Here is a 72,089-nt window from a genome sequence, read left to right on the forward strand (position 1 = left end):
TCACATCACTTCATTGGAGTACGGACCGCTACATGAAGTGGTTTCTACACAGCTTTTATATGAACTGAGTCAGAGTTGGTCATGTTTTCTAGGGGAAACATCCTTTACATGAAACTTTTTCCACGCAGTACCTTTACAACGCAGGATTTACAACGCAAGTCGTTACAACGACTTGCGCTGGCCGGCGCTGTAGGATAGGGAATAGTTTAATTTACTATCCAAAACCTTCTCTACTATCCACGGGGACTGGAGTTGGAATAGTAAATTAAACTATTCACTATCCAGCGCCCCCCAACGCAAGTCGTTGTAACGACTTGCATTGTAAAACCTGCGTTGTAAAGGCATGCGTGGAAAAAGCATGCGTTGTAACGACATACATCCGTTTTCTAGTGTTGCTTTCAACCACTGAGTTAAAATGCAACTTTCTATTTGCTATTTTATTTTTCTGTATTTCTACTCTTAGTCTTGTGGGCCCAGGGACTTGTAAAATGCATATGCTCCTTTTTCCGTACCTCTTGTACGGTCTTTCATTGCTATCATGTTTATGCCAGACCATTAACCCGAAACCCCCCTGACGAACACAAACAGCAAATAGCATTCCATCGTACATTGTTTGTTCATCTTGTTTAAAGACACAGCAGATATCGGTTAGTTATGTCAGGGAATAGGACCGATAACCAAAGCTTCTGCCATAACAATTGTTGATTTTGATGAAAAAAAGATGATATCTGCTAGGATGGACCCAGGAAAGGTTGAAGTGTGAATTTTTCTATTACAAATGACAGTCTGATGTACACATTAGCTCTAATTAGGCTTTCTTTATTGTTTGAACAAATTTGCTGATCTAAGATTTCATTAAAAAACAGAATGTTCTTTCTGTCTGTGCCGGGGACCAATAAAAGGCACAATGGTCGCCATCATCATGTGCCACTATTGCAAAATAACAGTAGAATAGATAGATCATTAGAAAGATAATAACTTTAGTTCTTCCTATATTAACCTAGATGCTTTTCCCTAAAAGGTATTATTCTGTGAAGACTGTGGATGGGACCAGAAGAAACCTGGATATACCACGAGTGGAAAAAAATAAAAGATGAAAGGAACTTTACAGGTAGAAAGACCTTTATTATATATTTGTGTTTGATTAATTTCCTCTCTTTTGTCCCTTTTTAAGACAAGTGGAACTAATTGGTATCTTTATGACTGACAATGAAGAGATTTCTAATACTGAGTTCAAGTTTGTCTGAGCAAAGTGTAGTCGCAGGTTCTTCTGACAAAAAAGAGGACAGGAAACGAAAAACCACATACAGAAAGTACGATGACAGGTATCTGGATTATGGTTTCACATGTGTTCAGGGTAATAATGAGGTCACGTTTGTACAAGTCAACAATGAGGAGCGTCCTCAATGTGCAATCTGCTTTAAGGTTTTGGCTATAGAATCCATGCTTCCTAGTCAACTTAAGCGGCATCTTGAAAGTATTCACCCAAATGTGGTTGAAAACGCAAGGGAATTTTTTGCAAAGAATACTAACAGAAGCCAAACTAATAGTAATGCCCTCAAACACATAATTACAAAAGAGCTGATTTTGCCTGCTGCTGTTGAGACGGTAACAATCATGCTTGGTGAAGATGCGGGTTTAACATCTGCTCAAAGTCCCTCTTTCTAATAATACTATCAGCCGGAGGATAAATGATATGGCTGAAGATATTAACAATCAGCTCATCTGTAATTTAAGAGGCAAAGACTACGCACTCCAGTTGGATGAGGCAACAGACAACCACAAGAACACCCATCTTATTTGCTATGTCAGAGTTGTTAACGGAAAAAGATTGTTGAGTATGTGCTCTGTAAAGAAATCAAAAGTGGAACTACAGGTGAAGGCTTGTTTGCAGTTGTGGATGATTTTATGGAACAGAACCAGATTGACTGTGAGAGATGTGTTGGAGTTTGTACAGACAGGAGTCGTTCAATGACAGGATGCTACCAAGGACTTCGAGCTTGCATACGATTTAAAGCACCTAATGCTGTTTGGACACACTGTATAACACACAGAGAAGAACTAGCAGCAGGAAACCTCCGTGAAGAACTGCCTTGTATTCTGAAAATAGTCATCAAAGTGGTACATTTTATTAAAACAAGACCAATGAAAGCAAGATTTTTTGCTAAACTGTGTGATGATATGGGTGCTGAACACTCATGCCTCTGTTCAATGGCAGTTCTAGGTAGCTGTTCCTCGGTAACTCCCTGTATAGAGTGTATGAGCTGAGGAATGAAATATACTCATAGCTACTTGATGATAAACATTGTTTCGCTGACAAATTTATTGATGCAGACTTTCTAATACAATTGGCTTTTCTTTCTGATATATTTCAAAAACTGAATGCACTGTACAAATCTTTGTACGGTAATAATACTAACATCTTGCAACTCTCAGACAACGTTTCAGGCTTTAAGAAGAACGTGATCCTTTGGAAACGCTGTGGAAGCAAAGGTGACTATAAATGTTTTACTTCACTGCACCAGTTTCTGCAAGACAATGAGATGACATTAAAGGAGGAAGGAGGACAGTTTTTGTTCTGTATTTGTCACAACTGCGTTTTTACCTTGACAAATAATTTTCAGAGGATGAAGTGGAGTCAATTAAATGGGTGAGAGACCCCTTCAGTGCTGAGATAACTCAGCAGTTCAACAACGAGGAAGCAGAACAGTTTATTGATGTTCCAAGTGACTCAGCATTGAAAGTAAGGTGCCAGTCTTAGTCACTGCTTAAGTTCTGTTGCCAAACTGAAGATGAATACCCAGGGATAAACAAGAGAGCCCTGCATGTTTTGATCCTTTTTACCACTTCTTACCTTTGTGAAGCTGGTTTCTCAGCAGTTGAAGTGATAAGATCAAAATATAGGGCAAATATTACATGAATAAGAAATGTGTGTTACGATCTCAAAATTAACGGCGAGATTTGAGGAGCTTTGTAAGGAAAAACATTTTACAGGAACAGTGGTTTCTATCTAAAAAATGAATGGTAAAGGACTTTTTATATAGAGATACAATGATATCTATATGCGCCTGTCCAACTGGACATAATCATTTAATGTAAGTAGTTGGAAGAACAACATGCAAGTGGGAACATATACAACATGTGAAAGAAAAAAAACTCAGTAAATTGATCAAACGTGGCCAAAAAAATACATCAGTTAGGTGAATATAAATAACATTACGGTACTCAGGCACACCATAATAAATGCTACAGGTTTGTGTCAGAGTACAAGAAGTCGAATATGTTTTGATCCTGTTAGTGCAATGCTAGGATCATCTTCAGGACAAGACAAGTAATGCCTGAGACAAGTGCCTATTAGAGTCAAAACCTGTAGGGGCGTTCAAGGCACGAAGGACATATCTACAATGAGGAGAAAGAGTCCAGCAAGTGATAGAAAGGGGGCAGGATGCATGAACGAGCAGAGTTGCCATTGCGGGTACTATGCCTGTGGGTGGAGCCCGTCTGGGTCGAGGGTGGATTGGAATCTCCAAAATCCAGGCGGTGCCTGCTCAGGCAAAGCTGTGGAGATTATGATACACCTTTCTGACAGCCTTTTCATGTTGGTTCTTCCGCCATGAATAGGCTGGAGGAAAGGATCTTTTGGTGCCCCCAGCAGAACACCAAAAAGTTGTCAGAACTCCTAAAAACTCCTGATATTGCTATATTTTACAACTAAGTAGGCCATCACAAGTGCAGTTATCTTGCAGGCAACAGAGTCATTGTTTGAATGCTGCAGCAGGTGCAGTGGCACCGGGACCAACAGCTCCAGGCGCCCCACTAAACACCTAATATTGCTATATTTTATTCCTAAATAGACAGTTACAAGTACAGTTTCCTTGCAGACAACAGGTTCATGATTTGAATGGTGCAGTAGGTGCAGTAGAACCAGGCCCAAAAGTTGTCCGAACTCATATAAATACATAATATTGCTATATTTGACTACTAAACAGGCAGTCACTATTGCAGTTACCTTGCAGTTAAAAGGGACCTGATTGGAACGGCGCAGCAGATGTAGTGGTACGGGCGCCAAAAGCTCTAGGGACCCCACTAAACGCAGATTATTGCAAAATGTTACTACTAAACAGGTAGTCACAAGTACAGTTTCCTTGCAGACAACAGATCATGATTTGAATTGTGCAGCAGGTGCAGTGGCACCGAGCCAAATTATTGTCAGAACTCCTCTAAACACCTAATATTGTTATCTTTTACTACTATACAGGCAGACATAATTGCATTTAACTTGCAGTTAAATAGGGCTTGATTTGAATATTGCAGAAGGTGCAGTGGTACCGGGGCCAAAAGCTCTTGGGACTCCACTAAACTCAGAATATTGTTAAATTTTACTACTAAACAGGCAGTAACACGTATAGTTACCTTGCAGGCAACGGGGTCATGATTTGAATAGTGCAGCAGGTGCAGTGGCACTAGGCCCAAACATTATCAGAATTCCTCTAAATACCAAATATTGCAATATTTTACAGCTAAACAGGCAGCCACATATGAAGTTATCTTGCAGCACTAGGGGCATGGTTTGAACGGTGCAGCAGGTGCAGTAGCACAGGGCCCAAAAGTTGTCAGAACTCCTCTACACACATAATATTACTATTACATCAATTAATTCTATTATTTCCCTCTTTTATTCGATTTTTCTAAATGTTGCTATTACGTACCTGCACTATAACACTAGTAACAGCACAATATATTGCTTTTGTGTACATAAAGGAGCCACAACACTTCAACAGACGTCCTGTAACGTATATTGTACAACTACCCAGCAAGCTACAAATTACATAAAAACCTTATTATTAATCACATGGCGAAACATAATGCATTTACCAATGCTTGTTCTTTATGCAGGAGATGTTTTCTCATACACGTATTATTCCTTTTCAAATAATATGACGAAGAAATCAATATGTCCCAGAACACAAAGTGCTGTTGGCTAAAAAGCCAGAGTTTTCTGTCGGTGTCAGACATAACACGACACCACTCAGGTAGGTTCATGCAATAAAGAGACTTTTCTTTACATCATGCATAAAACAAGCTTCCTGTAGAATGAAAGATAATTGCAAACACATTCACACAAGGTGAGTGAGATTGTAGTGAGTATGAAGTATCAAGGGCATGGAAAACAACGGTTCTGAAAGAGTGGGGAATTGTGAGATGAATATAGAGAGTTTGGCAGAAAATTAACTTCAGTGACCTAGAGATTCTGACAGAGAGAAAGTTTAGTCATACAAGGGCATATTTACAAGGGCGTTATCTCCACTTCTTTTGGCTTGCAAAGCCAAAAAAGCGGAGATAAAACCAGCGCCCTATTTACAAGAGGGTGCTAACATGCATAATCGCATGTTAGCACCCTTTTCCCCAACGCCTCCCTTTGCATCTCCAATGAGCTGCAAAGTGGGCGTAACTGGGCGTACCCCGGATGGACTACCTTGCAAATATTGCTGATGTTACATGGCGATATTACAAGGCAGCCCACAGGATTTTAGCGCACATTAGATTTTTGCGAAAACTCATGCTTTCGCCAAAATCTAACATCTGCTAAAATCCTAAATTAGCCATCCCTAACATAGGGGGTGGAATATGCTGATACGACCCTGTGGGTCCTATCCGCAAGGTTATCGCTGTTTTGCAGGGTACATCACTGGAAAACCAGCGATGTTGCCTGCAAAAGTGCGATGACCTCGTTATCTCTGGAATTTTTATCGCCCTGGAGTAACGCGTTGTTAAATACGCGCTACCAAGGCGATAAATACCAGACATAGCCTGCGATAATATAATTATCCCTAAGCACGGCCAGCGATTGTTAATATTCCCCAAAAAGATAGCACAAAAAGGAAGAAAGATGGGAATGTGGTAAAAATCAAAGTGAGTACCTAGCTGTAAAAGAATGTTTGCTATGTTGAATTACTTGTGTGTGTGTAGCACCTGGAATATGTCTGGAATTGTTACAGACAGGGCGGCCTCATACATCGATTTTGAAAGGGCCCCCTCATCTTCAGCTGCTTCTGTCTTCCAGAGGATTTTCAATCAAATCTATCCGTTTCATTTTGGACAACAATAGCTCCAAAAATTAATACCCATCCGACTTTCACGTATACTGTGTCTAAATGAATCTCTCCGTGGAGTCATGTAGATACTCCGACAATTTTTGTGGCATTCTAATTGTTTCTATGTGATACCAGTGAGACAATACAATTCTTTTTTAATGAGTTTTCTTTTCTACTAATGAAACAAAGGCCCCCCTGGGCGAAGTCGCATTTAGTTTGTTGAAGGAACACAACAAAAGTAGCAAGAAAATCAATTATCAGGTTCCCTAGTGATGAGTTACTCTCATTGGCAACCATGTAACAGTTCTAAAATATATAGTTTGTTTTCTCTCTATTTTCTACTGTGCTGCCTTCTCGAATTTGAAGACATCTTGGGCCAGATGTAGGAACTCTAATACCGGTCAGTGGCGTAACGAAACTTGAGGGGGCCCCCCTGCAAACTACATGGTCGGGGCTCCCCTCCCATCCTCTGTGCCAGTCTAGAGCTCTCAGGCCAGCGACCCGCCATACTGCAGGAGATGCGGGGCGATTGTTACGCCACTGTCACCAATACAGCCGTTATAAGTAACACTGGATGGTGGAGTCGAAGGTTGGGCTTAGTCTACCAGCAGGCTTTCATAGGTGGTGGTCCATTCATTACAGGGTCCCTGCCATCGGTAGACCGGGGAAGTTTGTCCAATGTTAGGAGGCTTTCCTGATGCAGACTCCTGTCATGATATACAACATCGGGCCCACTCATCGTTCAGTTTTGACAAAAGTGCATCGACTGCTCCTTCTCGTTTCCGTTTTAAAACATTAGACAATGCGACAATGCAGTATTTCAAAAGCAGATGTAACTACAAAGAGCACATTTTCATAATACATTTTTATTAGTAGACAATAGCAATCTTAAGAGGCATTGCATAGCTTCATACACACTTTGACCCCAATTCCATCACAGTCTCTCTCTCTCTCTCAGTGAGTCAGTCTCTCTCTCTCTCTCTCTCTCTCTCTCTCTCTCTCTCTGTCATTCAGTCTCTCTGTCAGTCAGTCTGTCAGTCAGTCAGTCTCTCTCTCTCTCTTAGTCTCTCTCTTAGTCAGTCAGTCTATCTCTCTCTGTCATTCAGTCTCTCTGTCAGTCAGTCTGTCAGTCAGTCTCTTTCTCTCTGTCAGTCCGTCTCACTCTCAGTCAGTCAGTCTATCTCTCTCTGTCTCTCAGTTAGTCTGTCAGTCAGTCTCTCTCTCTCTCTCTCTGTCAGTCAGTCGGTCTCTCTTGCTCTATCAGTCTCTCTTAGTCAGTCCCTCTCTCTGTCAGTCTATCTCTCAGTCAGTCCCTCTCCCTGTCAGTCCCTCTGTCTGTCAGTCCCTCTGTCTGTCAGTCCCTCTGTCTGTCAGTGTCTCTATCAGTCCCTCTCTCTATCAGGCTCTCTATCTCTCTCTTTCTGTCAGTCTCTCTCAGTTAGTCAGTCTCTCTCAGTTAGTCAGTCTCTCTCTCAGTCAGTCTCTCCCTTTCTGTCAGTCAGTCTCTCACAGTCTCTCTCTGTCAGTTTCTCCCAGTCAGTGAGTCTCTCTCTTTCAGTCAGTCAGTCTCTCTCTTTCAGTCAGCCAGTCTCTCTCTATCAGTCAGTCTCTCTGTCAGCCAGTCTCTCTCTCTGTCAGTCAGTCTCTCTCTCTGTCAGAGTCTCAGTCTCTCTCTGCCAGTCTCTCTCTGTCAGTCAGTCTCTCTCTCAGTCAGTCTCTCTCTGTCAGTCTCTCTCTCTCAATCAGTCTCTCTCAGTCAGTCAGTCTCTCTCTTAGTCAGTCTCTCTCTTTTAGTCCCTCTCTCTGTCAGTCTCTCTCTGTCAGTCTCTCTCTAAGTCAGTCTCTCTCTCAGTCAATCCCTCTCCCTGTCAGTCCCTCTCTCTGTCAGTCTCTCAGTCAGGCTCTCACTCTCAGCCTCTCTCTTTCAGACTCTCTCTCTCTGTCAGTCAGTCTTCCAGACAGTCTCTCTCTCCCTCTGTCAGTCTCTCTCAGTCAGTCATTCTCTCTCTCTCGCAGTGTGCCAGTCTCTCTCAGTCAGTATCTCTCTCTGTCAGTCAGTGACTCTCTCTGTCAGTCAGTCTCTCTCTCTGTCAGTCAGTCTCTCTCTCTCTGTTAGTCAGTCTCTCTCTGTGAGTCTCTCTCTCCCAGTCAGTTTCTCTCTGTCAGTCAGTCTCTCTCTCTCTGTCGGTCAGTCTCTCTTTCTCTGTCAGTCTCTCTCTCTCAGTCAGTCTCTCTCTCTTAGTCTCTCTCTCTGTCAGTCAGTTTCTCTCTCTCCCAGTCAGTCTCTCTCTCTCCCAGTCAGTCAGCCTCTCTCAGTCAGTCAGTCTCTCTCTCTCTCTCTGTCAGTCTCTCTCTGTCAGTCTCTCTGTCAGTCAATCTCTCTCTCTGTCAGTCAGTATCTCTCTACGTCAGTCAGTCAGTCTCTGTCAGTCAGTCAGTCTCTCTCTATCTCTGTCAGTCAGTCTCACTCTTAATCAGTCTCTCTTTCTGTCAGTCAGTCACTCTCTCAGTCAGCCAGTCGCTCTCTCTCAGTCAGTTTTTCAGTCAGTCAGTCTCTCGGTCAGTCAGTATTCAGTCTCTGAGTCAGTCAGTCAGTCTCTACTTTTTCTCCACTCTCTCCATTCTCTCTCTCCATTCTCTCTCTCAACTCTGTCCACTCTATCTCTACTGTCTCTCTCTCCACTCTCTCTCCACTCTCTCTCTCTCCACTTTCTCTCTCTCTACTCTCTCTCCACTCTCTCACTATCTCTCTCTCACCACCCTCTCTCCACTCTCTCCCTCCACTGTCTCCCCCCACTCTCTCGCTACTCTCTCTCCACTCTCTCTCTCCATCCTCTCTCCCTTCTCTCTCTCTCCACTCTCTTTCCACTCTCTCTCTCCACTCTCTCTCTCCACTCTCTCTCTCTCCACTCTCTTTCCACTCTCTCTCTCTGTCTCTCTCTCCACTCTCTCTCTCCGTCTCTCTCTCTTCACCCTCTCTCCCTTCTCTCTCTCTCTACTCTCTCTCCACTCTCTCCGCTCTCTGTCTCTCTCTACTGTCTCTCTCCACTCTGGCTCTATTCTCTCTCCACTCTCTCTCTCTCTCCACTGTCTCTCCAGTCTCTCTCTCTCTCTCACTCTCTCTCTCTCCAGTCTCTCTCCAATCGCTCCAACCTCTCCACTCTCTCTCTCCACTCTCTCTCTCCAGTCTCTCTCCACTCTCTCTCCATTGTCTCTCCACTTTCTCTCTCTACTCTCTCTACACTCTCCCACTATATCTCTCTCTCTCTACACTCTCTCCCTCCACTGTCTCCCTCCACTGTCTCCCTCCACTCTCTCTCCACTCTCTTTCCACTCTCTCTCTCCGCCCTCTCTCCCATCTCTCTCTACTCTCTCTCCACTGTCTTTCTCCACTGTCTCTTTCCGCTGTCTCTCTCCACTGTCTCTCTCCACTCTGTCTCTACTCTCTCTCCACTGTCTCTCCACTGTCTCTAACTCCACTTTCTCTCTCTACTCTCTCTCCACTCTCTCACTATCTCTCTCTCTCCCTCCACTGTCTCCCTCCACTGTCTCTCTCCACTGTCTTCCTCCACTGTCTCTCTCCACTCTCTCTCCACTCTCTCTCTCCACCCTCTCTCTACTCTCTCTCCACTCTCTGTCTCTCTCCACTGTCTCTCTCCACTGTCTCTCTCCACTCTCTCCCTCCACTCTCTCCCTCCACTCTCTCTCCACTCTCTTTCCACTCTCTCTCTCTGCCCTCTCTCCCATCTCTCTCTACTCTCTCTCCACTGTCTTTCTCCACTGTCTCTTTCCGCTGTCTCTCTCCACTGTCTCTCTCCACTCTGTCTCTACTCTCTCTCCACTGTCTCTCCACTGTCTCTAACTCCACTTTCTCTCTCTACTCTCTCTCCACTCTCTCACTATCTCTCTCTCTCCCTCCACTGTCTCCCTCCACTGTCTCGCTCCACTGTCTTCCTCCACTGTTTCTCTCCACTCTCTCTCCACTCTCTCTCTCCACCCTCTCTCTACTCTCTCTCCACTCTCTGTCTCTCTCCACTGTCTCTCTCCACTGTCTCTCTCCACTCTCTCCCTCCACTCTCTCCCTCCACTCTCTCCCTCCACTCTCTCTCTACTCTCTCTCCACTCTCTCTTTCTCTCTCTCTCCACGCTGACCCATTCTGACCTAGTCAGAGACGGTTGCTCCCTCCGCCTGCATCTTTGTTGGAAATCGTGCCCCATCGCTGCTGCTAAATCTGTGATTGAAATCGTGCCTCATCGCTGCTGCATGCCTACCGCCGATAAGTACATTGTGCCTGCATCTTAACTTATAATTGTGCCTGCATATTAACTTATAATATTGCCCCTGTAACTATAGCACAATATTGCACCATACTCGTGCTTGCGCTCAGCGTCCGATATCACCCTCCGGGCCCCTGTGATCAGCGTGCCTCCATTTGTTGTGATCCCTCCTCGGCCGCGCTTCCTGCCGCTGCTACGGCCCCACCCCCGCTCCCTCCAGCTTGACCGCTACCCTCCCCACTCGCCACCCCGCTCCCGCCTCCCAGCTGCTCCTCCCTCCCACTGAAACCAAAAGCAGAGGTCCTCCAAGCGAGGAGCTGTGACCCATTCTGACCTAGTCAGAGACGGTCGCTCCCTCCGCCTGCATCTTTGTTGGAAATCGTGCCCCATCGCTGCTGCTGAATCTGTGTTTGAAATCGTGCCCCATCGCTGCTGCTGAATCTGTGATTGAAATCGTGCCCCATCGCTGCTGCCTGCCTACCACCGATAAGTACATTGTGCCTGCATCTTAACTTATAATTGTGCCTGCATATTAACTTATAATATTGCCCCTGCAACTATAGCACAATATTGCACCATACTCGTGCTTGCTCTCAGCGTCCGATATCACCCTCCGGCCCCTGTGATCACCGTGCCTCCATTTGTTGTGATCCCTCCTCGGCCGCGCTTCCTGCCGCTGCTCCAGCCCCACCCCCGCTCCCTCCAGCTTGACCGCTACCCTCCCCACTCGCCACCCCGCTCCCACCTCCTCGCTGCTCCTCCCTCCCACTGAAACCAAAAGCAGAGGTCCTCTGAGCGAGGAGCTGTGACCCATTCTGACCTAGTCAGAGACGGTCGCTCCCTCCGCCTGCATCTTTGTTGGAAATCGTGCCCCATCGCTGCTGCTGAATCTGTGTTTGAAATCGTGCCCCATCGCTGCTGCTGAATCTGTGATTGAAATCGTGCCCCATCGCTGCTGCCTGCCTACCGCCGATAAGTACTTTGTGCCTGCATCTTAACTTATAATTGTGCCTGCATATTAACTTATAATATTGCCCCTGTAACTATAGCACAATATTGCACCATACTCGTGCTTGCGCTCAGCGCCCGATATCACCCTCCGGGCCCCTGTGATCACCGTGCCTCCATTTGTTGTGATCCCTCCTCGGCCGCGCTTCCTGCTGCTGCTCCGGCCCCACCCCTGCTCCCTCCAGCTTGACCGCTACCCTCCCCACTCGCCACCCCGCTCCCGCCTCCCAGCTGCTCCTCCCTCGCTCCGCCCCCCTCAACTCTCCACTTATGGCAGAGCCGCGTACGCGCAGTGAACGCGCCCTATGCGCGCCGAAGGCGCGCCAAAGGTAAGCCCGTCTATGCCCATCCACGCCTGGCCCGCGCCTAGAGCCACACCCCCTGGCCCTCACAAAATCCACCCCACCCGCCGAACGTACAACGCCGCAACCCTCTCTGCACTCAACACCGGCCGGCTCCCCGACTGCCACCAAGCCGCCCCAGGACGCACCCATGGACCCTTCACCTGCCAATCCTGCAAGTTCTGCTGCATCAGGACCCACACTACATCCACAAAGGCCACACAGAGCCCCGACTATAACCACCTGAAGTGCATCCTGCTCAACACCCGCTCGGTCCACAAACACGCCATTGAACTATGGAACCTATTCGACACCACAACGCCAGACGTCGCCTTTCTTACAGAAACCTGGATGAACGCCTCATCAGCGCCCGACATCGCCATAGCCATCCCGGACGGCTACAAGATCATCCGAAAGGACCGCATCAACCAAACAGGAGGAGGCATCGCGATCGTCCACAAGAACACTATTCGCATCACGACCAGCTCTGACGACACCCTCACAACCGCCGAACACCTTCACTTCCAGATACACACCGACCCCAAAACCACACTTAGAGGCACCCTCATCTACAGACCACCAGGACCCCGCACACAATTTTGCGAGGACATCACTGACTTTATCAGCCCACACGCCCTCCCCTCCGAGGACTACATTCTCCTAGAGGACCTCAACTTACACCTGGAAAAGAACAACGACAGCAACACAACCACCCTTCTGGACAACCTCGTCATTCTCGGACTCAAACAACTGGTAAACACACCCACCCACTACGCCGGACACACGCTCGACCCAATCTTCTCCTCCAGCAAGCACGTCTCCTTCTATCACGCCACAGGACTCCACTGGACGGACCACAGCTGCGTTTACTTCAACTTCAGAAAGACCACGTCCCACCACCACCCACAACAAGTCCCCCGCAGAAACTGGAACAAAATTACCACCGACCAACTCACCTCATCGCTTAACCAAATCCCTACCACCAAATCATCGGACCCAAACCAAGCAGCAATCAATCTTGCACAATGGATCTCGCACAATGGATCACCCACTGCGCTGACGAATTAGCACCCTTGAAAAACCCTCACAACAAGCCTGGCTACAAAAAAGCCTCCTAGTTCAATGACGACCTCAAGAACTCCAAAAAGAACTGCTGCACCCTAGAGAAAGCCTGGCAAAAAAAACCAACCACAGACCCCTCAAAGACGCCACCCGCAAACACCACCAGCTGATCCGATCCACCAAGAAATATGCATTCAAAGATCGACTCGACAACAACGCCCACAACAGCAAGGAACTCTTCAGCATCGTCAAAGAGCTTACCAATCCCAACGCCTGCACCAACGACATCACCCCCTCTCAAGACCTCTGCGACTCCCTTGCCTCGTTCTTCCACAGCAAAATCGCTTACATACATAACAGCTTCGGCGACCAGTCCACCCCCTTACCACCAAACCGAAATCCCTCACCACCACCCTTCGCGCCTGGAACCCAATCAGCACCGAATACACCATCCGCTTGATGAACTCCATTCACTCCGGATCACCAACCGACCCATGCCCCCACCACATCTTCAACAAGGCCGACTCCATCATCGCACCCCATCTCCGGGATATCATCAACTGCTCCTTCAACACCGCTACCTTCCCGGAGAGCTGGAAACATGCCGAACTCAGTGCCCTCCTGAAGAAACCTACAGCAGACCCCACTGAACTTAAGAACTACCACCCCATCTCGCTCCTCCCTTTCCCTGCCAAAGTCATAGAGAAGACTGTCAACAATCAGCTCGCCGCCTTCCTTGAGTCTAACGGATCCCTTGACCCCACACAGTCCGGCTTCTGAGCCAAACACAGCACCGAGACCGCCCTCATCGCAGCCACAGACGATATCCAAGCACTACTCGACAACGGGGAAACAGCGGCCCTCATCCTCCTGGACCTCTCCGCAGCGTTTGACACAGTATGTCACAGCACCCTTATACAACGCCTCAGCAATGCGGGGATACAAGGAAAAGCATTGGACTGGATCATCTCGTTCTTCGCCGGAAGAACTCAGAGAGTCCGCCTCCCCCCTTTCGGATCAGTGGCCACCGAAGTCATCTGCGGCGTACCACAAGGTTCATCGCTCAGCCCCACTCTATTCAACGTCTACATGAGTCCCCTCGCATCCATTGCACACCAGCACAACCTCAACATCATCTCCTATGCCGATGACACACAGCTGATCCTCTCCCTCACCAAAGACCCAAACACAGCCTAAACCAACCTACACGAAGGGATGAAAAACGTAGCCGAATGGATGAAGAACAGCCGCTTAAAACTGAATTCAGACAAAATGGAAGTCCTCATCCTAGGATCATCCCCCTCTGCATGGGACGACTCATGGTGGCCACCGGCCCTGGGCAGCGCACCCAAACCAACGAACCATGCTCGCAACCTGGGATTTATTCTAGACTCCTCCCTCTCGATGACCAAACAAGTTAACGCCATCTCATCATCATGCTTTAACATATTACGTATGCTCAGAAAGATCTTCCGATGGATCCCCACCGAAACAAGAGAGTCGGTCACCCAAGCACTGGTCACAAGCCGACTGGACTACGGAAACACCCTCTACGCCGGAATCACAGCCAAATTACAGAAAAAGCTCCAACGCATTCAGAACGCCTCCGCCCGACTCATCCTAGACTTACCCCGCCACAATCACATATCCGGTCACTTGAAAGACCTTCACTGGCTTCCCGTCAACAAGAGATAACGTTCCGTCGCCTCACCCACGCACACAAAGCCCTCTACGACCTAGGACCCAAATACCTCAACACGCGCCTGACCTTTTACACCCCCACCCGCCAACTACGATCGTCCAATCAAGCCCTCGCCACAATTCCACGCATCCGAAGAGCCACTATGGGAGAAAGATCTTTCTCCTACTTAGCGGCCAAAACCTGGAATTCTCTCCCCACCCACCTCCGCCTTACACAGAACCACCTCTCCTTCAGAAAACAACTCAAAACCTGGCTATTTGATAAGTGGAGAAGCCCTCTCCCTGAATAAATGAATGAATGAAAGGATTCTTGTCGTGCGCCAACTATGCCCAATGGGCGTCAAGGCGCCTATATCAAAATAACAGCTCGTCACCACGTGTAGCATTCCATCATAGGTAGGCCCTCCTAAAGAACCAGGTTTTAAGTTCTTTGTTAAACAGGTCAATTGAGGGTAGGGTTTTTATCTCAATTGGGATGGAATTCCAAAGCTGCGGAGCAACAACTGAAAAAGCCCTGGCTCCCCATCTCGTCAGCCTAAACCGGGGCACGACCAGTTGGAAAAGCCCAGCAGACCGAAGACATCTTATTGGGGCATAACGAGTGAGTAGAGAGCTGATCGCATTCGTTGATCCCTCCGCCATTGCTCTATATGCCAAGCAGAGAATTTTAAAAGAAATTCTGTGCTGCACAGGAAGCCAATGAAGGTCTTTCCTGGCCTTAGTGGCAGATGATGTCTTAGGCAGAGCCAAAACAAAGCGTGCAGCAGCATTCTGCACAATTTGCAGCCGGTGGATAATGCTCTTGTTAGACTCCATGTACAAAGAGTAACAGTAGTCCAATCTGGAGCCAACAAGAGCGACTGCAACCTGTTTGCGCGCCTGGGGAGAGAGATATCCACGGATTCTGTTAAGTATCCTGATCACACCCCAGCATGTGGCCACGGTCCTGTTGACTTGTAGAGACAAAGAGAGTGAGGTGTCGAATATCACACCAAGATTTCTGGCTGATTTGGATGGAGTGGGGCAGAGACCCAGAGAGCGCCTTGAGACCCTATGGGTGAGTAGTGCGCTATACATATTTTGACTTGACTTGACTTGACTTGACTCTCTCTCTCCACTCTCTCTCTACTCTCTATCCACTCTCTCTCCAATCTCTCCACTCTCTCTCTCCAATCTCTCTCCATTCTCTCTCCACTGTCTCTCTCTCCACTCTCTCTCTCTCGCTAACTCTCTCCACTGTCTCTCCATGCTCTCTCCACTCTCTCTCTCTCCCACTCTCTCTCTCTCCACTCTCTCTCCACTGTCTCTCTCCACTCTCTCCACTCTCTCTCTCTCTCTCTCTCTCCACTGTCTCTCTCCGCTCTCTCTCCACTCTCTCTCTCTCTCTCCACTCTCTCTCTCCACTCTCTCTCTCTCCTCTCTCTCTCTCTCTCTCCACTCTCTCTCTCCACTCTCTCTCTCCACTCTCCCTCTCCCCACTCTCCCTCTCTCCACTCTCTCCCACTCTCTCTCCACTCTCTCCCACTCTCTCTCTCCACTCTCCACTCTCCCTCTCTCCACTCTCCACTCTCTCCCACTCTCCCTCACTCTCTCCCCCTCCCTACTTCTCCTCCGCCTTGCATCCTTTTCTACTTTGCACCATTCTCCCCTCTGCCTTGCAGCATTATCCCCTCTGCCTTGCACCCTTCACCCCTTTGCCTTGCACCCTTCTCCCCTATGCCTTGTACTCTTCTCCACTCTGCCTTGCACCCTACTCCACCTCCGCCTTGCACCCTTTTCTACCTTGCACCAGTCTCCCCTCTGCCTTGCACCATTCTCCCCTCCCCCTTGCACCCTTCTCCTCTCCCCCTTGAACCCTACTCCACCTCTGCCTTGCCCCTTTTCTACCTTGCACCATTCTCCCCTCTGCCTTGCACCATTCTCCCCTCTGCCTTGTACCCTTCTCCCCTCTGCCTTGCACCCTTCTCCTCTCTGCCTTGCACCCTTCTCCTCCTCCGCCTTGCACCTTTTCTACTGTGCACCATTCTCCCCTCTGCCTTGCACCATTCTCCCGTCTGCCTTGCACCCTTCTCCCCTCTGCCTTGCACCCTTCTCCCTTCTGCCTTTCACCCTTCTCCCCTCTGCCTTGCACCATTCTCCTCCCTGCCTTGCACCCTACTCCACCTCCGCCTTCCACCCTTTTCTACCTTGCACCATTCTCCCCTGTGCCTTACACCCTTCTCCCCTCTGCCTTGTACCTTTCTCCCCTCTGACTTGCACCCTTCCCTACCTTGCACCTTTCTCCCCTCCGCCTTGCACCCTTCTTCTCTCTTCCTTGCACCCTTCTCCTGTCTGCCTTGCACCCTTCTCCCCTCTGCCTTGCACCCTTCTCCCCTCTGCCTTGCACCCTTCTCTACCTTGCACCCTTCTCCTCTCTGCCTTGCGCCCTTCTCCTCTCTGCCTTGCACCCTTCGCCCCTCTGCCTTGCACCTTTCTCTTCTCTGCCTTGCACCCAGCTCCCCTCTGCCTTGCACCCTTCTCCTCTCTGCCTAGCACCCTTCTCCCCTCCGCCTTGCACCCTTCTCCTCTCTTCCTTGCACCCTTCTCCTCTCTGCCTTGCACCCTTCTCCCCTCTGCCTTGCACCCTTCTCCCCTCCACCTTGCACCCTTCTCTACCTTGCACCCTTCTCCTCTCTGCCTTGCGCCCTTCTCCTCTCTGCCTTGCACCCTTCGCCCCTCTGCCTTGCACCTTTCTCTTCTCTGCCTTGCACCCTTCTCCCCTCTGCCTTGCACCCTTCTCCTCTCTGCCTTGCACCCTTCTCCCCTCCGCCTTGCACCCTTCTCCCCCTTGCACCCTTCTCCCCTCTGCCTTTACACCCTTCTCCCCTCCGCTTTGCACCCTTCTCTACCTTGCACCCTTCTCCTCTCTGCCTTGCGCCCTTCTACTCTCTGCCTTGCACCCTTCACCCCTCTGCCTTGCACCCTTCTCCTCTCTGCCTTGCACCCTTCTCGCCTCTGCCTTGCACCCTTCTCCCCTCTGCCTTGCACCCTTCTCTACCTTGCACCCTTTTCCTCTCTGCCTTGCGCCCTTCTCCTCTCTGCCTTGCACCCTTCGCCCCTCTGCCTTGCACCCTTCTCCTCTCTGCCTTGCACCCTTCTCCTCTCTGCCTTGCACCCTTCTCCTCTCTGCCTTGAACCCTTCTCCTCTCTACCTTGCACCCTTCTCCCCTCTGACTTGCCCTCCCTCCCCCCTCCCCACGGACGCCCATGGTGCTTCTAACAAGAGTGCTTACCTGAGGGCCCCATTTTGCTGCCTCATCCCTTCTCATATGAGCTTTGCCCTTGAGAATGCTCTCTCTGGGGGCCCCCACCCCCACCCTTATCAGGGTGCTGACTCTGAGCAGTGCTCTGTGCTGCCTCCTACTCTCTGGGGTCCCCACCCCATGCTTGTCCCTCTCTCTTCTCTTCTCTTGTGGGGTGGGCTTTGCTTATGGGGAGGAGAGAGTGGCGGCCGGGCTCTTAGCTGCCTCAGAGGAGCAGTGGAGACTGCTGTCTCTGGGGCCCCCACCCCATCCTTGTCCCTGTCTCTTCTCTTGTGGGGTGGGGCCCCCACCCCATCCTTGTCCCTGTCTCTTCTCTTCTCTTGTGGGGCCCCCACCCCATCCTTGTCCCTGTCTCTTCTCTTTTCTTATGGGGTGGGGTCCCCACCCCACCTTTGTACCTGACTTCTCTTGTGGGTGGGACCCCACCCCACCTTTGTCCCTGTCTTCTCTTGTGGGGTGGGGGCCCCACCACATCTTTGTCCCTGTCTTCTCTTGTGGGGTGGGGCCCCCACCCCACCTTTGTCCCTGTCTTCTCTTGTGGGGTGGGGCCCCTACCCCACCTTTGTCCCTGTCTTCTCTTGTGGGGTGGGCTTTGCTTTTGTAGAGGAGAGAGTGGGGGCTGGGCTCTGTGCTTCCTCAGAGGAGCAGTCTCTAGGGCCCCCACCCTTCCCTTGTCCTGGGCCTGCCTCCGGCTCTGACTGAAGAGAAACAATGTTGATACTTTGTTTCTCTTAAGTCAGAGGGAGGGGGCGAGGGGCTCGCAGACACGCAAGCCTTTCTCACAGCTTTCAGAAGAGCTGAGGGGGCCGGGCCCCCTTAATTAACTGAACAGAGTTGGCCACCCGCACCGCAGGGGCTGCGGGGGCGTTTGTTACGCCCCTGATACCGGTCGGTAACGGTCGTTACTGACCAGTATTAGGCATTTGGCATGTAGTTGCTACATTTCAGATTCGGTAATTTACCGAATCGGTATTCAAGAATTCGGTAAAATACTGAATTCTTAAATACCGATTCAGTAAATTACCGAATCTGAAATGTAGGAAGCACTCAAGTGAGTGCTTTTCACCTGTAAGGATTCGTTATTTACTACCAACTACAAGTTGGTGGTAAATAACAAAAAACGTTAAAAAAGCAATTTTGTGCTTTTTTAACAGTGTCATGTGGCAGACATACATACCCTTAGGGCATGCATGTGTGCCACATGTGCACCCATGCACTATTCAGGGGTGCAACAGGGTGTCACTGTCAATGTGCCACCCTGCCACCCTTGTAGGTCTTCCCCCCTTACTGATTCGGTATTTACCGAATCGGTATTCCCTACCGATTCGGGAAATACCGAATCGGCATTTACCGAATTCTGTAAAAATTACCGAATTAACACCTACATACCATTTACCCATTCTAAAATACCCAATCGGTAAAATTCGATATTTTAGAATTGGTAAATGGTATTTACCTACATCTGGCCCCTGGTCTCCAGATCCACCCATCACCCTGACCTCCCCTAGGGTTCAGGGGTTCAGAAAGTCTCAGGGGTTGATTGGGTTCCCTGGTTGACGGCTGATCTAGATCTTGAACAGCGCCGCCTTTCACCATGGCAAGTACGAGGGAACTGAGATTTCTTTGGGGGTAATTTTGACATATTGTACTGTCAGCGAGGGGTTAAACTCCTATTCTTTTTCCACTGAGAGCAGGGGTCCAGCACTACATCACACCCGGTCTCCCTTTTTTCACCTGGTGGTTGATGGGCTCTGTGCTAACCACATTGCAAAATAATGGAGTTTATCACCTATCTACTCATACCGATGGGGGGTGGGGGCTCAGAAAACCCTATCAACAAGGGAAAGAGAGGGGGGGTCCAGGATCTAGTTAATGGTCCAGTGTCCGTGCTCCATATTAACCATGAATGCAACCAAAAGGGGGGACACTTTTCCAAGCGTGAGTAGTGCAGGATATTCACTAACTCACTGTCAGCACAAAGAAGAGAGGAGGGGAGGTGGCATAGTGGCCTAGGTATAGGACTCAGATGGGGGAGAACAAGTCTCATCTCCTGTTGCCCTCACACACCCCGAGGGATGTCATGCTTCATCATCGGGCAGTTGCACCTCGGCGGGCCAGCACTGCAATGCCCTACAGGTCCCCCTAAGGGTCACTTTATCGGAAATCTATTGAGAACTGCCGTCTGGTGAACACAGGTATGTGTGGAGAGTCCTATGTGAAGGGGGATCAAGTGCGTGCAGAGTGTTTAAAACTGCCTAAGAGTTACCAAAACGTCCTTTAATTAAGTGGTACGCTTGGGAGGCTAAAAACACGAAGGTAAATGGGTTACCCCTGTAGACGTTTCTCAGGACCAGTAAAAATCATTGTAGATGGTGTGGTGCACGTGAGAAAAGTGAAAATAGAGGTGTAAGTATCCTTCTGGGCGATCGGTGGGGTCTGGGGCTAAGGATCCTTTAGTCCCGGCAACTGACTAAGTAGTCGGTTCCACTCCAGATCGTGACCTAGTGAGAGGAGAAGACGTGCTCCCTAGGCTAGCGGCGGAGGATACACCCTAATCACCCTTTCAAGGGGACAGAAAGTCTCTAGTCCCCACAGAGTTAGCATTTGGCCATGCCTGGGTGCTTATCCCCTCTGAAGCCCTCCCCAGGGGCCAGCGGTTGGATCCCTGCTCGGGAACACCTTCCTTCAGCGATTCCTATTGGTGGCCCACCAGGCAGAGGTAGAGTTGGGAAGTAGAGGTTTCCTCCTTCCAAAGGTATCTCTCTTGTGGTGATAAGTGTTTGAGGCTCCAGTTGCTATTACTTTCAGTAGTTCTGAAGTCAGTGCGTATGGCGTGCCCTACGTAATCTCAAAACAAACATCTTGAGCCGTAAGTGTAGCTCTACTATCACAGCTCTAATTTTTTGAAAAAACTGAAAATTCTTCTTGTGTGAGTGCCAGATTTACTTTCTTCTTTCAGTGCAAGGACAAGATGTTTACGTCCGCTGCACTGAAGAGGTTGTGGGGAGGATGGGAACGGCTCATCGACCGCATTGAGGGCATGAAGGGCTTCATTTGGAGTTTTTCCCGTCACAGTGACCCAGCTGTGGTGCCGAAGCACCTCCTTCTCCAACCCAGGCACGACCGCCCTGCAAAACTATACAGTTGATAGACTGGCTGACTTCAGACTGACTCCCCTACATAGAGTAGCCTCTCTGACATTATTTCCACTGGCATTGGGTGAATGCAAAGGTTTTTCTGGCTGCAGACTGGGTGGTGCCCAACTCCTAAATGAAGGATCAGACCCCAAGGGTGAGTAGACATCTGCCATTTTGTTTCAAGTGCTGTCTCTAGAACCGTGGGGGATTTGTGATCCACTAAAGCACTTTTGTAACTGAAACTAATATTGCAACTGTTATTGCAAGAAACTAGACTGAACTGTGTAATCTTGTAAAATCAAAATCTTGGCAGCCATCTATAATGACCAAATAGCAGACACAACTAAGTCACTGTCCTTGCAGCTCTCCTTGCTGCTGACAAGAAGTTAAGAGGCTGCCTTCTTACTCTAGTTCCTGCAAGGGCATGTTGACTGAGCTTGGTTTCCAAGCGTGACTTTCAGCACTTCATTTTGGTGCAGGAAGAAGAGGACAGCTTCTCATAACTCATATCTTTGTAGAATGAACTCACCATTGAGCATGTTGTGTGCCACGGTAAGAAGTCACAAACCTTTCTCCCTCATCACCAGTAGTTTTGAGATTTGATTTCTGAGGATATTTGATCGCAACTATTAGGTTACAGTACGAGGGGCCCCCAGGACATGAAAGTTTTCCCCATATTTAACTCAGTGGCATCCTTCAGTGGAAGAACGAGTTCCATTTCAATTCTAGCCCAACGAGATGTCCACTTTGTGCTTATAATAGAGAGTCAGATAGAACATTACATGAGTGCCTATAAGTTGCTCTTGTGAGTCTGATAAAATAGCAAAATACAAATAGCTTTAATGAAGCTGTCAGTGTTTCTTTGGTTTTCCCAGTGGCTGTGTCCACCTTTACGTTAAAAACAAATCCAGCGATTATCACATTCCAGATCTCCATCACTTCAGAATCCTCCCTAGGTAATCTTCTAGGGCGATATGTATCAACATTCCGTTTTGCGATTCCTTAAATGCAATCGCAAAATAAGGAATCGCAGATTTTGTGATTCCTTATTTCGAACCACGTTTTGTTAAATACATACCATTTAGCAAAATCGCATTCGCAAAGGCCGAAATTCTGCGAATTTCGGCCTTTGCGAATGCGAGTTTGCTTGATACATATTGCCCCTACTCATTTGGCCTTTGTAATATTCATATAACGTTCCTGTTGGTTCTATGTCACTGAAGTAGTTGTGGCCCCTGTTCCCTGGCCCCTGATTCAGGTTAACATCCACAGGCAAACCCTCCTTAGAACACTGCATCTGTCACATTTAGACCAAATGGGGTTCAGCTTGGACCACAGTTTCTCCACTCTATTAATTCAACAAAGAGAATCTGATTTTATTTGGATAAATCATCATCATAGATTTTTCACTACAAATGTTACTACACTCACATAGTTCCCTTGACCCCCTTCATACCTCCAATGGGTAGTAGAAATAGGGTGGTTTCATGATCTTAGGAAATCTCAAAGTGCAGGGATATGAGAATCCGGATATATCTTATCAAGTAGTCCGACAACTCCTCCCGGCTCCTCGCCTATTATTTTCTCCTTGGTCTAAATTAATTTAACTGCTACACCGTGATGATACCATTTCCTCTTTTCTATCCCTAGTTACTACTGCCTCAGTCATTGTCATCAAAATGCTAGAACTTGTATAAATGCTGTCACTCTTCCAATGGGTTACAGGGTACACAGAGGTAAACAGGCAAGCCGTAACAGTGCTAGATACCTAATAGCACAAGCTATGTTCCATGCAGCCTTTCACTTCCACAAAGATGTTTGGGTGGAATGATACCCCCACCACCAGATCTGGGGGGGGGTAGTATTCCAAAGTGTTTGACACCTTACACGACATGTTTTGATAAACCCAATCCAAAGTTAACATTAATCGCGAGGATTTTAATGCACTTAAGAGTATATGGTATGGCTATATCATAGAACAGCTATAAAGAGATGTTCCGAAAGCTGCAGAGGGGCTCAGCTCATGCTAGGGCACCCTCTCACATAAAACCAAGCACTCTGCCTCTAGGATTGTCGAGGCCTACCATAGGAGTGACTTATAGGTGCATATGTGTCTGTATATAAGGTAGATATAGATATACTATATCTAAGTAAGGGGTGATTACACCACTTTACCCAAGCTGAGTGATCAGCCTGTGGTGTCAGTTTGGATGGCCAGCCAGGGGTGGCATAATACATGCTTCAGCCCCAGGTAGGACTTGGATGCACCTATGCCCTGGGTACCTAGGGTACACTATACAGGGGCTCACAAAGCTGACCCAATACCCAATCAGGTATGTACCTAAAGTACATGGTATCAATTTAGAGAGAGAACAGCTGGGCTGTGGGTCTGATTAGCAGGCCCACAGCCATACTAAAGTCGAAAAACCAGAAAATCACAGCAAAGGACCAAAGGAAGCAGACCCTACTCTCCTACAGAGGGTTCATACTACATTTGAAATCACCTGTGTCATTCCCATTGTTCTTTTGTAATCAATATCACTGGGGGGTGGAGGGGTGAGAATGCATATTGATCACCAATCCATTACCACAATTACCATAACAAATATATAACTCTTGCCCTTGATCTCCATGTTTTTGGAGAAGTTTTGTGACACCATCGGTTATACAGAAGCTGGATTTTTGTGGCACATTCCAAGTTGTCAGAGTATGAAAGGCAGGGTAAGTGGAAGACCTAATTTTATATGCAAATATAGTCTCTACAGTTACCAGGTTATGCCTTTCATACTCTGGAATGGCCTTGCCGCTTTCCAGGTTTTCAAAAAAGAGTTTGTATGGAACTTTCTTGATATATGCATTGTGTTCTGTATTGATTACATCTTGATCCACTCCAAGAACCAATGCAAACACATCCAGCATTTTCGAGATTTTGCTTTAACTTTGATAACATCTTCTCAATGCAAAACTGATTCCACGGAATTCCTTTTTTTCTTTTCACTTGTCATAAATGAATGTAAATGGATTCAAAGAAATTTGAAACAATTCTGCAGTAGCATGCTCCAACAGTCAAATAGGTGTAAAGCTTTATCACTTTTATCGATGGTTAATCAAACCCTTCCCAGCCCTAGTGGCTCTTGTCAACAGCCTACTACACAAAGGAGCAACATTTCATTGGTCTACTGAGCAAAAAGTGTTTCTAGTCACTGAATACGATGTTGTGAAGAGCTCTGTTCTTAGACACCCAAATTCTAATCTGCCATGTGTTGTCAAAGCCAAAACATCTCAATTTGCATTGAGGTGTCATTTTTTTTTTCTTTTTTTTTTCTTTTTTTTTTAAACTTGTAAGGCGCAACAGCTACCCAAAAAGGGTTTCCCGGCGCCGAGACACAGCACAGAAGAGTGGCAGGGTTCGCAGGGTTGTTCTTGTTATTGCTCGAACAACCAGGTTTTGATGTTCTTTCTGAACCTAGTGTAGTTTTCCTCCTTGCGAATATAAGGAGGTAGTGCGTTCCAGAGGGTTGGTCCTAGGTGTGAAAAGGATCTGCCTCCCATTCTTGAGAGTTTGAACCTAGGCACACAAAAGTTGGCTGCTGATTGTGACCGTAGGTTGCATTTGGGAGTGTAGGGATGGGCTAGTGCTAGTAGGTATTTTGGTTCAGTGCAAGCTTTTATTCTGAACATATAACTCAGGGCTTTAAATCTAATCCGGTTTTCTACCCTGAGCCAATGCAGGTCACGCAGGTAATTTGAGACCCTGGTGGTTTTAGGAATTTTACACAGAAGCCTGGCAGCTGAGTTCTGGACAAGCTGCGGCCGCCGTACTACAGCTTTATTTGAGCCTAGGTACAGGATGTTACCGTAGTCAAGCCGAGATGTAATCTGGGCATTGACTACGTTTTTTTGGGTGGAGATGGGCAGCATCCAGAGGATTATCCTCAGCCACTTCAAGATGGTAAAACATAGGCCGACGACTTTGCTGACCTGTTTTTTCATGGAGAGGGAGCTATCCACAATGACCCCCAGATTGCGTACCTGGGTGGCTGGTACTGGGAGGTTTCCCATCTGGGAAGGCCAGTGGGAGGGGTTCCACAGGTCCTGTTGTTTCCCCAAAAGGAGGATCTCCGTTTTTTCTACATTTAGTTTCCGCTAGGTCGGCCAGAGGTCTAAGATAAAGATTAAAAAACAGTGGGCTCAAAATAGAGCCCTGGGGCACTCCGTGTGGGGCACTGAACATTCCGGAGCATGCTGAAGAAGATGTAATTTGGAACGTCCGTTGTTTCAGAAAAGACCTGATCCACTCAAGTGCCACACCACAGATTCCATTTTTTCTTAACGTGGTTATTAGCCTTTCGTGCGATATGGTGTCAAAGGCCGCGCTCAAGTCTAAGAGAATGAGAGCAACCGTTTGACCGTCGTCAAGGAGTTTCCAGATGTTTTCGGTGACTCCCAGCAGAGCAGTTTCTGTGGAGAAACCGGCTCGAAAACCTGATTGTGACGGATGGAGGAGGGAATTTTCTTCAGTAAAATGGGTTAAGACCGAGTGGACATGTCTTTCCAATAATTTCGAAAAGGCAGGGAGCAGGGATATATGTCTGTAGTTTGATAATATTTCAGGGTTTGCTGTGGGCTTCTTCAGTAGTGGGCTTATCATGGCATGTTTCCAAAGTGCGGGAACTGTTGAAAATTCAAAGGAGGAATTTAACATATCGACAATGATTTCAAGAGAGGGGGCATCCAGTTGTTTTAATACATTAATGGGGATAGGGTCACGAGGGGAGCTGGATTTGATAGTCTTGAGGATGGTCTTGAGGATGGCCTTCAGTGTGTCTATCGTGATGGGAGGCCAGTATTCTAAGGTATTCTTAACTATGGCGACATAATCCGAATCCGCCTGCAGGGTAGAATCATTTTTATTGCTATTGATATGAATAATTAGTTTTTCAATTTTGTCCATGAAGAATTCGGCAAGATCCTGACATTGTCGTTCATTCAGCGGATAGGCAGTAGCTGTGGTTTGCGCACCCGCTAATTCCTTAACCGTGTTAAACAGAGTTTTAGGTCTGTTTGTTGCTTCCATAATGGTGTTGGATACATACAGGGCTCGGGCTTTCGTGCAAGCTGTATGGTATTTGTTTCTGGCGTTTTGATATCTCACCTTTTTGTGAGGTGCATAGTCTTTCCGCCACTGTCTCTCTAATGCCTTACATTTCGTTTTCTCAGTTTTCAATGAGTCGTTGTACCATGGGGCTGGAGGTCGGTGGCTATTTCCCTTTATGTGAGGGGTGGGTAGGCAGGAGTCAGCGGCATCACTAAGCCACTGTTGAGTTGCTTTTGCTATGCCTTCCATATTTTGTCCTTTTTTGGGGGGGTTTTCGCAGAGTACCTTGTTGAATTGTACAATGTCGAGTGTTCTCCAGTTTTTCCTGGACATAGCTGGAAAAACGGGCTGCACAGAAGTAAGGGTTGGTAGTTTAGGGCTAAATTTTATTAAGTAGTGGTCTGACCAACATATGGGGGTGGTATCGTGCCATGCCAATTCGGTGAGATTAGTAATTATAGGATCGAGCAGGTGTCCCGCCTTATGTGTGGGTCCAGAATTTAGTAGTCTAATGTTTAAAGCTGTCATGTCTTCTAGCAAATTGGAACATGTGGAGTTAGATGGATCCTCTAGATACAGGTTAAGGTCTCCAATTAATGAAAACATTTTTGAGGCTACATAAAAAGGTGTGATGTAGTTAGCTAATTTGGAAGCCTATTGGGTGGAATTTCCGGGGGGCCGATACATCAATAAGCCTGATAGCGTAAAATTAGGATTCATGGATATTTTAAAAAAGGCAGCTTCACAGTCTGGGATGTCTACAGGGTTGAGGCTATATTTCAGCTCTCTGTTAAAAATGATTGTAATCCCACCTCCAGTTTGGTCCGCTCTATCTTTCCTAACAATCGCATAATTGGAGGGGAGAGCAGTGGCTACGTCGGGGCCTGCACTATCGTGTAGCCAGGTTTCAGTCAGAAAGAGTGCGCTCGGTTGGTCTCCTAGTAACAAGTTAAAGATGTCTAGCTTGTGTTTAGGTAAAGAGCGGCAGTTGGTACTGTAAAACAGGAAGTCTTGCGCCCTGGCCTTTGGGTGCTGTTTCCGCTTCCTATATCTATTCCTGAGATCAGAGTACGGTTGAAAATTTGTGAGTGTGAGATTACAGTTGGGACAACTAGCATTTCCTATATGATGTACCTCAAGTGTAGTGCAAAAATCGTTTATGGTGAGGCGCAGCGCTTTTAACTGACCGGAGGACATTATCAGCCTGTTCTGAGCCACCAGAACATGGCCCTCAGCCCCGTGCCCCGTCCTGGCCCGGACGGGCACAGACGGGCTGGTCTTTGGCGTGTCTTCGGCGCGTGGACGGCGCGGACGCTGGGCGCATCCGCTACGCCTATTCGTGGGCATCTGGTTTTTGTAGAGGACGGGCTAGCATTCAGCTCCGCCTCCACACACTCGCCCAATCAGTGCCAGCACCGGGAAGGATCCCGGAAGAAGGTACCGCCCTGCACCCTCCACAACAAACAAGCCTAGTGCTTGCAGTGGACCGGGGTTGCAGGGGCGACAGAGTGCATCAATGGTTAGCGTGAGTAGAGCAGAACAGTGAGTAATACAATTTATAATATTAAAAAAGAAGAAAGTGCATCCGTGAAATTATTAAATCAATCACACGGAAAGCGTTTTAAAAATATTCCAGGTCACGCTACAAAAGAAAGCGCACCCGTGAAATTATTAAATCATTCACACGAGAAGCGTTTTAAAATATTCCAGGTCACTCTACAAACATTCGCGCTGCAGTCGTTCATGCGCGTGTCATTTCACAAACAAGTTCCTGAATCTGGACAAAGCCATCCTGCAGCATTGGTTTTTTGGGAGTAATGACTTGCAGGCAAAATTACTCCATAACAGCATAGAATGTTCTACTGTTATAACAGCCTTTCTGGAATGGATCTATTATTTAATCGGATAAAGGCACTCTGTCATTGTATATAGCAAAAGATGCAATTCTTACATTCTGCAAAAGTTTTATGAGCCAGGCAATTGCAGTCAGCACTCTTTTACAGTGAATACAACATCATATTCACCCATCTAATTGGAAGTAAGAATGACAAGGCAGACATATTGTCCAGGCTAGGACTTGTGACACAGCAAAATCAAGACAACACAACTGTGCTTCCAAAAATGTTGTCAGTGATAGGGATTAAGAATGTTTCGAAAACAGTACATCTATAAACTAATTAAATAGTAAAACAAGACTAGTTTGAGGTGGAAACCAATGTCATTAGAGATGGGCTGTATTTTGAAAATGCTACATTATTTCTTCCCTCTGATACACTACGGTTTCAAGTTTCACTGTTGAGGGTACCGCTTCAGCAATCACACAATACCCATCTAAAAATAAAACATCGTTATTGATTACAAGGTACTTTTTGTGGAAATTCTTGACCAAGAAAAAGCATACCTTTATCAATATTTATGCTATTTGTGCACAAAGTAAGGATAGTCATGCTGTCAGCAGGTTTATTGAGGACTATTCCAGTTGCACCTCATCCATAGCACACTGTCTCCTTGAGATATAACCAAGATAGGTTTCACTACCATTCACTGTAACACTGGATGATTTAATCAAAATAGCTCATTACATCCCACTCAAGAAAATACCCACTGTTGTAGAGTTAGCAAACATGTTTCCCTGAGAAATAGTATGAATATGTTGTGCACCCTTAGTACTTTTCACTGACAAAAGACTCCAATTTGTTTCACATTTATGGACACATTTGTGCATGCTGCTAGATAGTGCTGACAATTTGTCATCAGCTTTTTACCCACAGAAGGATGGACAAACAGAGTGTGCCAATCAACATGAGAGTCATATCTACATTATTATATTTAGTCAGAAAAAGATTGTGTTAATATGCATTATGAAATTCGCATATAGTTGTGCTACACATGCCCACTGGGATATTGCCATTCCTTTGTCTACCAGGAGAGAATCTTAATAGCATGTGAGTAGAATTTGTTAAGACTAGCACTGTTTTCGTAGTACAGGAACATAATGAGAAATAGACAAAGCCATTGTTGTATATCAAGGAACAACTGCAAAAAGCAAAAATCTATTACAAGGCTTCTGCTGCTGCCCAAAACTGCTTCAGTCTGTTACTTTATTCCAGAGATCAGGTTTGGCTGTCCATAAAACATTTGGATCTAACAAGATCCCAGAATTCCTACTATGGTACCTTGGGTCATACCAAATCACTCATTTGTTTAATCCAGTGGCAGCCAAACTAGAAGCATTTCAATCATTTTCAGTGCATCCTGTTTTTCATGGCACACTACTAAAATCCTGTAACAGTGACAGGTGATCGACCAATGGATGTGGATTGTAAAGTGGAACATGAAATCAAGACACTCTTAGACTCAAAGAAAATACTTAGCAGACTGCAAAACATAATCTATTAGAAAGAATATGGTCCAGAGGATAGGTCCTGGAGATCCATGGGGCACGTTCCGGCTTCATATTTAATGCATCATTTTCGTATACGAATTCCACAGAAGCCACCACCTGTGAGATTACCATTAAGGGGACTATTATAAGTATCTGCACCCTATGTCATCCACCAGGTTTATCCATTCCACCAAGACAACACCAAGTAATACAGACTTCTAGACTTCCCGTGGCCACCCCAGATTTAGAAGAAGAGAATGCTCCCAATCACTGTTGTGGTCTCCCCACAGATCTTGGAGTGAGAGATTGCATCTGCTGCTTGCCTGCTTAAAAACAAATCACTCACCTGAGCAGCAACAACAGTGATCAGATAAGTACCTAATCATGGTGGCCATCTTAGGCACAGACAGTATTTAAGCTTTCCCGAGAGACCGCCCATCCTTCAGCTTTGAGGAGCCTTCCAGTGAGGTCCTATTCTAGAAGGGCTTCCTCTTTAAGAACCTATCGAATCATTAGCCCCAGTGTACCGGTCAGTCCACAACCCGGCTTCCTCTCCCATTGTTGTTGTTTTGCTTGAATTCCACCATGTAATATCAAAAAATATTCCTTTCTGTGTTCTTCAATGTCAGTACAACAAATAACATTTAAACATACAATGAACCAAAGAAATTATACATTGAAAATATAGCAACACGTGAATTCATGATTTGCATTTATTATTCTGTATACAAATTAGAATAATACTTAGTGCAATTAAAACCATATATGATCACAAATCATTTCAAACAATCAATAATATCGAATAAAGAAAATTCTCAATATTATGTCGTTTTTTTTACAAAGATTCCATCAAATATATAAAACTTTAAGCAGAGACCATTTTATACAAATCTCATTGCTTCACTATATAAATAAAACAGTGCAATTAAAAACACATTTAACTGTATCCTTGTGTCAGACACATACTATTGAGAATTTTCTTTATTTGATATTATTGATTGTTAGAAATGATTAGTAATCATATATGGTTTTAATTGCACTAAGTATTATTCTAATTTGTATAAAGAATAATAAATGCAAATCATGAATTCACGTGTTGCCATATTTTCAATGTATAATTTCTTTGGTTCATTGTATGTTTAAATGTTATTTGTTGTACTTACAATGAAGAACACAGAAAGGAATATTTTTTGATATTACTTTGTCATTCCCGGTCCTTTCTGGTTTACCTGGGTAACTCTCTTTTTTGAGTATGAATTTCACCATATACAGCACACCGTGGCCCTTTGGCTAGGGTTGCGCTATAGAAGCACTATATACACATATACACACTCCACTTGTGGATCTTGTCTTCAATTTGAATCTAACGTCACTCATCCATAGTGATCAACTTAATAAATAATAAAAGATCAGAGAAATCATTAATGAAGCCATCACACTTAGGTACTAACAACTAGTAGAAAAACACAGGGAAAGAAACTACGGGTGTGAAAATAATCATAATAATTTTTGGATGAGAGTGATTACAAATTAGTATTACAAATGAAAAAACTCAAAAATGCAGAAATTATTGTTAAAATTATAGCTATAAACACAAGCTATTACTTTCACACCAGTCATACAAACCAAAACCACACCAAATGCAATGCTTTAGCCTCACAATAGTTATACCAGCAACACCTAAAAGCACAACATAGAACTTATGTGGCAACCTCTCACAACATATTTAAACACAGTTAGTGCTCCATTGATCATTCATCCTGCTTCTGAACCCACACTTTTAAACCTCCTTGAATTTCTAACTCCTCTAATTTTTTCCACCATCACATTGTTTCTCTTTCCTTCAAATAATCAAGGGGTATATTACCAAGCATAAGCGAAAAATATCGCTAAGCTTGGTTAGCAGCCAAAATAATATCGCCGAGCTTCGCCTATTTTTATCGCTTAGGAGCCTTGATATTATCAAGGTTTATCTCCTAAGCGATAAAAATCGGCCGAAATGCATGAATATCGCTGAAAAGTCAGCGATATTCATGCATTACCGAGCAAATGCTCTTAGCCATGTTATCCACCTACCATTGGATAACATGGCTAAGAACTGCTCTGGGCAGGCGTTAGCTTTTGGAGATAATCGCGCTTAGCGCGATTATTTCCAAAAGTTGGTAATAGGAGATAGTGATGGTAGCGACTGTTTCCAGTCGCGAACATCTTGGCACGCCCACTTTGCATGTCATTAGCGATAATCATCGCTGACATGCAAAGTGGGCCGCTAAATGCCCGCTATTGCCTATCGCCAGGGTGGGAGGCGTTGTGCCCCGCCGCACGCACCCCCTGTCCAAATGTGGCTGGGGCCCCTATAATGAAAAGGGCAAAGGGGAGACAAGTCGTAAAATGCTCAGCTGTGCCAGTATTTTACTTCCCCTGTCTGCACCGCAACCACTGCGGGCTGCAGCCTTGTAACGGTCTAACCACCACACTCAAAATACTGCAGGCAGACCCACAGGGTTGGCGGTGGTCCGACTGCCCTGCGAGTACAGCATTCCCAGGACCTCTGTACTTGTAATAAGGCCCTATGTATTTTAGATTTGTTTGCTACTTTTTTACTACCAATGCATTTTTCAATAACTTTTGTACGTATCATTTCACTGTTAATGCTTATTTTTTCTATTTGCTCTTGACCCTAGTTGTTAAATTCATTTTCTATCTTGTGTACACTATATTTCATGATAAAGCTTTTAAAGCAGGACACATCTAAAAGAACAATGTGATTAAATAACAACGAATAATCAAACCAATAAAAAATAATACATTTGTAGTTATCTCTTTGAAAATATTTTTCAACAATGTGGTCCTAAATTTCATCTGTAAAATTGACAATGACCTCTGCTATTGCCTCTAGGTGAGGTGTGAGCATTACGTCTGGTAAGACAGTTATGGTTTACAAGGTTGTTTTTGTAGAAGACCTCACTGTTGTCTGTGGAGTGTGTATTTTGTTGCACCACTTGGCAGTGAAAAAACGGTTTATGCAGAACGGTATTCCTACCAAAACCCCGATCATCGTGCAGACTCTTTATAAATTACGGAGGTTTACTTTGTCATAACTTCTCAGATCTTTAAACCAGATCCTTCAACCAGTGGCAGCTCCTCTACTATGGCGGAGGAGCATCGCCCCACTGCTGCAATTCCAGCAGGCAGAAAGAAAAGTAAAATGATAAAACTATTTTATTTTAATTTTATTTTTGACTTCCAGTCCACAAGTCTGGGGTGAGACAGGGCCATGTTTCAGCGTCAGCAGCAGTGGGGGAGTGGTTGTAGGCACTGAAAGTGTGCAGGCCGGTTTGGCCGACCGTCCAGTGTTGGCCATACCGACATGCGCACTTTGATAGCTCCAGGCTGTTCCTCAGAGATGTTAGCAGTGCTCAGGGGCACGGGCTCCCAGTCCCTGCTGGAGTGTGTAACTGGTCGACTTTGCCGAATCCCAGCACTTCTCCCATGCTGGGAGTAATTGCATGAGAGAAGCGCTGGTCTGGGAGCCTGTGCACCTGGGGATTGTAGTGCCAGGAGCAGCGAGGCGCGACACGGCGAGGGAGCATAAGATCGTGGGCCGCAGCAAAAGGTAGGTGTTTTTATTATTCTTTCCTCTGCGCTGCCCCCTCCCCCACAAGGTGGACTGGCAGCAGCCAATGCTTTCTTCTACAGGTGCAGCTATAAAATAGTGACTGCAGAGAGCTTATGATCCAGACCTTGTCATGGCCAAGTCTCTGTGGACAAGTAGAAGGCTAGTATAAGTGGCACGTGAAGCCGGTGCTGCTTCGACAGCCTGCTGCTGGATTCTCCTGTGCAATTGCCAAATTGCACCCCATCATCTGAGTTTACAGGCAATTGTAATCCAATTTCCTCACACACGGAGGTGACAAATGAATTGATCACAGCTGGGTAGGAACAGACGAATTCTTCCTAATGTGTGAATCGAAAGGTCAAGCAAGGTCATGGATGAGGACCTGGGAAGATTATCGGCTCCTGACTGAGCCTCCCAAGCTTGAAAAAGAACAGGTCCATCATGCCCTTCTGCTGTTTTGTGCAGGAGAAATCTCCTGCCAGCCACAGACTTTGCATGGCTTTTTCTATGTTTGTCAGAAACAAAATTACAAATAAACTTTGTGAAAGGAGCCTAGGCAAAACTGAACCCACCTCTATTGTCAATAACCCCTGAAGCCCTGAACACTGACAACATGAGACGCCACCTGTTCTCCGAGGCTGTCTGCTCATAGGTGTCCAAGTCCTTTCCAAAACATCTAACCCCAGACCTCCAGACTGAACCCAGTGCTCAAGACCTGACACCTTTGGCGTGGTACTCCCTCAAACATTTTGCTTTCATCCCCCCTGTTCTGCTGAGGTTTTTTTTGTTGGCTTTTGGACTCTGTGCACCTTACCCCCACAAACCAGTGCTAAAGTGCTTGTGCACTCTCCTTCAAACAAGGTAAAACAGGCCTACACCTAATTGGAACATTTAATTTACTTGTGAGTTCCCAGTAAATGGTTGGTACCACATGTACCCAGGCCTGTAAATTAAATGCTACTCGTGCTAAAGTAGCCATTTAAAGAGGTTCACTGACAAAATATCAAAACCACAAATATTTTGGTAAGAAAATATAGGGCCTGATTCACAAAAGTAATCTGAGACAAAATCCTAACTTTACGACTTTTGGTATTCACAAAGGGCATTTAGGGGTACTACTCCTAAATGCGCTTTGTGAATACCGAAAGTCATAACGTTAGGATTTTGTCTCAGTTAAACTTAAGTTTTGGTAAACTTAAGACCTAAACTTGAGAACTACTCAGAGTTATCTGCTTCTTTTTTGCATAATTTATTTGTCACTCTATCCCTGAAAGGGTTTTTTTGTGACTTATACTGGGTGCTCCCTTGTGTCTGGACAAAGCTATACCTCTCTGAAGAGCTCCTATTAGAGCAAGACTGAAAAGTTGTAATTAGAGTGAGACGCTGTGTCAGGGGTTGCTTTTACTCATTTCAGATTAGCTTGGTTGGTATTTTGCCAATTCAAAGCTGTGGTACTGTGCCTGGAGTGGTGGATGGCTTTTGTTATTTTACAGCTGGGCAAGAACAGCACTGTGCTAGTCCTATGCTTAAAGACTCTGCTGTAGAAATGGCAAAATACTTTGTATCTTTTCTATCTCGGCGTGGATAGCACTGTGTTTAAAGACTTTGATAGAAAAGCAGACATTTGAGGTGAGCAGATATAGAGTGTCGCTAGTGTTGAGAGTGATCTATACAGGAGCTGCAGAGCAAAAATAAAATGCACATTCAGAGGATAATCCTTTAGGCAGTTGTTTTATTTCAGTAACACATTTCGACTGTAACACAGTTTTGATCAAGATTCATTGCAGTCGAAATGCGTTACTGGAATAAAACAACTGCCGGAAGGATTATCTCCTGAGTATGCTCTTTATTTTGGCTCTGCATGTAATTATCACATCCGCTGTGCTCTGCAGGCTTAGCACACCAACTACCAACAGGCGAGGAAGAACAGAAGAAACAAAATTATGGAAGGATATATATAAATAAATATATATATATATATATATATATATATATATATATATATATATATATATATATATATGTATATGAACAAACACCCCTCCGAAACTGAAAGGTAAGAGGCCACTCGTGGAATTCAAATTGCATAGTGCATTTCAGCGTTCTACGCCTTCGTCAGATGCCTCTGCATACAAGGCGCTGCTCCACCCACACCTTTGACTGTCCTGCCATGCTCCCATTGGTTTAGAGAGCCGCGCCCCATGGTCACCTGTTAGCACGCCCTCTGTGGATTACGATCTTGATCAAAGGTCCCAGAGTTCACTTTTTCGGGCAAGGCTATGCATGGGGAAGACAAAATCCATGTCCGTATTACCAGGGCAAACGTGAGAATAGTAAAGGTGGAAGTCCTTGAATTTGGAGTAATGTCCTGTGGTTTCCTGAGTCTTCTTGACATCCAAGCCCCTCATGCAAATTTCCGGTGGGCCGCGAGTGGGGATGCAATGACATATACATATACATAATAAATCTCAAAACCAAGCAGTCGCACACTCTGGATCTCTTGCAATACCACAGATTTTATTGCGAGTAAAGAGTTTCGACTGTCAAGGCAGTCTGTGATCAAGACTGCCTTGACAGTTGAAATGTGTTGCTGGCAAAAAAAATCTGTGGTATTGCAAGAGATCCTGAGTGTGCGACTACTTGGTTTCGAGATTTTAATAATGTGGCCAGTAGCCTCCCCTGGCAAATCGCACCACCTATCAACGGGTAGCAGGGGGCAGGAAGGAGCAAATAGGAGCAAATAGAGTAATCGAGTACCTGGATATATAGATATATATCTATGTATATGTAAATATATATCCAATCTGTTTTCTGTCAAAGGACAGAATATCTCGCGCACTCCCAGCTTCAGGCAAATATGACCAGTAATCCGATTAGGTTGAAAGTTGTTTTATTCCATAACAGCTCGTATCCAACAAACTGCTCGACGCGTTTCGCGGCACCACGCCGCTTTTTCACGAGACTTAAATGTTACATCAGCTATTGTTCAATTCGTGTTTTAAATAAAGTGTGACAACACAGAAGGGGAAGGGGTGGGGAAAGTGCAAAGGGACAGTTTCCGGGTGCAGGAGGTCACCTGATCTAAGGGACTTCCTTCTCCTTACCGCTAGGCATTATGGTATATGTAGTGCAACCTATAATTTCATTACTTTCGCAATCGATATCACTGATAATTTTATCTATATCATTAGCATATCTGATCAACTACATGATCATCCTAGGTGTAACATTATGTGCTAGGAACACCAGTGACATTAATGGACTGGTGCATACCTTCTTCATTAAAATTATGACCCACTGGAGGGAATCGTAGTAATGTATATAATGATCAAAAAGGCCGGCACAGGCTAATGCATAGACCCACTGGAGGGCACTAGCATGTGATATAGAACAGAATAATGAATTCTTGATAGGATGATCATGTAGTTGATCAGATATGCTAATGATATAGCTAATGTAACATTTAAGTCTCGTGAAAAAGCGGCGTGGTGCCGCGAAACGCGTCGAGCAGTTTGCTGGATACGAGCTGTTATGGAATAAAACAACTTTAAACCTAATCGGATTGCTGGTCATATTTGCCTGAAGCTGGGAGTGCGCGAGATATTCTGTCCTTTGACAGAAAACAGATTGGATTACTAGCAGCAGGGCCCTGCTGCACTCGTAACGCACCGCAGGAGGGCACTCGGAAGCCCCTCCCTTGGGCCACGATACTTGGATTATATAAATATATATATATATATATATATATATATATATATATATATATATATATATATATATATATATATATATGTATATATATAAAATCAATTACGAAACGTAACAAAGGAACTGGAAACATTTTTAAAAACATACCAATTTAATTACACAACAATGGTAAACAATATAAAAAATTACATTGTACTAAAAATATGTCATATTACAAACATTACTAAATACAAATAACAATGTTAAATACACAGAAACATCATAATTTATTATTGTTTAAACAATATAAACAAAACTATTAAATTGTAGGAATAGTACATATACTATTCTCACTCTAATTTGTGCAACAGGTGGGTAAGATTTGGACCCAGAAGGAGTACAAATTACTATTCCCACTCCAGTAGGGTGCAACAGTATGGAAAGCTTTGGACCCAGGAGTGGAAAAATGCACTATTCCCACTCCAGACGGTGCAAAAGTAGGGAAAGCATTGGGCTCAGGGGGGGTACAAATTACTATTCTCACTCCAGTCGGTGCAACAATAGGGAAAGCGTTTGATTGCAGAGGGGTAAAATTTACTATTCACTTCAAACAACTAAAATATTATAACAGCTATATTAAATATCAAGAAATATAAATATTTAAATATAATATATATATATATATATATATAAAAATCAAAAAAGAAATGTCAAAAATACATATAGTACCATGTTAAATTAAACCAAATAATATTAATATAATTAAAATAACACAATATGAGGCTGATTACGATGGTGGATGAACTTCAGTCCGTCTGCCTTCGTCTCAGGGAGTGGGACCGCCCGCCTACAAGGCGGCAGTCCCACAGGTGGTTTTATGATGCAGGCCGCAATTGTGTTCAAGGGGCTGGCACACATGAGTACATGGCAGTATGCTGACAGGGGTACCTGCCACATGGTGCAGGGAAATATAGGGGGGCACCAAAGGTGCCCCCCATCCCCAAAATCAATGTACCAGGGTGTAAGGGGAGCCTGCTATGGGCCCCGAAAGTCCATCCTAGCCAGCTATGGGCTGGCAGGAATGGACCATCCTAATCACTATGGTGGTGCCTGGTAGGCCCCCCCACCATTCTGGGGATGTGGAGCGGTCCGACAGGCAATCGGAATGATTGCTACGGTCGGACCCGTAGCAGTCGGGCTTTCCACCCACCATCAAAATCTGGTGTGCGGGAAATGGCCTCACTATGGTGGTGAGCCCACCACCGACAGCCAGTCGGTGACGGGTTGACCGCTATCGTAATCAGCTCCTATACTCTGACAATCATTACAACATACAAATAATGTTAGTTACCATTAAAAACCATAACACAATTAAAACATAACAAAATAAATAACACCATATTTAATGGATGAATAACTATTTTTACATTGATTATTACTTTAACAACTACTTGCCATACACCTCTACATCCTAAACAACACACACCTAAAATATACCTTAGAGATTATAATAATGACATGTTTTACATAATTAATCATCAAACAATTCATAGTAATTAATTAAAAATACAATAATTATATTGAATTATCTTCCCATCCTTTTCCTTTTAAACTCAAAAACTTGCAGTGTAGTAATCTTATTTACACAATTAACATAATTCATTATCAATTAAATACTCATTAATAATTAACATTAATTATTCATTATTATTATTAATTTCCTTCACACCCTTTACCCCTACAAAAACAACAACCCGAACAAAAAATATAAATACAAACTAAATTAATGACACAAGTTACATAATTAAGTATCACTTAAATAATGACAAATAATGACAAATTAATTATTAAATTACTTCCCACCCAATACACTTACAACCCCACAACCGGCTCCTAAATCATTTAAAAAAAAATGATTACACAATTAACATCTTATCAATCAAATATTTAATATTTGTTATTCATAAATAATTAATAATTATAATTAATTTACGTTCACCCCGTACCTCTATAAACCCCACAACTTGCTTCGGCAGTAAAAATGACAATAAACTATTAAATTAAAATGAATAACAACTAAAAATGTACAAACAATATTAAAAACGTTAACAATAATCATGCAAACACTCTATTACATTTATGTGATTAAAATATGTACTAAAATACATTAAAATAAAATGTAAAAATAATATTATTAACAATGATAATTTTTAAACGATATTAACAACGTACGGCCTGATTCTGATGTCTGTCAAGCGCACACCATAGTGGAATGGAACCGCCCAACTAATAGCACAAGCCGCAACATGGTGCAGGGATCTTTAGGTGCAGGTGTAGTATTGTTGTACAGCAGTTGGACGGAAACCCATAATATCGGGCGGAAAGCCCACGATGAGCTGTCGGACGGTTTTCTGCGCAACATCATATTTAGGGCCATAGATATTTTTAACATTGATATTAACAACATAGATATTTTTTACATCGATATTACTTACCTTAAAACTCATATTATTGTCAACAATATTTTTACACACAATATTTGTGCATCACGAAATATTGATCTCAACATTTCTGCATTGCAATGTTTTTTTTCAACATTTTGTCCAAAAACCATTTAAAGCATGCCTTATTGGTCAAATAAACTTGTTGCCGGTCCTCAATAATCCTTTTTAATAAATATAAGCTGCCCCTAAGGTGGGCCCTAAAGGCTCAAAGGGCAGGGTGCATAGTATTAAAAGGTAAGAAATATGTACTTTAGTTTTAGATGTCCTGGTAGTGAAAACCAAGGCCTGTCTCTCCGATTCACTAACATTTAGTTACCTTATTACATTTAATTAGTGCTTACGATGGATTGGGAGCAGATAGAGATATGCTGTTTATACTCAAATTGTTTGTGATTTACAAACCCTCTTAAATGGTAAAGGCAACTTTTAAGTCACAGTTCTGGAAGCTCCCTACTTGAAACACAATCTCTGGTGTACTGTAAATTAAGCGTACATTAAGGGAGTGCTCAGTGTTCCTGCCTTCTCCCATATGGTTTTAAAATGTTTCTCATTCTAGCTGAATAGAGATTAGCTACAGTTGCATAACTGGTTTTGCTTGTGTCCTGTAGCACGCTCCATGCGGCACCAAAAGCCTACACATTTATCTAAAAGATTCATAAAATCAGGTTAATTATGTGCACATCAACCATGATTTGGGAACAGCAAGAGCGTGCCTTGCAGATGAGAGGCTGCAGTTTTCATTTGCCCGCTGACGTGCAATGGAGTGAGGGATATTGCAGAGGCAGAAAATTAATTAATGGATGAGAACTAAAAGGGTCTGGAAGTGAGGTAATTGCAAATATTCCAATGCTATATCCTTTAAACTTGAAGGCAGACTTTGATATTTTCATTTTGTGCTGTAACAAGCAAGTGGGTGAGCCTTTTCATTGTTTCCTCTGAGTCTGAAAAAGCTGTGCCTTTAAAGGCAGTCCCTGACAAGGAGCATATTACCAACAAGTAGCGATAATTATCGCTAAATAGGCTTAGCGGCGATTTTTTTATCGCTGCCTATCGCTGGATATGTTAGCGGAGAAAACATGCTATTAGCAACGTTTTTCTCCATTGTGCTAAAATATCCAGCGATAGCAGCGAAATGCGCGAATATCGCTGAGAATACAGCGATATTCACGCATTAGCGACGAAATGCTCTTAGCCATGTTATCCACCTCCCATTGGATAACATGGCTAAGAGCTGGTCTGAGCAGGCGTTAGTTTTTGGCGATAGCGGGAATATTTCCATCGCTACGCCTGCCTTGCTAATAGGCCATAGCGACGTTAGTGACTGCTTTCAGTCGCTAACAGGTTGGGTACGCCCACTTTGCATATCATTAGCGATAAATATCCCTGACATACAAAGCGGGCCCCAAACCGCTTGCTATCCCCTAAAAGCTGTCGCTAACATCAGTTAGCGACAGCTTGCTAATAGAGCGATAGAACGGCCGCTAAACCGGCGATAATTGCCTATCGCCACCCTTGGTAATATACCCCTATATTCGGAGCCTCACATCATTCTCAGAGATTTAAGTACCTGGAAGTCGAGCCACAGAAGAAAACTAGACACAAGGACTTCTTGTGGGTGAAGTGCAGTGAGGATGAATGCAGCGTCTGCATTGCACATCCTTCTGGACCCTTGTCTGTATCACGATAACCTGTAATCGATGCGCAATCGATGAGCATTGGGGGAGTTTTGAGGAGGTGGGACCAACAAGGAGAGTGTGAGGGTGAGAATTTGAGGAGGAAGCAGCAGAAGGGGGAGGAGGGGATAACCAAGAACACATATACAGTCCTTTGAATGCTAAATGGAAAAGAAACAAGCATTTGCAGAGCCAATAGATCACACCTATGCAAGATCTACTGGCTTTGACGTTTTTTTTAGTCATGTTGTACAGCAGCGCAATTAATGTGCAGTGTCACAGAAAAAAAGTGCATTAATGCAGCCGGGATTAAACCTTGTCATAGTGCTCTTATTTACACACTGAAATTCTCAATCATACTGACGACAGCGGCACTGTTGTACAACTTGACTCAAAAAAATATTAATAAAGCCAAAAGATCTTGCATAGGCAAGACTTATTGGCTTTGCTAATGCTTATTGACATATCTAATAACATCTGTTACATCAAGAGTGAGACCATAAGTAATCCATTAGGGGTGTGAGTTATGGTTTGCCTGGCCGTTTTGTGAATTACAGTTACCAGTTCTCATAATTCGTTTTGGTCTGAGATCACAGAGTCTCATCAGATCCGATAAATGTGCTATGTTTATTGAATGTTTTCCACCCTCTGAATCACATTGACAGAGCTCAGACCCGTGGCATAGCGATCAGTGGTGCAGCAGGTGCAGTGGCACCGGGCCCAGCAGTATGAGGGGCCTCTGCACTCAACGTTTATCTGTATTGGACATCCCAACTAGTGTTGAGGGGCCTGTGCCTCTGGCTTGCATTAGTACTCATGGTTTCCAAAGCTCCTTTTCTCGTGAGCCCAGCTGGCACTCCTCATGGGAGGCGTACGGGTGGGGGGGGGGCTGCCCGGTGCCCTTGTGTAAGATGAATGTGTGTGTGTCATGAAGGTTCTGCACATGAAGGTGGACAAGGGTTTAGCTTTACTCACAATGAGCTGTCTCATCGCACGGTACCTTCAAAGAAAGACCAGTTTAGTTTGCTTATTTGTATTTTTGCGCAGTAATAAAAAAAAAAGTGCACTTGACATTCAGGAAGTGGCATAAGTTGGAGTTTATTTCAGTTTTCCTAGGGAACTCAGCATAATGCAAAAATTGTAACTTCACCACGACCATAAAAACACAAACTTACAGTCATGCAAGTTACAGCCTTCTAAGGAACAACCACAAAGAAACGTGAGTGTGGGTGTGTGTGAATTGACCACACTGGCCAGAGTGTGGTGAGAGAGAGGGAACAAATAAAGGGGCATATTATCAAGAACGGCGATAATGGGCTTGATAATATGGCCTGAAGAATTCCAATAGAAGCCCAGGTTCACACCAGAACATGGACTTCTATTGGAATTCTCAAGGGCATAATATCAAGCCCATTATCGCCACTTTAGCAGCAGTTTTCTGCCGCTAAAGCGGCAATAATTTTATCGCCGTTCTTGATAATATGCCCCTTACTGCCCGAGGACGACCCTGGAGGTGACCAGCGGGAGCAGCTTCACCGGCAGACATTGCTGCTGATTCAAAATGTTTACTGCTGATCAATTTTCAAATCCGAAATCTGGCACTCACTAACAATGTCAGGTAGTGAGTGCATCACATTCCCATCTCACCACGTGGTAATATCCAGGAATGTCATGAAAGATGACGTAGGAACAATCAGGCACATGCATCAAAGGATTTTGCGATCGCCAACGGTGCGAATCGCAAAAATTAGCCGTTTGCGATTGCAAAATCTGCTTTTGGAACGCATGAAGGGTGAAGGCCCTCGCAATTTGAGAATTCGCAAATATTTGCGCATTCTCAAAGTGCAATTGCATTTAAAGAATCGCATTTTGCGATTCCTTAAATGCAATGCATGAAACTTTAAAAAATTGCGATTTTGCAATTAGGGGGAGCAAATTACCATGAGGTTGGAACTCATGGTAATTTGCGAAAACTTTGAAAAATACACTTTTGTGCATTTTTCAAAGTTTCATGTTGTGCACACACATGCCCTTAGGGCATGTGTGTGCACAGCATATGTGCAGAGATTGATTTCAGGGGTGCAACAGGGTGTCCTTTGGACACCCCTGCACCCTTGAAATCGCATTCTCAATTTGCGATTTGCTAATTGCTAATCGCAAATTGAGAATGTCTTCCCATTCATAGGAAGGTCCATAGGAATGAATGGGGAGGTATTTCTTAATTGCGACTCGCAATTTGCAAGACGCAATTAAGGTATATTAAGAAATCACCATTTTCTTTTGTGATTTCTTGATGCATTGCATTTTGCGATTCCTTAATTGCGATTCCTTATTTTTCGCAATTAAGGAATCGCAAAAAAGCAATATTCATGCATGTGCCTGAATGTCTGGTAACTTGGGCAGCAGACACCCTTTAACTCCCCCAGGTCACCCTGGTGGGTATTCTAAATAACCCTCCTCCCTCGTGCACTTTTGCTGAGCTGTCACCACACCTGGACACACTGTACTCATGACCCATGAACCGAGCCTTCTTTCGTTTCCAATGGCGCTTCATCTGGGAGCTGTGCCAAGCTGGGGGCTTACAAACCTGCAAAAGCTGAACACAGCATGAAGTAATTCATTTCAGCTCAACAGACATGGAACATAAAACAAAAAAAAAATACAAAAATCAGAATGAAAAAAACGAAGTGAGTAATATCTCAAGTGAGCTTTTTTTTTTACATATAATTGCACGGTAGAGCCACTCCAGCAAGAGTGCTGGTCTCAAGTGAGCTTTTTTCTTTTCACATATAATTGCACCGTAGAGCCACTCCATCAGGAGTGCTGTACACACTGAAATGCTGACAAACCTGGACATTTGTGGGTGGTGTGATGTGTGAAGGATCTGGAGTTGGTGAAGTCCCAACGTGCACGAAGACATTTCATGGCGATATCATAGAAGCGCTCCGCTGTGTCGCATTCGTATAGCGCGTCATACCCCCAATGCAGAGACAATATATTGTATAGGCAAAACGCATTACATTTCTGAGTATGTACACAGAGGAACCATATCATCTGGAAACATGTCAGTTCTATGTATTTATTTATAGTGTAGGCATGAAAGTGCAAGGGGAAGCTCTGGGGCAAGGTGAGGGTGGTGTCCTCCCTTAGAAGACCTTGGATTGAGCAAGTTTGGAGACCGCACAGAGTTGACTCAGCAGAGTATTTTAAGGCAAGGGTTCAATTCAGTGGAAAAGATGAGGATCTAGATGTTGCACAGGGAGGTGCCTGCCTGTGAGGAGACTGCATCTGGCTGGGCACTGAGTACACATAGGTGATTGATGAGAAAGGTGCAGCTGTGGGACAAAGCCACTGATCCATGCATTGCCTAAAATGCTGTTTTGAGCAGTCCCCATTTGACTCTTTGTGTGGCTGATGCCAGTAAATAAAGTGAATGACTATGCCAAAGGGGAAGAATAATTCTCAGGAAGCCACATAGGTAAGTGTAGAAGCTGCATACGTAGTCTACCTTTCTTGCAACTTGGGGGTGGGGGGTGTCTTGGTTTTAGGCATCTATGGCAGCCCGGTGAGTAACCTGGTACAGGAGTCAGTCATACCCATGAGTCTGAACTTGGGGCTGCCAGGGTGAGTGTAATTCGCGACTCTCCAAGAGCATCACATCCCGGTACCCACCTCTTGGCAGCGACTACTTTAACTGAAAAAGCCCTGATGCTGAGAGAAGCCAGAAGAGAGGAGTGGTAATAAAGAAAGGTCTGCAGGGAAGGAGGTCTGAAATGATAAAGAAATGCAAGTTACATTTGCGTTCCAACAGAACTGTGAACCTCTTCCAAAGGCCCTGAAGAAGGTATCTCTGTTCCGCAAAAGCGCAGAGATACCCCTCCGGGGGTCGATTCTAGCGCTATACAAACAAATACAAATCTACAGTGTGTGAGTCCTTCCTTCTTGCAGACATAGAAGTTTATTCAAAGTCTAAAGACAAATGCAGACACTTGGTGCACGGTTACTCTCTGCACTTCAATATTCAGATGCAACCATTCAACTTTCTATCAGTCTTCCTCACTCTCTCTGTTCTCTTCTGCCATTGGCTCTCTTGTGCACTGCGTCATCAGTCTGCACAAGTGGTTTTGTTCATTAAGTGATGATACGCCTGGGGTCAATGAAACCCTGAACAACTCTCCACAGGCAAAAAATAAAGAAAGAAAATGCAAAGCATTGACAAAAGAAAGCTAGCACCTGCCAGGCAAAGCACTGCCGACCCTCATGAACTGCTGTAAGTTTGAGTGTTGTCCTTCTCGGGGTCAGCGCCCCCTTGAGATCAGATCTCAGATGCACTCTTACCTAGGGCCAGAGGGCTGGCTTGCTCCCCTGATGTGCCTGCTTCAGTTGGACGTGTTCTCCTGTTCCTGCTTGCAGGGGCTCTGTGGAGAGTAAGAGAATGGCCCCAACAGACATCAGACAGACAGGAGCACTGCAACCCCCACACAACACTCAGGCTGACCATTACAGGAAACCGAGCACCAGCGGGCTGTGCCTGACCCTATTTGAGAGATCAATATGGCTGCCACACTAAGCTCTAGGGCTTGAAGTACCAGAGCATCCTGGGGCTTTGAAGACTCTTGCTTTAAGTACCCTATGTGTCCGACACTGCCTGGAGCACCACAGTTACCACCTACAAGGGCAATGGAAGCAATTTGTGTATTTGTACACACTAGAGGGAAACAGACCAAATGGGATGCTCTGGGTGAGGTTTTGGCAGTACTGAGGGAACCTCATGAATATGTAGATGTATCACTCCATGTGATCCAGAACCAGGCTGCTGATCATGTTTTTGAAGTCTTTTCAGTGATTCTTCTAACTTAGAGCTCAGCCTGTCAGACATTAGTGGATGACTTGGAACCAACAGGCACCTCTTCCTAGGTATCAAAGACCAATGTGCTCCAGGGAAGGAGAAAGCATGGTGCCTGGTGCTATCTAAAGGTCTGACGTCATGAGCTGCCTCATTCTTAATGAGGGCGGCAGGGTTATTTTCAATTAAAATTCTATAAATAAAGGTTGCTTAAGGGGGGCGGGTCATGGAAAGCACGCGGTGGGGGTCACAACACTCTGACGTCGCTCTTGTGATGGCCTGGCTCACAGACAGGGGCTCAGAAGACTTTATGATTCGGCGGAAGTCCACAAGTAACTACTGCAGTAGGCAATCTTTTTTATGAACAGTGTGTTGGTCAAGGGTTTAAGAGTCATGCAGGTTCCCCTGAGTTAGATGATGCACTAATGGATTTTCTTCAGATGCAGGGGGTTGAATGAGGTGTTAGCAGGACTGTGGCGGCCCCGAGGTGAACAGATGTAGCAGTCAATGTTACTCATAACCAGGCTGATGATGAGGGTTTTAGGCGTTCATCGAGAGCACAATGAGTAAACTGATGCCAGAATCAATCTTACTCACAACCATATCCTGATAAGGTTTTTTCAGAGTACTGCAGTTGCTCTTTGAGTTGACAGATGTAGTAGTCAAAGTTACTTATAATCAGGGTGTTTATGAGGGTTTTTGGAATACTGGGAGCCCCTGAGCAGTGCTTAATTTGAAAATAAATTTGTGCCAGGGCCCTCGTCAGGAGGCCACTGCAGCTTGCACCAATCATTGCCCCCGACAGCACTGTCAGTGACAATCAACACAACTACAAGCCTTCACACTCCTGCAAGGGTAGAAATTATGGCTATTCCAAGTCCCCAAAGCTATAAGAAGAGTTTGGGCAGCAGGTATTAGTCATTTCTAATGTGCAATTCATTAATAAAAATAACTGTAGTTGTGCTCAACTCTACATTAGCATAACAACGCCACCATGTTGCAGACTGCCACAGCGCTGGTGTTGATAAATAGGTGCTGGTGCCGAGCACCGGAAACCACTGGCTGAAATTAAGCACTGCCCCTGAGTAAACACATCTTAGTCGATCTTACCTATAACCAGCCTGATGATGAAGATTTTAAGAGTACCATGGTAGACCCATGAGACAAATGCAGTAGTCAATCTTGCCCATAACCAGTGTGTTAATGGGGGTTTTAAGTGTACCACAAAAGCTAGCCATGAATAAACAGATTGAGTAACTCATAACCAGGATGCAGATAAAGGGTTTAGGAGTACCCCAGGAGTAAATAATTGATGTTGTCAATATAGCTCGTAATCAGGCTACAGATAAAGCTTTTAGGCATACTATGGAATCTCCAGGAGTAATTAGATGCAGTAGTCAGTCTTGCTATAACCAGAGTATTGATGAGGGTTTTAGGACTAGCACAGACGGTTCACAAGTAAACCGATGCAGTCGTCATTCTTGCTTGTAACAAGGGTGTTGTTGAGGGTTTTAGTTGTAGCGGGGGAGCTCTATTAGTATGCAGATACTGGGATCATTATTCACTATGAACCACCAAAGCAACGCAGGTTCCTCAGCCCGCTTCCACACACTCCACCTGCTTCAAAAGACATTCAATTGGATCCCCACAGAATCCAGAGAGACGGTCATCCTCGCCCTCTTAACCAGCAGACTCAACTACGGCAATGCATCCACGCCGCCGTCACCCTGAAACAGCTCAAGAAATTACAGAACGTCCAAAACGCCGCAGCCAGAATGGTCCTCAACATCCCACACTGCAGCCACATCACGCAACACCTCCAACAACTCTACTGACTCTCAATCCACAAGAGAGTCTCTTTCAAGCTCCTCATTTACACCTACAAAGCTCTACACGATGAAAGACCAGCATACCTGAACCACCGCCTCACATTCTAAGTACCCGCCAGACAACTTGACCTTCCCAACTCACCCTCACCTCCGTCCCAGGATCCATAAGACCAAACCGAAGGAAGGTCGTTCTCCTACCTCGCTGCCAAGACCTGGAACACCCTGCACCTCCACCTCAGGCATTTCGCGTCGCTGAACCAATGCAGGAAGGACCTCAGGACCTGATTCTTCGAATGATCCTCCATGCTGTTCGACCGGCAGCACCCTACTCTCCTAGCGCCTTGAGACCCTCACAGGTGAGTAGCCACACTTTACAAGTCCCTGATTGATTGATTGGTTGATTGATTAATGCAGTTTTCACTCTTGCCCATTTTTAGGGTGTTGATGAGGATATTTGGAATACCGCTGGCGCTACATGAGTAAGCTGTTTTATTAGTCAAGTGCTATAACCCTTGATTAGATATATATTATTTTGACCAGTGAAAGTGTTTATGATTTGGCAAATGTTTCCATTCAATGTAAAAGTTTCATACTATTAATAGTTATAGAACGTCAATTCACCAAGTCTATGTCTTGGGAGTTTGGGAGCGTCCTGGTAAGCATTTTGGTTCAAAGGGTTTTAAAGTTTCAAAATAGAATGTTTTCCTTGACAGGGGTTGTTGTATAAGACAAACTACGACCATGTGTTCTGCTATAAATAATCTTTTGTCATCCCAAAAAATGTTCAGTTGTTTGTGGTAAAGTGTTTAAAATACTATATACCTGATTATTTGTGGGTCAGTTAATTACAACCTGTGCGTAAAAAACAACCCTGTTTACGCAGGGGTCAGAATTACGAGTTTGAAGGTATTTAACGTACCCGATAATCATCAGAGGTGTTCAATCACTCGATCTTCGTTAAAATTCGGCAGGTTGAGCCTGCTGGAATTTAACATGGGAATAGTATACAGTATTTACCATTTCATGTGGATTTTGGTGCCTTAAAATTCAAAATCTGCATGTTATTCCCAATAACTCACAATAGGTGTTATTTATTGCACCTGATAAATAAGGTACCCTGTGGCATCATTACTTGTCAGGTGTGATAAATAGCACCTAATCTCCTAATCAGGCCCAAAGAAGACAAAAAGCCAAGCTTCAGACCCCTGGTGCCTCCCAGTTACTGAGTACTTTCAGACCCGCCTATTTTCTGGTCTCTGCCCTTACCGCCACCTGTTGGGTAAAATGGCTTATGAAGAAGGCTGTAAATTTTTGGTAAACCCCAGGTGTAAGATATTGGGTTACTGGTTGAGGGGGGTGAACCCATACTCGAACTGAAACCACAATCCTTGTCAAGGTGATGACACAAGCAAACTCTAAATTAACCTGTGCTCAACCCTCTGGTAGCTTGGCAAAGAGCAGTCGGGCTTAACATGGAGGAAATATGTAATAGTAATAAAGTGAAAACAAAACACATGAAAAATTCCACACCAATTTAGAAAAATAGAGTATAATATATTAAGGGTCATATGTATGAAGGCAATTTTGCGATCGCAAACGCCGAAATTCGCTGAATTTTGGCATTTGCGATCTCATATCAGCATTTAAGGAATCGCAAATTGCGATTCCTTAAATGCAGTGTAAGAAGCACAGTAAAAGTGCAATTTGGACTTAAGGAATCGCAAATTACCACCAACTCAAGTTGGTGGTAATTTACCATTTCTTTCAAAAGCGCACTTTTTTGCATTTTTCAAAGTGCCATGTGACTCACAGACATGCCCTTAAGGCATGTATGTGTGCCACATCTGCACCCATGCTCATTTCAGGGGTGCAACAGGGTGTCTTTTTGACACCCTGGCACCCTTGAAATTGCATTCTCATTGCATTTGCGATTCTCCAATTGAGAATCGCACATTGAGGATGTCTTCCCATTCATTCCTATGGGCCTCTGGGCCTTCTGCTTCTCACTTTACCTGTACCCATAAAGAGTATGTGCCATTGGGAGGTGGGGGTGCTCTGTGGGGCCCTGGGCTTAAAGAGGCAAGGACAGTATATTGTTTTCTTTTCAGCATTTACGTTTTCACAAAGTGCTTTGCTGCTTTGATGAGTAGTAAAGCGGCAAGAGGTATAATATTCGCCTTTGTACCTTTGATATAATCTAAATGTCAGCGGAGTAAACTGAAGAATGAACTACTCTTCCCAACTAAACTGCCAGTCAGAGACATAAGACTTCATATCACCTAATTAGGTCGAGCCTAAGGGCAGCGCTTAGTTGCTGACCGCTCGGCAAGGCATGCTGTATTGGAATATGCTCTTGAAGCCCCGCCCACTCTACACCCATATTTGTCATTGGCTTATGTCTCTGCTCTTTGTAAATGCTGGCTTCTTATTGGTACATTGACTTATTAGTCCCTCCTTCGTACCGCCTTGTATTCACTTGTGACCTCCCACGAAGACTGTCTCTTTAACCCCTTCGACGCTCATAACGAGCTCAGCTCGTCATGAGGTACACCTCTCGTACACTCAAAAAACAAACAGTGTGGAGGGTCAAGGGGATAGTTTACCGACCTGTCTACTCACTCCCCAGAATGCGAATACATAACAACAAAAGAGTAGACCAAGTCTAGGCAGTGGTGTGTATGACTGGGCAAGTGAACATGCAACAATTGAATGTACATGCAGATGGTGCCGAATACTGTTGACTACCCGAGGTTTTGAATAAAACCCATCAGACCGCCCATTTGGCGGAGATTCATCATTTAGGGCTTGGTACATATTCAAACCTCTACCTGGCCATTTTAGTGCCAGGGTGACATAGAACTTCTATGTGCAATGTTCCTCACTGTAATAATGTTGATAAAGTGCAGTGCTCAAATAATAGTGAGTAAAATTGACTACTAAGCCTTAAGAAAGTTTCAAAATAAAGGTCAGAGTGTCAAAGCTTAAAAACACGCCATGTAGTTGAAGATGGATACTACTCTGTGGCGCTGAGCAAGGTGGTCGACATGTTTCAGCCTACAGGGGAACTACCCCGGCTTTCTTCAGGACCTATTCATATAAACTTGCTACTGCAACAAACATAAATATGTGATTGTGAGGAATAATGAAAAATTGTGCTTATAGAAAGTCACATAGCTACCAGGAACTTGACATTCCAACGTTCACTGGAGGATGGGAGACAAGGCTTCTTCCTATCGTGAGACAAAAGTTCACACAATCAAACAGGACAAGGTCACCTACATGCATCCGCATGATTACATATACACCACTCAGGTTAACACACATGCATGAACAAATTATATTCCGCTTAACTAGAACAAATTATATCCCGTTTTACTAAGACAAACAAGCATATTAGCCACATCACTCAGAGGCATTTCCCCTAGTGATACTCACCCAGCTTTGTGTGGGTGACGACCCCACCTCACCCGGCAACCGCTCGGGAGAATGAGGCCCCGCTCTATAGTGTAGACAAAGGACACAGTAAGTGAACAACATCCTCTGTGTCCAACCCAATTGCGCTACACAACAACCCAACAAACGTGCGATGAAAACCCAAATATCAGACCACTAAGTTACTTACTCAAAGTTAAGTCATGAGATCACCAGGGGCCACAGATATCAAAGGGTACACTATAGAGCGGGGCCTCATTCTCCCGAGCGGTTGCCGGGTGAGGTGGGGTCGTCACCCACACAAAGCTGGGTGAGTATCACTAGGGGAAATGCCTCTGAGTGATGTGGCTAATATGCTTGTTTGTCTTAGTAAAACGGGATATAATTTGTTCTAGTTAAGCGGAATATAATTTGTTCATGCATGTGTGTTAACCTGAGTGGTGTATATGTAATCATGCGGATGCATGTAGGTGACCTTGTCCTGTTTGATTGTGTGAACTTTTGTCTCACGATAGGAAGAAGCCTTGTCTCCCATCCTCCAGTGAACGTTGGAATGTCAAGTTCCTGGTAGCTATGTGACTTTCTATAAGCACAATTTTTCATTATTCCTCACAATCACATATTTATGTTTGTTGCAGTAGCAAGTTTATATGAATAGGTCCTGAAGAAAGCCGGGGTAGTTCCCCTGTAGGCTGAAACATGTCGACCACCTTGCTCAGCGCCACAGAGTAGTATCCATCTTCAACTACATGGCGTGTTTTTAAGCTTTGACACTCTGACCTTTATTTTGAAACTTTCTTAAGGCTTAGTAGTCAATTTTACTCACTATTATTTGAGCACTGCACTTTATCAACATTATTACAGTGAGGAACATTGCACATAGAAGTTCTATGTCACTCTGGCACTAAAATGGCCAGGTAGAGGTTTGAATATGTACCAAGCCCTAAATGATGAATCTCCGCCAAATGGGCGGTCTGATGGGTTTTATTCAAAACCTCGGGTAGTCAACAGTATTCGGCACCATCTGCATGTACATTCAATTGTTGCATGTTCACTTGCCCAGTCATACACACCACTGCCTAGACTTGGTCTACTCTTTTGTTGTTATGTATTCGCATTCTGGGGAGTGAGTAGACAGGTCGGTAAACTATCCCCTTGACCCTCCACACTGTTTGTTTTTTGAGTCTTTAGTGCAGCTTGTTTGGCTGCGGGTCTTTGTTTTGATGTATACGCACCTTCGTATACATATGTAGCTCACCCAACTTAAATGCGATGATACCCGGCACAGTCCAGTTTAACCTTCCCTGGCCCTCAGATTATTTTGTATCATATTATGAATAATCTTTACAGTGATTGCGATCTTCAGCCAGTTCATCCTAAACACCTATTATGGATTGATATGTGCATATAAAAATGACTTTTGCCGATCGGTTTCCAACAAATTGATTGTGGCATCCCTAGCCTCTAAATAGCTTTTGTCTTTGACTCTTGGCTTATACTAGCTCATTTGGTAACAGTATATTTCGGTTCGGACATGTCTGCCTGCCGTTTATACCAATGAGATCCGCCGGCGTGTTCCTTACGCTGTGCTCCTGTTTCGATTGCTGGTTGCCCATTGTCCGGTGCGCAGACTCGGTCGAGCAGTGACTTCTGCTGTGCGCATGCGCAGTCGTGCTCGCCGAGTAGGGCAGTGGTCTCCCACTCGGCGGAGAGGCGCTCTCTTCTAAACTCTTCGTAGAACTAAATTTGGCTATTATGAGCCTGCCATTGTGAGCGCGCAATTAGTCCACGTGTGACTAATAAACAAATACTCTGTTCCTCTATAAAAAGAAGGCGGGCGGTAGGAGACACACCTCCACTTCCGCTCGTTTAACATCAGGGGTACCGACGGACAGGTAAGAAGTAGGTCGCTGTATTGATTGAGCTCATACTCGATAGTTACCATTTGTTTTCCCAGAAAAAACTGCCCTCATACTCCAATGTGAGTCACCTGATATATACTATAAGAGCTGGGCAATTTAAATCAGTAGAGCTCCCCAATATTTACCATTTGTATTTATGATATGGTGTATAGAATGTTGGTCTAAATCTATTGTGCACATCTATACCCTATACCGGGGGTTATTTTTATTTTTAAATGCCCCTGCTGTGATTGACAATGTGATTATCCAGAGATATTTAGTAGTGCCTATAGGTGTATTCTGAAGCAAACCCTTTGATATCTGTGGCCCCTGGTGATCTCATGACTTAACTTTGAGTAAGTAACTTAGTGGTCTGATATTTGGGTTTTCATCGCACGTTTGTTGGGTTGTTGTGTAGCGCAATTGGGTTGGACACAGAGGATGTTGTTCACTTACTGTGTCCTTTGTCTACACTATAGAGCGGGGCCTCATTCTCCCGAGCGGTTGCCGGGTGAGGTGGGGTCGTCACCCACACAAAGCTGGGTGAGTATCACTAGGGGAAATGCCTCTGAGTGATGTGGCTAATATGCTTGTTTGTCTTAGTAAAACGGGATATAATTTGTTCTAGTTAAGCGGAATATAATTTGTTCATGCATGTGTGTTAACCTGAGTGGTGTATATGTAATCATGCGGATGCATGTAGGTGACCTTGTCCTGTTTGATTGTGTGAACTTTTGTCTCACGATAGGAAGAAGCCTTGTCTCCCATCCTCCAGTGAACGTTGGAATGTCAAGTTCCTGGTAGCTATGTGACTTTCTATAAGCACAATTTTTCATTATTCCTCACAATCACATATTTATGTTTGTTGCAGTAGCAAGTTTATATGAATAGGTCCTGAAGAAAGCCGGGGTAGTTCCCCTGTAGGCTGAAACATGTCGACCACCTTGCTCAGCGCCACAGAGTAGTATCCATCTTCAACTACATGGCGTGTTTTTAAGCTTTGACACTCTGACCTTTATTTTGAAACTTTCTTAAGGCTTAGTAGTCAATTTTACTCACTATTATTTGAGCACTGCACTTTATCAACATTATTACAGTGAGGAACATTGCACATAGAAGTTCTATGTCACCCTGGCACTAAAATGGCCAGGTAGAGGTTTGAATATGTACCAAGCCCTAAATGATGAATCTCCGCCAAATGGGCGGTCTGATGGGTTTTATTCAAAACCTCGGGTAGTCAACAGTAATCGGCACCATCTGCATGTACATTCAATTGTTGCATGTTCACTTGCCCAGTCATACACACCACTGCCTAGACTTGGTCTACTCTTTTGTTGTTATGTATTCGCATTCTGGGGAGTGAGTAGACAGGTCGGTAAACTATCCCCTTGACCCTCCACACTGTTTGTTTTTTGAGTCTTTAGTGCAGCTTGTTTGGCTGCGGGTCTTTGTTTTGATGTATACGCACCTTCGTATACATATGTAGCTCACCCAACTTAAATGCGATGATACCCGACACAGTCCAGTTTAACCTTCCCTGGCCCTCAGATTATTTTGTATCATATTATGAATAATCTTTACAGTGATTGCAATCTTCAGCCAGTTCATCCTAAACACCTATTATGGATTGATATGTGCATATAAAAATGACTTTTGCCGATCGGTTTCCAACAAATTGATTGTGGCATCCCTAGCCTCTAAATAGCTTTTGTCTTTGACTCTTGGCTTATACTAGCTCATTTGGTAACAGTATATTTCGGTTCGGACATGTCTGCCTGCCGTTTATACCAATGAGATCCGCCGGCGTGTTCCTTACGCTGTGCTCCTGTTTCGATTGCTGGTTGCCCCGTGTCCAGTGCGCAGACTCGTTCGAGCAGTGACTTCTGCTGTGCGCATGCGCAGTCGTGCTCGCCGAGTAGGGCAGTGGTCTCCCACTCGGCGGAGAGGCGCTCTCTTCTAAACTCTTCGTAGAACTAAATTTGGCTATTATGAGCCTGCCATTGTGAGCGCGCAATTAGTCCACGTGTGACTAATAAACAAATACTCTGTTCCTCTATAAAAAGAAGGCGGGTGGTAGGAGACACACCTCCACTTCCGCTCGTTTAACATCAGGGGTACCGACGGACAGGTAAGAAGTAGGTCGCTGTATTGATTGAGCTCATACTCGATAGTTACCATTCGTTTTCCCAGAAAAAACTGCCCTCATACTCCAATGTGAGTCACCTGATATATACTATAAGAGCTGGGCAATTTAAATCAGTAGAGCTCCCCAATATTTACCATTTGTATTTATGATATGGTGTATAGAATGTTGGTCTAAATCTATTGTGCACATCTATACCCTATACCGGGGGTTATTTTTATTTTTAAATGCCCCTGCTGTGATTGACAATGTGATTATCCAGAGATATTTAGTAGTGCCTATAGGTGTATTCTGAAGCAAACCCTTTGATATCTGTGGCCCCTGGTGATCTCATGACTTAACTTTGAGTAAGTAACTTAGTGGTCTGATATTTGGGTTTTCATCGCACGTTTGTTGGGTTGTTGTGTAGCGCAACTGGGTTGGACACAGAGGATGTTGTTCACTTACTGTGTCCTTTGTCTACACTATAGAGCGGGGCCTCATTCTCCCGAGCGGTTGCCGGGTGAGGTGGGGTCGTCACCCACACAAAGCTGGGTGAGTATCACTAGGGGAAATGCCTCTGAGTGATGTGGCTAATATGCTTGTTTGTCTTAGTAAAACGGGATATAATTTGTTCTAGTTAAGCGGAATATAATTTGTTCATGCATGTGTGTTAACCTGAGTGGTGTATATGTATTCATGCGGATGCATGTAGGTGACCTTGTCCTGTTTGATTGTGTGAACTTTTGTCTCACGATAGGAAGAAGCCTTGTCTCCCATCCTCCAGTGAACGTTGGAATGTCAAGTTCCTGGTAGCTATGTGACTTTCTATAAGCACAATTTTTCATTATTCCTCACAATCACATATTTATGTTTGTTGCAGTAGCAAGTTTATATGAATAGGTCCTGAAGAAAGCCGGGGTAGTTCCCCTGTAGGCTGAAACATGTCGACCACCTTGCTCAGCGCCACAGAGTAGTATCCATCTTCAACTACATGGCGTGTTTTTAAGCTTTGACACTCTGACCTTTATTTTGAAACTTTCTTAAGGCTTAGTAGTCAATTTTACTCACTATTATTTGAGCACTGCACTTTATCAACATTATTACAGTGAGGAACATTGCACATAGAAGTTCTATGTCACCCTGGCACTAAAATGGCCAGGTAGAGGTTTGAATATGTACCAAGCCCTAAATGATGAATCTCCGCCAAATGGGCGGTCTGATGGGTTTTATTCAAAACCTCGGGTAGTCAACAGTATTCGGCACCATCTGCATGTACATTCAATTGTTGCATGTTCGCTTGCCCAGTCATACACACCACTGCCTAGACTTGGTCTACACCTCTCGTACACTCATGACGAGCTGAGCTCGTCATGAACTGCGGGTTTTTGCAATCTTCAGCGCACCGCGGTAAATCTGCACCGCGTTTATGCGGTTAACTTCGGTTTTTACACAGTCTGTTTTAAAAGTTGGTGAGCACTATTTTCTTTAAATGCTCTTCCCCTATTCCACCCAAGGCATCGTAGCACTCGCCCGCTTTGTTTGAAATAATAATATATTTTTATTCAAACTTCAGCGCGGTCTGCTTAATAGTGGCATCGCTTATTTAGTTCTTAATATACGGTGCAGTCCGTATTCCCTTTAGCGGTCAAACCTATTTGATTATTAAATTACCAACGCAGGCCGCTTTCACTTTCAAGCTGCACAACAGAGCTTTTGAAATTACTTTTTTTAAAACTTTGGGTGAAAGCACCATGGGCCTCATTTATGAGGCCTTGCGTGAGTTTTGCGCTTCCGATGCGTCACTTTTTGTGACGCATCGGCGGCGTAAAACATGCCTCCTGATGCGCACTATTTACAAAGTGACGCATCTAAGCAGATGCGTCACTTTGTAAACCCCTGCGCTACATTATACCTGCGTCAGGTATAATGTATGCAGAGGGGGCGTTCACCCGCAAAAAGCCTCGTAATAGTGACGCAGTGAAATCTATGAGATTTCACTGCGTCACTTTTAGGACGCTGTTGCGTCAAAATCCTGCGCCTGCCTCACAGCAGGCGTAAGACTGACGCAAGCCCTTTCACATGGGGCTTTCCCCATGTGAAAGGAAGCATTGCTGGAGTTGCGTCACTTTTGTGACACACTCCAGCAATGCGTCACTTTTGCGCCTACAGATACGTCAGAAATACTGACGTATCTGTAACTCCTTGCGACATGATCCGTCATATTATAAATATGATGCATCAATCATGACGCAGGGAGAGCGCAGTGAAAAGTGACGCATCGCTGTTTTCACGCAGCGATGCGTCACTTTTCATAAATGAGGCCCCATATGCGCTTTCACTATAATTGTGGCCACGCCTCTTTGTTTAGATGCTGCTCACGGTAACCGGAATATGAGTCCAGCGTCTAAAAGAAGGGGTGTTGCCACCATTTCAATCAATGGTCTTGCATTTGCGAGAGTTTGAGCTCTTGGCATTAAAAACAACAATGCCTTTTATATTTGTGTTCCTTATAAAAACACAAAAATAAAAGGCACTGTCATTTTCAACTCCAAAAGCTTAAACGATCGCAATACGAGACCTCTTGCATTGAAAATGCTTCTTTTGCAAGAGCTGTCTAGTTTCCCAGGGTCCTGCGTGATGCTGGTCCAGTCCAATGGTTTTTTTTTCCTTACAATTCTAGTACTTGCAGTCCTGTTTTATGATAGAATAAAAAGTCCCAGAACTCAAAGAAAGAACATGCCCTGGAGCATTAGGTTACGCACTGACTGGGAACCTTGGCCGAGGTGTTTTGCTATAGCACACTTGGCCTCTGACTCCCAGAGACGCGTCACCTCCTCCTCCGGCTTTGATTCATTTCATGCTGTTGACACCTACACAGCCTGGTACTGGATGAGTTCAAGGTCTCACTCAGACGCTTCCACCCGCCTCCGCGGACCCTGTCAGTCACCGCCAGTGGCTCCGCGGTTCCATCCCCTCGTCTCTGTCTCCAGGGCGGGAGGTTGAGTGAGTGCCCTTTAGACAGCGGTGCGGAGCAGCGCAGTGTCTTGTGACAGCCAGACTTGTCGGCCTGCAGCGATGGCTGTGAACATGGAGGCATGTGAGGCGAGCAGAAGGCGGGAGAGGAAGGTCGGGATCGGGGGACGTGAAGAGCACCCTGTCCAGGGAAACATGTTCTTCAGTGTGTACCGAGCCCCAGGCCGCCATTCCTACCTGCATTGAGAAATCCGCCAGAAGTCTGCGGTCAGTTTTAGTAGAGTAGCTCAGATGGCGCTCTCCAACATACGAAGATTTCTTGCAAGGTTTAAGAAATTTACAGGCACATGCATCAATGTTGGCTTTTGCAATTCCATAATTGACAGGGAATCGAAATTAAGGAATCGTAAAAGCCTATGCATGTAGAAATCGCTTAAAAAGTAGCAATTGCTAAACATTCCTTAATTGCGGCTCGCAAATTGCGAATCGCATTTAAGGAATACCTCCCCATTCATTCCTATGGGCCAGAGGCCCATAGGAATGAATGAGCAGACATTCTCAATTTGCGATTCTCAATTAGAGAATCGCAAATTGAGATTGCAATTTCAAGTGTGCCAGGGTGTCAAAAGGAAACCCTGTTGCACCCCTGAAATTGTTCTGTGCGCATATGTTGCGCACACACATGCCCAAGGGCATGTGTGTGCTCAACATGAAACTTTGAAAAATACACAAAAGTTTTTGCAAATTACCATGAAGTTCAACTTCATGGTAATTTGCTCCCCCTATTAGCGAAATCACAGATGTTTTACTTTAATGCATTGCATTCAAGGAATCGCAAAATGCGATTCCTAAAATGCAATCGCAATTTGAGAACTTGCAATTAATTGTGAATTCTCAAATTACGAGGGCCTTGACCCTTGATGCATCGCAAAAGCTAATGTTGCGATCGCAAACGGCCGATTTTTGCGTGTGCCTGATTGTTTGTTTCAAAAAGTAGGTACTATCTTCCTCGTAGGCAACTGTTGTGTCAGGAGTAGCCGCAGCCTACCTTCCAGCACAGTACTCCGATTACCGTAACTAGCTCTATCATGTAAAGCGCTCTGATATCTCTGGGTCCAGTCAGAGCTATATTAAACCTCTAAAATAAATGGTAAACTATAGAATATAAGCTGTCAAATTAGATTTTTCATTTGAATTTTTCCTATTTTTCCCTTAATGGCGGCATTTGTGTTACATATTGGCCAGACCAGCCTTTCTATGATCACAGTTTCTGAAAATGTGGCCCTTGTAGTGTGATTTTTATACTGTAAATATTGTCAGAACATTACCATTGTACAAAGTGTTTCTGGATAAAAAGCCAGATCTCAGTGAAAAGACATGGGGCCTGGTGCAAAAGGCTTCTCTACATTCAGAACGACCAGATTTTTTGCTTTTTTTAATCGTCTGGCTTTTGACTTTTTACTCTGGGTGAGTCTCACTACTTGTGTCTCACCCACGGTAAACGCATGATAGATGGAATGTGCATGTTTACCACCAGTGTCCGCCTTTTAAGATAAGGTCATAGCTGCGCTGCTAGGGTAAGGCGCACTTGGCTGGTTACACATGAACATGTGTGCACATGTGTGTGCACATGTGTGCGAACTGTGGAAGTGTGACTACGATTATGCACAGACCGATAACTGTGCACAGTTAGCTTGGCGCAGATAGGGCTCAGCAGGGTTAGGTGTGTTGCATTCCTGATATGTAGAGTCAGTTTCATTCTAGAACTGGCAAGCAGCGACAGTTTCTGCCTTTTAGCAGGAGTGGCGTGGAGTGGGCGGAAGGGGAGTGGTGGTAAAGGTTAAAAAAAATCACTTACTTCCCTGCTGCCGCGTCTCCAACGTCCACTTCCTGGCTTCTTGGGGGAGGAAGCAGGAAGCATCAGGGCGCCCAGGCTCCCTGCAGCCTATCACAATCCAGCAAAGCCGCGTTGTGATTGGTCTGTGGCCGTGACACGGTGCTCAGCCAGGGGCTGGAGGTGTGGGCATGTACCCCACACAGGCAGTAATGCAGCCTGCATGGAGAACACGGTATGTGCGCATGACTGTCTTGGGCTGCCCGAGAGGGCTGGCCAAGCACTCATGCTCACATAGGGAGTGCAAACGACTCCTCCCCCATATCTGAGACCAGCCCCGCCTCACAAAGACGCAGCAAAGGGGAAAACTAAAATGATAATAGCCTCTGGTTATTATCATTTTATTTTTCCTTTTTTACCTACAATAAGCAGTGGGGTGACGCTCCTTCACCTTAACGGAGGAGGTAGCTGGGTTTTGAAAATTGCAACCCTTGTGGCCATTGGTCTACCTCTTGCAGCGTGATTGGGTGGAATTAACTCAAAACTCATTGACTTAAACCTTTTTGAAGCTTTGCAAATTGCAACACTGATAGTCATTGGTGCCGTCTTTTACAACACAATTGGATGAATGGTGGAAAATTCACATAGTACAGATGTGAATTTGATGGTGGAACCATACTGCCCACGGAAATGTGAGGTGAAGATATGTGGAAAGCCTGTTGCGATGTGTGCTGGCTCTTGTTCACCTTATACACTTATAGGGAAGTACACATGGGTGGGTTCACTGATAGAATATTGATGCTCAAAATAACCCCATACACATATATTGAGTCATAAATATTGATATAAAAATATTGACATCCTATATTTATAATGGTAAGTATAAAAATATTGATAAAAAAATATTGATGTAAAAAATATCGATGTACAAAATATTGATTTGTTTATATATGTAATACATATTATTAAATATATTAAATATTAAAATTAACTTAAAGAAAAATATATCGATTTAATATACATTTTAAATATAGGAAATACATTTAATTTAAAAAAATGTAAACATACATACATAAAATGTAATATATATTTACTTTAAAACAAACATTAAACTATTCATTTTAATTTATTTTTAAATTTGATAAATATATAAAAAATAACTAATAAATATAAATATATACATACACCTATAACATAAAATCAAATAAAAAATGATATAAATTAAAACATTACAATATTTATTATTATTTAAACTTAAATGTTGCACTCCATTGAGTGCAACAGTAGGGAAAATGTTGGATAGCGGAGGGGTAAAAAAACTATTCCCACTCCTTTGAGAGCAATAGTAGGGAAAGTGTTGGATAATGGAGGGGTACAAATTGCTATTCCCACTCCAGTGAGTGCAACAGTACAGAAAGTGTTGGATATCGGAGGGGTAAAAATTACAATTCCCACTCCAGTGAGTGCAACAGTAGGCAAAGTGCTAGATAGTGGAGGGGTAAAATGTAATAGTCCCACTCCAGTGAGTGCAACAGTAGGGAAAATGTTGGATAGAGGAGGGATACACAATACCATTCCCACTCCAGTGAATGCAACAGTAGGGAAAGTGTTGGATAGCGGAGGGGTAAAACCTATTATTCGCACTCCAGTGAGTGCAACAATAGGGAAAATGTAGGATAGCGGAGGTGTAGAAATTACCATTCCCACTCCGGTGAGTGCAACAGTAGGGAAAGTGCTGGATAGTGGAGGGGTAAAACTGAATAGTCCCACTCCAGTGAATGCAACAGTAGGGAAAATGTTGGATAGCGGAGGGGTACAAATTACTATTCCCACTCCAGTGAGTGCAACAGTAGGGAAACTGTTGGCTAGTGGAGAGGTAAAATTTACTATTCCCATTCCAGTGAATGCAACAGTAGGGAAAGTGTGGGATAGCGGAGGGGTAAACATTAGTATTCCCACTCCAGTGAGAGCAACAGTAGGGAAAGTGTAGGATAGCAGAGAGGTAAGTGAGAGCAACAGTAGGGAAAGTGTTGGATAGCGGAAGGGTAAAAGTTACTATTCTCACTCCAGGGAGTGCAACAGTTGGGAAAGTGCTGGATAGCAGAGGGGTACAAAATAATATTCCCATTGGAGTCAGTTGGAAATTAAAAACATACAAAATATCAACTACAGCACAAACGATTTTAAAAACCAAAAAAGAAAACATATATGAAAACATAATAAATTTACAAAAGATAAAAATGTATTATTATGTTAAAAAGAATTAACAAATACCTAGAGCTTTTTAAAATGTAAAAATAATTTATAAACAAATAACAATCTTTCATAGAAATTATTTATAATCAAAACATTAATTATTACATAAATGTATATTTTTTATTTCCCACCCTCTAACACCACACAATTCACACCACACATCTAAATAAAAAAGTACCCCTATAATTAACATAATTAATTATCAATGAAAGCAACATAATTAATTAAAAAACAAATTTAAACAGGTAAAATAATTTACTCCCTAAACGTTACCCCTATAAAACCGTAACCCACAAACAAAATAAAAAGAAACAATTACCATAAATATTTATGAATTGATGAATCAATATTAATGACCAACTAATTATTAATTAAACATAAATACCTTTCCACCCTCTACCCCAATAAACAACACAGCCCACAACTACAAACCACTACACAATTTCCATAACTGATTTAACATTAATAAATTAATATCAATTAACAACAACTTATAAAAGATATTACTTCCCACCCTTTACTACTATGAACCCCACAACCCCATCTGCAATTAATTACACAATTGCCATATTGAAATTGTAATTAATTAGCATTAACAAAAAATTATGAATTAACTATAAATAAATCACTTCCCACACTATTCCCCTATGAACTCTACCACACACTCCTAAAAATATAACACAATTAACATAATCAATCACCAATTAATTAATTATTAATAATTAACAAGATATTACTAAATAATTAATAGTAAATTGATCTCCACAAATAACACTATAAAATATAAATTAAATACATATTAATAAATAAAAAAATAGTAATACATTTATTATAATTACATTTCTGCCCACCCTATTTCCCTATAAACCTGGAACCTGCTCCTAAAAAAGTGACACAATTAACATAATTACCAATTAATTAATTAATAATAATTAACAACAAATTCATAATTAATTAATAATACATTAATTCCTACAATTAATACTATAAAATCTAAATCTAATAAATACTAATAAATAATTAATTTATTATAATTAATGTATTTCCCATGTACAAAAAATGACCCTGCACACCTCAAAATTGATAATGATAAACAAGACAGTATAGATGCTATTTATGCATATGATCGCAATCACTCCAATAGTTCTCCCAAGAAGTCCACCAGACGACCACATGTAATACGAGACGCGGACATCTTACTATTGGCTAACAATTGCCTTACCTTGATGAAAATCTGAAAACGTGGTGTATCTCTTATATATGATCCTCTTATTTATTTGAAGATATTTGAATTTCAAGTGTGAAGACCATTGTGAAGCAGTACAAAATAGAAAATTCGAAAAAAAAGCCCTGAAGAAGTCCGGCCACGGACGAAACGCGTTGGCTATTGGTTTTAAATCTTCAACTGTGAATAAAAAGAATCTGCTTAAAGAAGAAATTTGACTTTGGAATTCTTGGGAGAACTATTGGAGTGATTGCGATCATATGCATAAATAGCATCTATACTGTCTTGTTTATCATTATCAATTTTGAGGTGTGCAGGGTCATTTTTTGTATATCTGATTTGTAAAACAATTTCTTGTTTTCTAACTTTGGGATCTAGGGGATTGTATCCCAGACCTTTTTGCACCCACACATGTGTATACTTTAGGGACTGTGTTACCAGTGCAGGCATAGTAGCCTCAATCCCTTTTTCTGGCTTGAACTTAATGTATTTCCCACCCTTTTCCCCTATAAATCCACAACCCGCTACAAAACTAAAAAACGCAACATTTTATTAAAATGAAATTAATAACTTCTAAAAATGTAAGACATATATTAAAAAACAAAAGCAATACTTATGCAAAAAAATAGTTCACATACTTTTTAAATATATACTAAAATACATAACACTAAGTAAAACATCGATATTTTACACAACTATATTTTTGCAAACGATGTTAATGGCTTTGATGTTTTCAAAAACGATATTTCTTACCTCCAAGTCGATATTATTGACCACGATAATCTTGTTGTCGCTATTTCTGCATCACGATATTTCCAACTCGATATTTGTGTATGTCGAAATTTAAACTCGAAATTCTGTCTGTGCACCACATAGGAGTAGTTGGGTATGGAGAGTTTGGAAGAAACCAAGGCAGCAGCTGAGGGATATTGTGGGGTGAAATTATCTGTTATCGGATGTATTCCAGCAAAACTATCCTTCTATGGAAGGACAATAACAGGACGTATCGATGTTGTGGAGAGAGGTAGGACTTTATTCAGTTGGAGGGAGCAAAGGGCATTAGGAATAACATTGTATACTAACAGTGCTGAGCAAGATCTGGCATTGGTGCAGAGTGAGACCATGCAATGGGTGCGGAAGTTTTCCAGCCTATTTAAGAAGGATTTAGGTTGTTCAAAGACGTTTCCTCACAGGTTTTTTTTTTAAGGAAACTGCAGTAATAGTGGTGCATTCAGGTCAAAGTGTGCCATTAGCTTTGAGAGGTTTACTAAACGAAGAATTGGCAATTTTGCAGGAAATAAATTTGATATAGCCATTTGAGTAATCGGAATGGTTAATCCTATAGAGATTGCCCGATAATTTAATGGAAAAATTAGGATGTGCATAAATCCTAGAGAACTAAATAAGAAGATCGGGGTGGTTCGGTATCCTAATATGAATAAAATGTTGTCAAGTACGAGGGGTGGGTGATATTATTCCTCCATATATTTGTCCATTGCATGTCATCAAATACTGAATCTCAAAACGTGTTTGATGATATAAAGAATTGTACTATATAAAAGGTGGAGTTGAAACGTTTTTACTCCAAAAATTGTGGCATTGTATGCATGGATGCTAGTAAATATGGGATAGGTGCTGTCCTGATGCAGATGTATAAAGGACAGGAGAGTGTTGTGGCATTTGCATCCCATTGTGGAAAATAACTACTCCCCAATACAGAAGGAGCCACTAGCTCGTACTTGACGGGGTTCAATACTTTTAGAACTACATGTGGGGAATGGATTTTGAGCTCAAGACGGACCGTAAGCCATTAGTGGATATATTTACCAGAAAGGGTGCTGGTAGAGCCAAGACCTGAATTGCTAAATAAATGTATTATTGCAGGGATTTTTGTTCAATGTTTGCTATGTTCCGGTGTGAAAAATGTTAAAGCAGACTGTCTGTTTCAGTTGCCAGTACCCTCACAGGAAGCTGATGAAGAGAATGATTGGGTAGTATCTGATGCAGTACACTGTTATACATTCGTCCCAGTACAGAGATCTGGCCCTAAATCCATTGTTTGTTTGCTCACCATGCCATTCCAGTTTGGACCCAGCCATATGCAAATCAGTCTTGACCCTCTGTCCAATGGGAACAGTCCAGCCCGAACTACCAGGCCAGGTCCTCTCTGGACTGGAAACTAGCATCCTAGGACTGGTTTTGGGGTTTCACCCCTCTTCAGCCAGGATAGCTTGACTCCAGCGGCATGGAGAGCAAGGGACTTATGTCTGGGCATACCCGTTCCACTCGGGATGACAATAGCAAAAACAACAATTGATGGACAGAATGCAGAACAATGTCATAAATTCACCCCAGTACAAAGAGCTAGGCCTAAATCCATTGCTTTTTTGCTCACCATGCCATTCCAGTTTGGAACCAGCCATATGCAAATCAGTCTTGACCCTGTGCCAAATGGGAACAGTCTAGCCCGAACTGCCAGGCCAGGTCCTCCCTGGACTGCAAACAAGCATCCTGGGACTGGTTTCAGGGTTTCACCCTACTTCATCCAGGATAGCTTGACTCCAGTGGCATGGAGAGCAAGGGACTTACGTCTGAGCATACCCGTCCCATTCGGGATGACAAAGGCAAAAATAACAATTGATGGACAGAATGCAGAACAATGTCATACATTCACCATAGTACAGATATCTGGGCCTAAATCCATCGTTTTGTGGCTCACCATGCCATTCCAGTTTGGACCCAGCCATATGCAAATCAGTCTTGACCCTCTGTCCAATGGGAACAGTCCAGCCTGAACTGCAAGGCCAGGTCCTCCCTGGACTGGAAACAAGCATCCTAGGACCGGTTTTGGGGTTTCACCCCTCGTCAGCCAGGATAGCTTGACTCCAGTGGAATGGTGAGCAAGGGACCCACATCTGGGCATACCCGTCCCATTCGGGATGACAAAGACAAAAACAACAATTGATGGACAGAATCTAGAACAATGTCATACATTCACCCCAGTACAGAGAGCTGGGCCTAAATCCATTGCTTTTTGCTCACAATGCCATTCTAGTTTGGAACCAGCCATATGCAAATCAGTCTTGACCCTGTGCCAAATGGGAACAGTCTAGCCCGAACTGCCAGGCCAGGCCAGGTCCTCCCTGGATTGGAAACATGCATCCTAGGACTGGTTTCAGGGTTTCACCCTTCTTCAGCCAGGATAGCTTGACTCCAGTGGCATGGAGAGCTGGGCATACACGTCTGGCCATACCCGTCCCATTCGGCATGACAAAGGCAAAAACAACAATTGATGGAAAGAATGCAGAACAATGTCATACATTCACTCCAGTACAGATATCTGGGGCTAAATCCATAGTTTTTTTGCTCACCATGCTATACCAGTTTGGACCCAAATTGTTGGTGCCTTGTGCCTTGAGGCAATGATTGATGGTGACGTTACATGAGGGACATTGTGGCATGTCCTACATGAAGAGAAAAGTGAGACAGAACTTTTGGTGGTCGGGTATGGATCGAGATATGAAAAGATTTCTCAAAGGATGTTTAGTGTGTGCCTGTAGTGACAAAAGCCATGTGTAGGTAAACTCCTATGATTTCTATAGAACTTCTGAAGAGGGTGTGACAGAATGTACCGATGGATGGATGTGGTCCGTTTGAATTCAAGGAAAGTGCCTATGGACTATTTTTTTTAAATGGCCAGAAGTTGCTTTATTGAGTGAAGTGCAGTCAAAAGTGATAGTGGAATTTTGTAGGGAAATAGTTTTCTGAGAAGGGTACCAGTAGTGAGTAGTTACTGATTACAGCCCACAGTTCTTTTCTGGGGAATCTGAAGAATCCCTTATGATGAATGGAGTGAAACTGCAATAAGACATGCCCGGGAAAATGATCTTGTGCAAAGGTGTTGGAGGAGAATGTGCAATTGGCAATTCCAAATGATCCCGATTGGAATGGTGATATAAAAAGTTTGATTTGGAGCTATAGAATCATGGCACATTCCACTACGGAGGTGTCACTGTTTGTGTTGCTGAGGGGTCCTGTGCCGTGCTCCAAAGCGGTTAAAAGAAAAGACATTGAGGGTTGATGTACCTAAAATGCGACGTACTGTACAAGAAAAACAGAGGATGTAAAACATTGAAATTAAAGGCTAGGTATTGGGTGAATGCCAGATTATCGGGTGGGTTGAAGAAGGGCACTTCAAAATGTGAGTATGATGGTCAAATGCAATGACAAGGAGGTGTTGAATTTGGAGGGAGTACAGACATCGGTAAGAAAGTATAATCAACTCATGCCATGTAAAATTAACAGATTATGTTCTGTTGAGGTGAGTAACCGATGCACATGATTTGCAGCAGTACATATGGTATTCAGCTGTGGTCAGCATTGACTATATGTCATAGTGTTTAGAGTATTTATATATTTGTGTATTTGTTTCTTTTTCCTTCTTTTTCTTCCTTTATTGTAGAATTGTTTCATTCTTGTGGTATGTTCAATATTAGGATAAGCGAATGTGTTGTGTACATGATATGTAGAACCAGTTCCATTCTAGAACTGGTATGTTTTAAGTGCTAAGAATGTTCTTCTGGGCAGTTGCTGCCTGTAGCTTGCCCTGGCTGGTCACTACATTTTCACTGAGAAAATAACAGAACTTCTTATTTGCCTTCATATAAGGATCACATTTTTTGGCAAGGTGTCAGGATTCCTGCCACAGCTCACCTCTTGTGACTATCACTATATACTGGCATGACTCATATCACTCCACCCAATGTTATGTTCCATATAGGTACCCCAAAATATGCTCAGGTAGTCACCTAACCTTTCACCTATATTCTCCGTACCATTATACTACATAACGGTTCTTAGTACTTGCCTTTTACCTAGTTACGGTAATGTCCAAGTACTACACTATGTCCACGATTCTGAGGGATCTGGGTAGTCATGTTCGATAGTTGCCAGGAACTATTCTCTCCTTGGTGAGAGGGGTTTCTAGAAGCACTGTGAGCTAGCTGGTATACAGGCTAGCGTACCTGTTAGAGGTGTCTAGAATCAGTCCGGACACAAATCCTAGAGTGTATGTTGTCTAAACATGCAGATCATATATAGGTTTATAGAAATTACACAACACCAAAACACACTGATGTTTGACCATATAACATGCTGTTGGTATTAGCTAGCTGCAGCTTGTGTTTTTTAAAGGGCTTAATAGCTTTTACAAATGTCATACCATGCATATGCAAGGTCAGGTTTTAGGCACCATGGAAACATCCAGAAAATCCATCAGAATAAGCATCAAGCAGCTATCAGAGATGATCTCAATGTGAACCTTCCGGAAGACAGTCGTCACTATTTAATCCCCTGCAACGGTTCCTTGCTGTAAGCAATTAGAATACGATGTTTGCGAACATTCTAAATGACAGTCTAGAAGACAGCCTTAGAAAATGAATCATCTGCACCAGTTCCTTGCTATAAACAATTAGAGCACGACCTTTGTGAACATTCTAAAGCACCTTCTAGAAGACAACCTCATCATTTTAATTACCTGCTCCTGTTCCTTGTTACAATTAAAATATGACCTTTATGTATGTTCTAAAGCAGTCTTATTGAAAGACCTTCCACACTTCTCCTCTTTGATTAGCCTCTTCGCCGGCCACTTTCCTGTTTCTAGGCTTCCAGGACTCTGTCTTGCCAGCTCCCTTGATCCTCCTACTTTGACCTCACCGCAGAAAACATCCCATATATTCTCGCACCCTCATGGAAAAAAGAACAGGAAGAAAAGGAGAGGTGCATTAACAGACTTGATTTTACTATGAACTGAGCTCAGTCGCTACATCATGCTGCAAACAAAGGTAACCAGTGTATTTGTTCAACTTGTACATACTGTTGGCAGGGCTCTGCTGAGTAGGACTTGGGTGAAGCTAACCCTGTACAAATTTGCTTGCAGGTTTGATGCTGAAATCATACTCAGTACAGTTTCAAATATTTTGATAAAGGAGCCTCCACGGACAATCTAATGAAAACAAAACTAAAGGTTGGTTAAGATTTGAAAAGCTTTCATGAGGTGATACCTTAAGAGAAAGAGTTGATACTAGACTAAAGCCTTATTATTTGCTTGTTTATACATACCAAATCTGCCAGTACCATTCATCTGACTGGTGTGAATGCCTGCTGCAGTGTTGCTGTTGAGTAGACAAGCCACAGCATCTTTGACTCTACATACTCTCTCCATCCCAACACCCTTCCCCTGGAATTTGACACTGAAGCAGTGTCTCCTCCTGTAAACCGAGGGCAAGGCTTGGGAGGAGTAAGGAACTAGCGTCACTGCCCCATTGGAATCATCTGGGATCCAGGTGGTTGGCTTATGACACAACGTGTTGACCTGGGATGGCCATTATAGAGTTAGTGAGCACTCATAAGTAAAGTCGGTATGGTTTACTGTTTTGTCTGCAGGTAAGTAGTATTATACACATAGGGGGAAAATCTGCCTTAGAGTGCAGTGTCCTTCCATTAGGTTTACAAAGTCTGGTGAAGTATGAAACTGGGTTGAAACGTGCGCCCAGTTTGACTATGTGGGTTCCAAACTCATACCTGTAAACCTTATGGGCAGTACAGAATTTTCATATCTCTCGAACTTCATTCAGTATAAGAGTCGAGGCCTATTGCCACTCTGCTGGGCCAAGTTAACTACTCCGCTCCCAGGTAGAAGAAACAAAGGGCTCCCCCACAAAAAGGAGTAATTAACAGTGCTACTCTCAGCTGTTGATGAGGGAGTGGTGGTGAAGACAATCTGCACTGTTAATTAGCTGTTACACTGTACCAGGGCTGGGACAGCTCAAACCCAATAAACAAAGGCGGAAGCCCAGACAACTGGAGTCAATACAGGAGGGGGCCCTTTGAAGTTATTGTGGTAATGACACTGGTAGTGATGTCAGCTAGGGGCAGGGTTGAGGCCCCCATAGGACATATGAGCAGTGACTGCTTGATGGCACCATCTTGAATGGTTCCACCATGCTGTGTAGAGGGTAGAGGTAGAGGGTTGATGTGGCATCTTACAATTGGCTAGAGGTGCCTGGCTTTTAGAACATTCCACCTTTAAAAACTCTTGTACAATGAAGAGTTGTTGGATTTGGACCCTGGAATTAGATGCCGGCTGCAGCCATGGACAACTGGAAGGAAAATCCCCCAGATGCCCTCATGGACTAAGGGCTCTGCCTACAGTTGACCCCAGGATTAGTTGGTCACTCCAGGACCAGGGAAGCTAGTTTATTTACACCCCTAAAACCAGTTGGGATTGTGGTATTTGCATCCCAATGGGGAAATATCTGGACTTCTGCGCCCAGGCAATAGGAGAGGAGTACTAGAGAACAAGAAAAGGAGAAAGGCTGGTGCAGGGAGCCAGTGGAACCAGCTTCCTGCAAAGTATGCCACTTTTGAGGCCAGGAGGCCTGCTGTTACATCTCCTGGTGGCTAGCCCTCACTACCAGGAGAACAATGAGTCGAGGGTCTCCCAAATTGGCCCAAACGGGCCCGAGTTATGACTTATGATGTCCTGGGAGAAACTGAAGTGCGTAAAACTCCACTGCACTGGGCCAGTGTATTTGAAGTTAAGGTGCATTACTTAATAATGACCCTGGGAGGTGGCATAGTAGGGTGCCATCCCCAGAGCTCTCTGAGTCCCGGGGTCCACAAGCCTTAAGCCGGTTAATTCAGATATATTGTCCAGTACCCCATCGCTTGGCCGCCTACAAGAAAAGGGAAGGAGTGAGCACTGTTGTGGCCCCTAGGAAGAAGAAAGGGGCCTGTGATCCCAATTTCTGGGACCCCTGACAAGTAACAGATGAGGGGGAGCCCCTCCAAATGCAGTAGGCTAGCGCCACTCCTCATACCCATGTCCGGGGACCGGATGGTAACCACACTGTATCCTAATCGGGCAATGGAGAAGCAAGCTGCTGGTCCCAGAGCAAGAAGGAGCCAATCGGGTGGGTAGCTTGCAAAAGTACGTTAAAAAGAGATGACAGGATGCCTGGTTGAGGACTTGCCAAAATTAAAACAAAACAACAGAAAAGGCAAAAGAAAAAGACATATAGAGTCCCACACACAGCGGGAGACACACTGTTAAAATATTCACTGCTTCCACAGAGGTAGCGCTCCAGAATGCCTCAGGAGAGGCTTGTTTCCATATTTTGCTTGCCCTGGTTGGCCCCAGGAGGACCTAAAATGACCTGAAGAAGAATTGAGGTGGGCTGCAGGAGTAACAGCAACCCTCAGAATCCATTTTTTTAAAAGTGACCCTATATTTGCGGGATCAAGATATTTATGACCTCCCAGGATTTCCTCCCTTACTTTGAAGCATTCCAGAGACTGCCGCTTTTGTTTTTCAGCTGGGAGTGCAATGCTACCTAGGGGATGGGTCTGTGGCTGCATTTTATTTGGCCTGAAGGTGTATAAAAAAGACACAGACAGGAGAATGACCTTGACTGGTGCATGTTTAGAGAAAAAACTGTATATCTGGCAAGGGGGTGTCCTGGGAAGTGGTCCCGTATCTGGAATCAGTGGAATGCATATAGAGGGGAGATTTGTATACCGCCTCGAAGTGTTGAACATGATGACCCTGTATCCCCATTATATTCCTCTCTATGATGAAGTCAATGTACCCTCTTACCCATTCATGCTGTAATGCGTAATCTGTGCGACCCTCTGCAATGTACTGTGTTGCCGATGTGTGTTTCAATAAAAAGATTTATAAAAAAAAGAAAGACAGAAAAATGCTATGCTCATTTTCAA

Source organism: Lissotriton helveticus, chromosome 3_2 (genome assembly GCF_964261635.1).
Source record: "Lissotriton helveticus chromosome 3_2, aLisHel1.1, whole genome shotgun sequence".
Taxonomy (NCBI): domain Eukaryota; kingdom Metazoa; phylum Chordata; class Amphibia; order Caudata; family Salamandridae; genus Lissotriton; species Lissotriton helveticus.